The sequence below is a fragment of the Impatiens glandulifera genome, chromosome 1 (assembly GCF_907164915.1).
Source record: "Impatiens glandulifera chromosome 1, dImpGla2.1, whole genome shotgun sequence".
NCBI classification, from domain to species: domain Eukaryota; kingdom Viridiplantae; phylum Streptophyta; class Magnoliopsida; order Ericales; family Balsaminaceae; genus Impatiens; species Impatiens glandulifera.
Window position 1 is genome coordinate 158,102,462 of NC_061862.1, and position 72,089 is coordinate 158,174,550.

General features: G+C 29.4%; 8 protein-coding genes across 9 annotated transcripts; 4 read left to right on the top strand and 4 right to left on the bottom strand.

The window, feature by feature from the left end:
- The first annotated feature begins 515 nt into the window (after positions 1-515).
- On the top strand, positions 516-1,241 carry LOC124912921 (GATA zinc finger domain-containing protein 8-like). The gene has a single exon (XM_047453559.1). The coding sequence runs from the start codon at positions 516-518 to the stop codon at positions 1,239-1,241; it is 726 nt and encodes a 241-aa protein (XP_047309515.1).
- A 16,649-nt stretch (positions 1,242-17,890) lies between these two features.
- LOC124918417 (UPF0235 protein At5g63440) lies at positions 17,891-21,099 on the top strand. The gene is made up of 7 exons (XM_047458579.1): positions 17,891-18,106; positions 18,452-18,566; positions 19,367-19,520; positions 20,225-20,321; positions 20,431-20,519; positions 20,599-20,667; positions 20,757-21,099. Exons 1-7 carry the CDS (start codon positions 17,992-17,994, stop codon positions 20,814-20,816), a joined length of 699 nt encoding a protein of 232 aa, XP_047314535.1. The 5' UTR covers positions 17,891-17,991; the 3' UTR covers positions 20,817-21,099.
- A 2,205-nt stretch (positions 21,100-23,304) lies between these two features.
- LOC124920427 (exocyst complex component EXO70B1) lies at positions 23,305-25,481 on the bottom strand. Its single transcript, XM_047460917.1, has one exon. It carries the CDS (start codon positions 25,224-25,226, stop codon positions 23,319-23,321), a length of 1,908 nt encoding a protein of 635 aa, XP_047316873.1. The 5' UTR covers positions 25,227-25,481; the 3' UTR covers positions 23,305-23,318.
- Positions 25,482-27,948: 2,467 nt separating this feature from the next.
- LOC124918424 lies at positions 27,949-31,565 on the bottom strand. 2 transcript variants are annotated; one of them, XM_047458588.1, is made up of 6 exons: positions 31,349-31,565; positions 30,819-30,989; positions 30,662-30,751; positions 29,705-29,824; positions 29,558-29,613; positions 27,949-28,229 (listed from the first exon to the last, which is right to left on the bottom strand). In XM_047458588.1, the coding sequence occupies exons 1-5, from the start codon at positions 31,520-31,522 to the stop codon at positions 29,566-29,568; spliced, it is 603 nt and encodes a 200-aa protein (XP_047314544.1). In that variant the 5' UTR covers positions 31,523-31,565; the 3' UTR covers positions 27,949-28,229; positions 29,558-29,565. The 2 variants fall into 2 exon arrangements, with proteins under 2 accessions (XP_047314544.1, XP_047314541.1); XM_047458585.1 differs by having other exon boundaries at positions 27,949-28,235.
- A 7,182-nt stretch (positions 31,566-38,747) lies between these two features.
- Positions 38,748-41,694, top strand: LOC124918442 (snurportin-1). Its single transcript, XM_047458595.1, has 7 exons — positions 38,748-39,136; positions 39,386-39,569; positions 39,662-39,912; positions 40,015-40,129; positions 40,947-41,039; positions 41,120-41,263; positions 41,346-41,694. Exons 1-7 carry the CDS (start codon positions 38,778-38,780, stop codon positions 41,460-41,462), a joined length of 1,263 nt encoding a protein of 420 aa, XP_047314551.1. The 5' UTR covers positions 38,748-38,777; the 3' UTR covers positions 41,463-41,694.
- A 1,058-nt stretch (positions 41,695-42,752) lies between these two features.
- On the bottom strand, positions 42,753-44,618 carry LOC124918452. The gene is made up of 5 exons (XM_047458604.1): positions 44,361-44,618; positions 43,430-43,672; positions 43,257-43,338; positions 43,110-43,191; positions 42,753-43,020 (listed from the first exon to the last, which is right to left on the bottom strand). The coding sequence occupies exons 1-5, from the start codon at positions 44,604-44,606 to the stop codon at positions 42,939-42,941; spliced, it is 735 nt and encodes a 244-aa protein (XP_047314560.1). The 5' UTR covers positions 44,607-44,618; the 3' UTR covers positions 42,753-42,938.
- Positions 44,619-57,159: 12,541 nt separating this feature from the next.
- LOC124918463 (F-box protein At5g50450) lies at positions 57,160-58,825 on the top strand. Its single transcript, XM_047458613.1, has 3 exons — positions 57,160-57,411; positions 57,496-57,658; positions 57,725-58,825. The coding sequence occupies exons 1-3, from the start codon at positions 57,206-57,208 to the stop codon at positions 58,487-58,489; spliced, it is 1,134 nt and encodes a 377-aa protein (XP_047314569.1). The 5' UTR covers positions 57,160-57,205; the 3' UTR covers positions 58,490-58,825.
- A 5,487-nt stretch (positions 58,826-64,312) lies between these two features.
- Positions 64,313-68,112, bottom strand: LOC124918473 (deoxycytidylate deaminase-like). Its single transcript, XM_047458620.1, has 9 exons — positions 67,952-68,112; positions 67,743-67,818; positions 65,996-66,035; positions 65,024-65,082; positions 64,913-64,950; positions 64,782-64,845; positions 64,659-64,712; positions 64,473-64,574; positions 64,313-64,398 (listed from the first exon to the last, which is right to left on the bottom strand). Exons 1-9 carry the CDS (start codon positions 68,110-68,112, stop codon positions 64,339-64,341), a joined length of 654 nt encoding a protein of 217 aa, XP_047314576.1. The 3' UTR covers positions 64,313-64,338.
- Positions 68,113-72,089: the final 3,977 nt, after the last annotated feature.

Sequence of the window (72,089 nt, forward strand, 5' to 3'; positions counted from 1 at the left end):
ATATATATTTATTGTTTCACTTTTAACTATAAATACATTATCTATCAACTTTAAAAATTAGCAACTTTAATTTAATATATATTTTATTTAAATTTCTTTATAATGACATATTTTAAAAGAATATAATTACTTTTTTAAAAATAATTAATATTAATTATTAAAATAAAAAATATGTATAAATTATTTAAAACATGTCAAAATAATATGTATGAACTATTTTTGTGTATTAATTTGATTTAAAACATGTCAAAAAATTAAGGAAGTTATTTGTTGTATATTTTATTTTATTTTAGAAAGTTAGTAATATATTTTATGGAAATATTATAATTTGGTATTATATTTGATTTAAGGAAGTCGTAATATTATATTTTAGAAAGAAATTTGACTTGGACTCAAAGTAACAAAATATATATATATATACATAATTGTTATAAGCTATTGAGTAGAAATAAAAAAAAAATATTATCAAATAATATTGGAGGAGGTAAGAAGAAGAATTGATGAATTCGTTATCTATGGACGCAGCGAAAGACATGGTTCGGAAGAGAATGATTGAGTTAGTGGATTTTCCTAAGGAAACTGTCGGAGTGGAATCCATCAATTGGCCGGATAGATTTCTAGAAGCTAAAAGGCTCTACCTTGAATATTATCGAACTTTCAATACTCCTCTTTTCTCTTTTAATCATCATCCACTACTCTTTGCTCCTCCTCCTCCTCAGAATAACAATCAAATCTCAACACTGCCACCGATCGACAGCAATGTTCTTGTTCCTGATGACCAAGATGATGCAAACATCAGAGGTGGAATGGTAGTAGAACAGGAAAAAACAATGAATTTGGCAGAAATTGAGAATGATGATTTGACAGGTGATGATGATGATACAATCTACTTCATGAAGTTGGAAATGGAAGAACATAATAATGATCATGATTCGAGTCTGGTTGTAGAAGAACATGAGACACCGTCATCATCGAAGGTATTTGAGATATATAGTCCTGTAATATTGTTGAAAGAGACACCAACGACAGCAATTACAGTTGAATCAAAGAAGAAAAGAAAACAAGAGACAATGACAACCACCACCACCACCACCAGATACAACTTGAGAAAGAGGTGTTGTAATTGTGCAACAAGATCGAGTCCATTATGGAGAAAAGGTCCGATGGGCAAAAACACCCTTTGCAATGCTTGTGGGATTCGATACAAAAGATATGGACGTCTCAGTCTCAGTCCCAGATAGTCAAATATTATCAATTTCATTGTGTTGTTCAATTTCGAAAACATTTATATTGTATCCTCTCTTTGTTTTTTTCTATGGTTAGTATATAGATGAAGTTTCAACAATGTTAGATGTCTTTTATTATGACTATTAAACTTTGATTCAATTAATCATCGCTAAAACTATTGAATTGATATTCACTATTAAACTTTGTTGATACACCCTATAATTTCGTAAACAAACAAAAAAAATATATATAAATATAAGTTTCAATCATATTTACTTGTCATTCAAATAGTAGTAGTATTATACGTGTAATTTGGAGGCCAAAAAAACCCAATTATTACATGTTGCATTATTTTTGACAATTTTGAGAATAATATTTTTCGTTCAAATTTGTCAAATATCTTGTCCAATTTAAATAAATAAAAATAAATTAATAATAATTATGGACTGTTTTAAAATAAAATAAAAGTTAAAACAAATATTAATTAAGAAAATAAGTTAAATAAGATATATATATATATATTTAACACTAATTAAATTTTTATATTTTTTTATATATATAATAATCATAATTAATATTATATAATATCAAAACAGTGAAATATTGCTACTTACCTTCCTTGGATGACGGTCAACGCGTAATGGATTTGACCCTTTTTTGATTGATCTTGGTCATTATTTTACCCATGACTTTCCATATTTGATATATTTTTTTCAAAAATTCCTAAAAAAAAATGGAATTTTAATTAATTAATTCCTACATTATTTGTTATTTATTTATTTATTTAATTAAAAACACTTTAAGAATAATAGTTCAAATCATTTCAACTTAGACAAATTATCGCATTAATTTATTAAAATTTCTAAATCATCTATCTTTGAAATTTCAATTGCTACAAAATTATTTGCTCATTTTCAAAATATAAATTAAGAAATTAGGGGTGAAAATTAATTTATATATATTTAACACTAATTTATTTTTTTTATTTTTTTTATTTTTTTTAAATATATATAATATTCATAATTAATATTATATATGATATCAAAACAAAGTGAAGATATTGCTACTTACCTTGGATGAATTTGACCCTTCTTCATTGATCTTGGTCATATTTTACCCATGACTTTCCATATTTCATTTTTTTTTTCAAAAATCCCTAAAAAAAAATGAAACAATGTTAATTAAAATAAATTGTTAAATCAATCCTAACTAACACATAATTAAACTAACAAACTAACTAATTTTTCTAATAATCAAAAGCTAACTAACTTTCTAAAAACTAATCTAAATATCTAACAATCTAAACTAAAGAAAAGGAAAAAGATCCATACTCTTAAATGTTTATAGTGTTATTTTTCCTAATTAATTTAATATAATTATTTTAATTAAAAAAACTAATCTAATTATCAAACAATTAACTATATATATAATATTCCCAATTTTTATAGATTACTTAAAATTTCAAGAAAAACAAACCTAACAAGCGTCTCTGGAAGACTCGTTTAAGCTTGAGTATCGCTCTTCAGTTTAGCGAAACACTCAGATAAATAAACGAGCATCGCTCCTCGATCGATTTAGCGCGTTCAAAGTGAATATGCATTTAAGTTGAGAGTTAGACAATTTTAACCTTCCAGGTGCTAGCGTCTTTTTCAGCTCTTTTTCGACGTTTCATCACATTGAAACATCTTGAGAAATCGGTTTCGCACATTCTTCCTTAGAATGTGTCGCGAGAAATCTGTATGCAACTGGCGTTCTTTGAGATAATGCCATTGATTTAGGGTTTTGTCTTTCACCGAGACGTTTTGCCTCGGGTTTTCTTTGAGGAATTTATTGCTCAAACTTCGTTTTAAGGTTCAGATTATGATTAATCTTTCAAACATATACCATTAGTTTTAGTCTCAATTCTCAGACTTATAGATCAAAGTGTTTTAGATTCTAAGGTCTTTGGGCAGAGAGAAATTGAGGATTCCTTAATATCTGAATCGTTGAATCAAATTCATGAACCAAACACCTCAATTTTATTTTATTTTATATTCTTAAATACAAAAATCACATACCAAGCATGCTCTAGTTTATTGATAAGTTTTTTTTTTATATTTTTTATATAAAAAAATAATTTTACTTTAAAAAAAATGAATTTAAATACCGATTTTTTAAAATATTATTTTAACATAGGAAGTTACATCACTCACTCATAATCATACTTTTTCTTCCATTCTAAGTCATTCTAATTCTAAGAAAATAACTGTTCATAATTACAAATAAAGGTAAATAAAATGCAATAGATTTTTATAAGATCCAAATAATCATGCATTCACATTTTCTAGATATATTACAAGAAGTGTTAACCATGAAAGAGCAATTTTTTCATTTATTTTCCAAAACTGTAAAAATAAAATAAAAAAATGTTCCACCTCTTTTAAATTGCCCACTATCAATATTACTTTTCCATAACAAATGATATCAATTGAAACTTAGATCAATCCACTATAACTTCCACTGATGAGGCCTTATTTTAAAAAAAATTATCACATAAAGAATTATTTTTACATTTTTTTAGAAGTTATAACGATTTCATCTCAACTTAAAACTCTTACATTTTAACTATCATATTAATATGATAATAAAATAAATTATATTTGGTAAACACTTGTCATCTAATGTTTTTTTTTTGTAGCAAAATAAAAAATTCAAAATATTAATCACATTTTTCATATAAAATCCTAAAACTTTACTTTCATTTTTTTCAAACTTTTAAACTGATTGTGATTTTTTTTTTAAAACATACTAATATAAATTGTTGGGTGATATTTGAATCGTGGGGAAAAGTTTGAGGGTTAAATTGATTCTATTTTTTTTTATTATACTTGGTTACTTTCAAATAAAAAAATACAGACTTGTTTGATTTTTAAAATAATGTTTGATGTTAAAAGTAGATTAATTAAATAAAATAATAAAAAATTATGGCCACTTATCAAATTTGGGCTCGTTATCAGGAGCAATTGTGATTTTGAATATTTTTTTCAAACCTCACGGTTTTCTTTATCGTTAAAAGTTGTATAAAAACGAAATTTTGTCTTTAACGATTTAACGATTTTAGATTTTAGATGACGTTAATTTATTATATACGTATTATTTATAAATAAATGTTTGAATTGTTCGAGACTCAATTGAGATTTTATAAATTTTCTTTCAAACGTTAAAATTTAGGATTCTTAAGGTTAAAGTTATCTAAAATTATATTTTATCTTTAACTTATTATTTACGTGACAAATTAACAAATGTTACAATAAAAAGCCTCATATTATAAGGTTTGAAAAAAGAAGTCTAAATCCCAATTGGCCCCAATAAGGAGCCCCGATTTAACATTTCGGTCAATAAATAAATAAATAAAATATCAATGTCACTGATTTAATTACCGAATTTTAGCAAATTGAAGGTTTTGAATACAAAATTTCAAAATTTTGATAGTCAAAACCCTAACTTCGCTAAAATTCGGTAGTTAAATTAGTAACATTAATAAACGACGTTTAAAACCGTTAAAACAAAAATTCGTTTTTGAAATCGTTTTTAACAATAAAGAGCCCCAAATTGCGATGCTTAAAAAAAAGACCTGAAATCACAGTTGCTTGCGATAAGAAGCCTCAATTTGACAATTTCGTTTTTATATGAGAAGAAGCCTCAATTTAATAATTTCGTTTTAAAATATCTTAGAAATTACTAGGTTAAGATGGGGAAATTTGATGAAATGGCCCCCATAACAGGGGAAATTCCAAAAAGGGCCCCCGTCCACTAAAGTTGGCAAAAAGGGCCCTTTTGCCCTGCGAAATGTCGGAAATACCCCTTCGGCGCCATTTCTTACGCTCAAAGACGCGAATTACCAATCACGCGATTCATCTAAATCGCGTGAGTTCATCACCGCGATTTAGATGAAACGCGTGATTAGTAATTCGCGTTTTTAAATGTACGCGATTTACCATGCACGCGATTTAACCTAAATCGCGGTGATGAACTCACGCGATTCAGATTAAATCGCGTCCATGGTAAATCGCGTCTTTAGTCTTATATATAATTTTCACGCCCTAATTTTAAACAAAACCTCCCCGATTCTCCCTCCCACTCCGACTGCGGCCGACTTTCCATTCCCACATCCATCAAGATCATCGTTCCTCAACATCAGCGTTCCTCAACATCATTGTTCCTCAACATCATCGTTCCTCAACATCTTCGAGATCCTTCCAACATCATCGTTCTTCAACATCATCAGGTCAGTTTAGGGCTTAGGGTTTAGACTTAGGTTTTGATGTATATTTACCGTTTATATTCATGGATATGGATGTATTTAGGGTTAAAGGATTGGTTTTGATGTATATTATGCCGTTTCCTATGTATATCGAAGTATTTAGGTTTAGGGTTAGGTTTTGATGTATATTTACCGTTTATATTCATGGATATTGGTGTATTTAGAGGTAAAGGTTTGGTTTTGATGTATATTATGCCGTTTCCTATGTATATCGAAGTATTTGGGTTTAGGGTTAGGTTTTGATGTATATTTACCGTTTATATTCATGGATATTGGTGTATTTAGGGGTAAAGGTTTGGTTTTGATGTATATTATGCCGTTTCCTATGTATATCGAAGTATTTGGGTTTAGGGTTAGGTTTCGATGTATATTCTGCCATTCATATTCATGGATATTGTTGTATTTAGGGTTTAAGGTTTGGTTTTCCTATATATACTGATTGATTGTTGATTTTCAATTACATGAATATTGTATGGTTAGCTATTGATGTATATTCTGCTGTTTATAATGATGGATATTGTAGTATTTAGATCAGGAGCTGCCGTTGTGGTTTTCTCAGTTCGTTCAACAAAATGGTATGTATTAAAATGGTTGTTAATAAAATTGTTTTCTCAGTTCGTTCAACTCTTTTTTTTTTATAATATGCAGGCAACAAACACTGTTATGACCTTATGTCCCAATCAATTATCACCTGAAAATAATGTATGTTCTATTCTCTCTACTATGTCCATATTAACTAGTTTTGTATGTAATAACCATTATATTATTGTTTTACACAGTTGTTGATAGTTGAATTTGCTCGCACTTTTGGTGCAAGGGTGTCTCCGAAGTGGAGAGAAGATGTAACTCATGTTATTGCTTACACTGATCCCAATGGTGCATGCGGCCGAACTCAAAAAGTATTGAAGGCAATTCTGAACGGGAAATGGGTCCTTACTATTGATTGTGAGTCTCTGTTAACACGATTATTTTCATACATATGTCTGTTAAATTAGATTAAAAATTATTTTCATACACATTTGTTTAGGGATAAAATCATCATTGAAAACCGAAAACTGTGTTGATGAGGAACCTTATGAGGTTAAACAAGATAATCATGGAGCCCAAGGTGGTCCTAGAAAAGGCAGACTTCTGTTGTTGAATAATGTGAGTTTGGTATTATTCCTCCTATCTGTACTTTTAAATTTTTTTGCATGATAACTGAAATTATCTTCTTTGTTGGTTTTTCAGCGTTCGAAACTGTTCGACGGTTACATTTTTATATTTGTAGGGAATTTCAACACACTTTACAAACAGGATCTCATTGAGTTAATAGTTGCTGGAGGTGGTACTATTAAAGAATCGGATAATCCAGATTATCCATTTGCTGAGCCAAGGGATGCGAAAACTATAATAGTATACTTCGAGATAGACAGCAGGTATCGATCAATTGAAAGGGATTTTGATGTTCTCCCCGACAATTGGCTTTTTGAGACAGCGGCTGCTTTGTCAAGCATATTGGATGAACATGTTGTTCCTCATACAAAGTTGCTTCAATCTGTTGCTGCTTGTGATTTGCAGCATTTGCTTACTTAATTTGGAGTTGTTTAGACTTACTGTTCTTCTTCTATTTATGGCTTATTTATGATACTTATGATATTTATGGTTTATAACAATACTTAATTTTGATATTTATGATTTATGGTGGTTTATATTACTGAATATTCTTCTATTTATGCTTTATTACTTATGTTAACAATATCATAACTTATCCTCATAACTCACGTGTATTGGGTATAATCAAACAACAAGGAACAATGTTGTTATTCACGCATATTCGCCACATAACTCAAACAACAAGGAACAATGTTGCTATTCACGTACTTCATCTAAAACGCGTGAATAAACTCACGCGTATTATATGAAACGCGTGAATGCATTTCACATTAAAACGCGTGAGTTTATTCACGTGTTTTAGATGAAACACGTGAATGCATTTCTCAATAAAACGCGTGAGTTTATTCACGTGTTTTATATGAAACACGTGAATAACAATTCACGTCTTTCATCGTATATATTATTTTTGTGCCCTAATTTATAACAAACTCACGAATCCTTAATTTCCCCTTCTCTCTTCTCTCGCTTTCGCCACTCCGACTCGACCCTCCCCTGAAGAACTCCACCACGAGCAGCAGCAGCGGACGACTACGACGACACCACGATACCCTGAAGAACTCGACCACGAGCAGCAGCAGCTTACCCACCACTCTTCGTTCTCAAAATGGGTATGTTTATTTAATATTTAAAATGCTATTCAAATAAAGTAAGGGTAATTTGTGGATGATTGAAATGATTTGCTTAAATCTGAATAACCCTTCCTCAAACGAGGCCTTGATTTGGGTATTAGCTTCGTTTTAGTGCATAGAAAGTCTTATTGAGTTATTGTCTTGGAATTTGTTTATCAGGACGTTGTTTAAGTTCCACAGTTCTTATAGTTACAAGACCTTTTTGTTTAGGTTCCACAGTTCTTGAGTTATCTTGTTATTCTAGTATTAAGGTTTAGGGTTTGCATGCTGGCATAGTGTAGCTGATTTCACTCAATACTATCTTGTTATTCTAGTATTGAGGTAGAGTTTACTGGTATGTTTCGTGGAGATACAATGTTCCAAGAATTAACCACAAGTTTGCTTCAATGGACCTATTGTATAGGGAGCTCTTATCCCATTAGATTCATTGAAGCAAACTTATGGTAAAAAGTTGCGGCATTGGATTTCCTGAAACTCTACGAGCAAACTCTCCTCGGTTATGGTAATGTTGTTGAACTGTTTTCAATTCTTGTGATGTTGTTGAACTGTTTTCAATTGCAGCTCAAGTACCTGTACTTCTTTACTTTGATGGAGAGTGGAAAACTACGGACGATCTTACTCATTTTTCTGCAAAGTCAAACAGCGGTATGATTGTTCCCCAAAATTCTACTTATGCCCAATTAGTTGATCAAATTTATTCTGCTACCGATGTTGACAAATCTAGATATGATTTATTGCTTCAAGCCAAGTATAATGCTCCTGGCATGATTGCCAAATTTTCTTATATAACTGATATAAAAAAAGATGTGGATGTGGAGTTCTTTTTACATGAAGCAGTTTCAGTCCACAACCGCACTCCATTGTGTGTATCCTTAGTAGAGAAGTCACTACCAACTCAAGAAAGTGTAGCTGTTCCAGAAATTGATGACCCCGACGTCTTCCCGATGCAGCGTGAGGTTTTCTTTGAAAATGACATTGAAGATGAACATTTGCGTCTGAATGTGGGGGATGATGCTGATGATGATTGGGTTCCTATTACCCAACCTAGTAGTTCTGATTGGGTTCCTAGTACCAATCCAAATCCAAGCGGTTCTTGGGTTCCTAGTACACAACAAAACAATGTTGTTGTTCGTACTCAACCAAGCTGCAGTGAATGGGTTGCTAGTAGCATACCAAGTAGTGAAAATCCTTTACATGAGGCAGTAAGTACCGGAATCGGATTGGAAGTCGGTTCTTTGTTTGAGAATAAAAAAGAACTTCAGCTGAGGTTATATAAATATGCCATGACTAATCATTTTGAATTCAAAGTGTTGAAGTCAAAAAAAGAACTTTGGGTTGTGAAATGTTTGGATAAGAATTGCAAGTGGAGACTGCGTGCTGTCAGAGTAAATTCCTCGGAAATGTTTGAGATTCGTAAATTCGTAAAAGATCATACCTGTTCAATTGTGACGAGGCAAGAGAATCAAAGGCCAGCACCAGCATGGGTGTTTGGGGAATGCATGAAGAGCAAGTACATGGACCATCACCATGACCACATGCCCAAGAAAATAATGGAAGACATACAGACTACTTATGGAATAAAGTTGTCTTATAATAAGGCTTGGCGGTCTAGAGAAAAGGCCCTAATGGCGGTGCGAGGAACTGTAGAAGATTCTTACGGTAAATTGCCATCATACCTGTACATGTTGGAGAAGAACAATCCGGGTACCATAACAGACATCCAGACGGATGAGCACGGTCATTTCAGGTATATGTTCATGTCCTTAGGCTGCTCAATTAGGGGTTTCAAAAACTGTTGTCGTCCAGTATTGTGCGTCGATGCCAGTTTTCTTAAGCACAAGGTTGGAGGTCAGCTATTGGTGGCGATAGCATTAGATGCGAATGAACAACTCTATCCTGTTGCATTCGGCGTTGTTGATTCTGAAAATAACAACTCCTGGACTTATTTCATGCAAAAACTTAGAGATGCAATTGGATTGGTTGATGATCTCGTGTTTGTATCTGATAGACACCCAAGCATCGCCAATGCCTTGTGTGCTGTTTTTCCAGAAGCTGACCACGGTGCGTGCACATATCATATCAAGATGAATATTATGGCCAAATTCAAAACCGATCACTGCCACGCCGAGTTTGGTTTGGCTTCTCAAGCATACACAATCTTGAAGTTTAATCAGCATTTTGACAAGATCAATGCTAAGGACCCTCGTATTGCTATGTATTTGGCAGATATTGGGTTTGAGAGATGGAGTCGTGCATTTTTTCCGGGTAAACGATACAATCAAATGACAAGTAATTACGCTGAGAGCTTCAATAGTCAAAGTAGGGAAGCTAGAAAGTATCCCATATCAATCTTAGCTGATTATTTAAGATTCACATTACAAGATTGGTTTAACAGTCGAAGAGAAAAAGCTTCCAATCACAATGAACGTTTATCTTTTTATTATGAAAAGTTCTTACGTGATCAAGCTGAGAAGGCCAGATTATATAACGTTCATCCACTTAACCGTTTCGAGTTTTATGTCCATGACGGTGAATCTGATTATAAAGTTGACTTGAGAGGAATGAGTTGTAGTTGTAGGGTATTTGATGTATCTGGTCTTCCTTGCACTCATGCCCTGGCTGCATCACGTACCCATAGATTGGATGCCTATGAGTTCTGCTCAAGGTTTACTTTAGATTATTTGCTATTGAATTTATCTAACTAACTTTATTTCTCACATGTTCAATTGTTATGTTTCAGGTATTACTCAAGTGAAATGTGGGTCAATGCTTACGCGGAAACAATATATCCAGTTTGTCATGAAGAGTATTGGGATATTCCAGAACATATCAAACAACGAGTGTGCCTTAAACCACCTGTTAAGGTTAAGAAAGGGCGTCCTCAAACAAAGCGTAGGTCATCCCAAGGTGAAATTCGTAAGGTGCCGAGAAGATGTAGCTCATGTGGTGGTCAGGGTCACAACAGGGCAACATGCAAATCTGTAATGCCTGCACCCTCTACTGCAAGAGCTGCAAGAGCATCATCATCTCAGCCGCCATCATCTCAGCCACAAACATGAATATTGTCTGTGCAAACATGAATATTGTCTGTGCAATTTTGAATATTGTATACTGATTATTGTTGTTGGTTTTCGAATATTGTATGCTGATTGATTGTTGTTGGTTTTCGAATATTGTATGGTGATTGAAATTTGTATACAGATATTTCCATACAGGTTGGCCATACAGTGAGTGACTCACGCATATATATTGCACAATGCTAATTCACGTGTATTGTATTGTAATACGCGTGATTCATAATTCACGTGTATTGTAATGTAATTCACGTGTATTGTAATATTACAATACGCGTGAGTCATATTGTAATACACGTGAGTTATGAATCACGCGTATTACAATACAATACACGTGAATTATATTACAACCACGTGAATTATATTGGGATATTCCAGAACACAATACACGTAATACACGTGTTTATATAATTCACGTGAATTATATTACAATACACGTGAATTTTATGATACCTATTACAACCACGTGAAATAATTCAGTGTTTACAAAACAATATACTGAAATAATTCAGTGTTTACAAAACAATATACAACAATAATTCAGTGTTTACAAAACATGTTACAACAATAATTCAGTGTTTACAAAACAATATACAACAACAATATTCATGGCTCTAAAATCTGGTGGTACAACCTGACTGCCCACTTTTCTCTATATACTTGCATATTCTTTGATATGCAATTTTCTAGACCAAGTTTAGCAGTCAGGTACTCTAAATACATTAATACAAAAACGCCACAGTCCCCACTCCATTCTGCTTTTGGTACTTCAGGGTGTGGGATTCTATGAAATCTAAAAGTTTCATTTTTCATGTTAGGATACCTGGCCATTTCAACTTCAGACATTGCTTTATGAAGGAAGGGCGGCAACATCTCACAAATGGCTTTCATGTATTTTCCTAATTCTTCATCATTGAAAATTGTCTGATCGCAATCATAAACATCAATTCTCCATTCTTGCAATCGAATAACACACAGTACCCAGTGTAGGTTGTTGAGGTTGAGGGGGAAGTAAATAACATCAACACTGCTCCAACCGGGCATATGTTTATCTTCTCTACCCCAGTGGTAGTTGTAAAAGACGTCAGAGAAAGTATGGCCATGTGGTTTTTCTGGATCAACCGAGTCAGCAACAAATTCGTCATAGTATAAAGTAACCAAAGGGCCAAACTGGCAATCTAAGATGGTGAAATCCTCCGGGTACGACTTAGGGTAGGCGACTGCTCTTGCTCTTAGCAGACAAATTGCTGCATTCATCTCTACATCAGTTAGCCACTTATTTAACCTCAGAATTGTAGTGAAGAACTTAAGGTCTCCAGCACCATCAGGGAGTTGAACATCTTTAAATTTAGCCCCTTTCGCAAATTCTTTCCTGAACTCTTTCCTCAGTTGCTCATTACAAGTCGACATAGGATCGACAACAATCGTCTTCTTTCTTGGCCGAGGGACGACGTAGGGACTAAGTACAGCTTTCGACGCCGTCCTCTTTCTCTTAAATAGGATGTGGGATGCATCTTCCAGTACCACCACATCCTCATCTATCCGCTTGTCCTCCTTCTTCTCTACCTTCTTCTGCACAACGAAATGATCGTCCACCTTCTTCTGCACCACCCTCCTACCCCTCTGCACCCCCTTCCTACCCCTCTGCACCCCCTTCCTACCCCTCTGCACCCCCTTCCTACCCCTCTTCACAACGAAATCATCGTCCACCTACAAAGAAATCATTGAATTAGGCAACAAAAGTCTTCAATTAGTCCAAATGCAAGAATTGCATACCTCATCTTCATTATCCTCCACCCTCTGCACCACCCTCCTACCCCTCTGCACCCCCTTCCTACCCCTCTTCACAACGAAATCCTCTTCCACCTCCTCTTCAACCTTCTCTTCAACCTTCTCTTCAACCTTCTCTTCAACATCATCTTCATTGTCTTCCACCTGCTTCTCCACCTGCTTCTCCACCTGCTCCTCCACCTGCTCCTCCACCTTCTCCTCCAAATTCCCAACATTCTCCATTTCCTACAAAAACCAGAAAAGCCCTTCAATTAGTCCAAAGGCAAGAAATAGGTAAAGTGCGCGAATTGCACCAAATGCATACCTCAGTATTGTGACAACCAACTTCAACTGTCTTCTCAATTTCCAACAAAAGCCCATCCTACAAAAACCAGAAAAGCCCTTCAATTAGTCCAAAGGCAAGAAATAGGTAAAGTGCGCGAATTGCACCAAATGCATACCTCAGTATTGTGTTCCCCATCTTCAACTGTCTTCTCCATTTCCAACAAAATCCCATCCTACAAAAACCAGAAAAGCCCTTCAATTAGTCCAAAGGCAAGAAATAGGTAAAGTGCGCGAATTGCACCAAATGCATACCTCAGTATTGTGACAACCAACTTCAACTGTCTTCTCAATTTCCAACAAAAGCCCATCCTACAAAAACCAGAAAAGCCCTTCAATTAGTCCAAAGGCAAGAAATAGGTAAAGTGCGCGAATTGCACCAAATGCATACCTCAGTATTGTGTTCCCCATCTTCAACTGTCTTCTCCATTTCCAACAAAATCCCATCCTACAAAAACCAGAAAAGCCCTTCAATTAGTCCAAAGGCAAGAAATAGGTAAAGTGCGCGAATTGCACCAAATGCATACCTCAGTATTGTGACAACCAACTTCAACTGTCTTCTCAATTTCCAACAAAAGCCCATCCTACAAAAACCAGAAAAGCCCTTCAATTAGTCCAAAGGCAAGAAATAGGTAAAGTGCGCGAATTGCACCAAATGCATACCTCAGTATTGTGTTCCCCATCTTCAACTATCTTCTCCATTTCCAACAAAAGCCCATCCTACAAAAACCAGAAAAGCCATTCAATTAGTCAAAAGGCAAGAAATAGGCAAAGTGCGCGAATTGCACCAAATGCATGAAATGCATACCTCAGTATTGTGTTCCCCATCTTCAACTATCTTCTCCATTTCCAACAAAAGCCCATCCTACAAAAACCAGAAAAGCCATTCAATTAGTCAAAAGGCAAGAAATAGGCAAAGTGCGCGAATTGCACCAAATGCATGAAATGCATACCTCAGTATTGTGTTCCCCATCTTCAACTATCTTCTCCATTTCCAACAAAAGCCCATCCTACAAAAACCAGAAAAGCCATTCAATTAGTCCAAAGGCAAGAAATAGGCAAAGTGCGCGAATTGCACCAAATGCATGAAATGCATACCTCGAAATTTTCTTCCACATCTTCAACTGTCTGCTCTTCATTTTCATTGTCCTCCCCCTCCCCAACAGTGTTCTTCTCCAAGAGACCAACAATGTCTTTTTCCTGTCCATCCTACAATAAACAGAAAAGCCCTTCAATTAGTCCAAATGAAAGAATTAGGAAAAGTGCGCGAATTGCACCAAATGCAAGAAATGCATACCTCGAAATTTTTTTCACCATCTTCAACTGTCTGCTCTTCATTGCCATTGTCCTCCCCCTCCCCAACAGTGGTTTTCTCCAAGAGACCAACAATGTCTTTTTCCTGTCCATCCTACAATAAACAGAAAAGCCCTTCAATTAGTCCAAATGCAAGAATTAGGAAAAGTGCGCGAATTGCACCAAATGCAAGAAATGCATACCTCAGTATTTTTAACACCATCTTCAACTGTCTTCTCTTCGTTTTCATTGTCCTCCTCAACAATTTTTTTCTCCACAAGCCCAACATTGTCTTCCTCCTGTCCATCCTACAATAAACAGAAAAGCCTTCAATAAGTCGAAATGCAAGAAATGCACCAATTATACAAATGCAAGGAAATGCAAGAAATACATACCTCAACTTCATTATCCTCCACAAGCCCAACATTGTCTTTCTCCAAAATCAGCACATCATTGTCTTCCTCTTGTCCATCCTACAATAAACAGAAAAGCCTGTGCAATTAGTCGAAATGCAAGAAATGCACCAATTATCCAAATTCAAGGAAATACAAGAAATACATACCTCAACTTCATTCTCCTCCACAAGCACAGCATTGTCTTTCTCCAAAATCACCACATCATTGTCCTCAGTGTTCACCACATCATTCTCCCCTTGCTGTAGTTGCTTTAACATCCCTTTAATGAGAATTATGTCATCTCTCATTTCGGTTTTGATGAGCCTTATTTCATTTCTCATTTCAGTTTTGAAGAGAGTCAGTTCCTTTCTCATTACAGTTTTGAATTCATTTAGCTCCTTCGAAAGTTGATCCAATCTACATCTATCGTGGGGAGTTGTTGATGTTGGAGTTGGGGGAGAGGATTCTTCGTCTTCGTCTTCTTCTTCTTCTTCGTCTTTTCTACTCGTGGCGCTCTCGACTGAATAAGAGCTGCTGGTGCTGGTGCTGGGGGTAGGGTTGCGGGTTCTTCTTCTTGTGGAAGTTATGGCTTTGGCTGGAGTAATTTGCCTTTTCTTCCTCATGACAGTTTTTTTATGAGGAACTCCATCGTCAATATCTCCAAATTTCCTCTTTCTGCAGTCAAGATCAAAAAAGACATCATAAACATTACCTCCCATATCTTCAAAGTCATCCCCAGCATATAAGATCTTCTCTTCTTCAGACAATTCCATTTGCTTAACAATCGTGCCTTGCAGGGCAGTTTGAAGATCAGAGGCAGTGCTCTTCCTCTTTGATTTGTACTGTATTATTCTTGGGCAGACAGGATCTTCAGTTTGAAGCGTCGTTTTAATTGCAAGATTGGGGACAAAAGTTTGGATCACCTCATAAGTCCACACTTGTAAGGCTAGTGCGAACCCATATACGGTATAAGAAACATCGACATCTTTTTCTTTGTCTTTGTTCTTCTTCTTCCCCGAGGCGGCATCCTTCTTCTGCAGATACAGCGTCCTGTAGCGATCAAGGTCTCTGCTCAAACCCTTCATGGTTGCTCTAAAGGCCACCTTTCCCCATGGAAAATTGAGGAAGGTGTCGATGTCATCGACCATGCTGAAGAGTTTCATATTTATTATCCTCCTCGGGTCAAGGGCAAAGAGATAATGGGAAACAAGGTATACCAGCCCCAATTTCCATGCATCTTCCCTATCAGAGCAGGACAGGAATTTTGAATGAAGGTCTGCTATTCTAATAAGTGGAATACGTTTAAAATATTTAAGAACCAAAGTTGGAGATTCTTCAACCTGGTTGAAAATTGTTTGCTCATTAGGGAATCTCCCAAAATTGAGACCTGTAACCAATGCAAACTCCCTCATCCCGAAGCACAGCTCTTCTCCATTCACAAGGAACTTCATCTCCATAGAATTTGAGCTGGACTTCCTGAGGAGCATGTGGTGTATAATCATTCCTGAGAAACGCAGTAACGGGTGCCCTTTGAATAAGAATCTGAATTGGGTTTCCTCTACCCTTTCAGTTAGATTCATCTTGGCAAACTTGGCAGCAATATTTCCCATATTGGTTTTCCAGGATACCCTCCCAGCAAACTCGGGTATTGTAGTGGACTCCATCTACAAAACAAGGAAGAAGATGGGATCACCATGATAATTAGCAAAACAAAATAAGTATTTAATTAAATAGTAAGACCAACAACAAAAATGGAACAGAATAAATCATGACAGAAAATAGTTTGGTCCAGTTCAATCATAGCATCTAGTGTATAGATGCACATATATATTCCCGAGTCATCCACTCATCAAAAAGGATTTTACAATCAATGTATTCAATATAAGAACACTCATCTAGATGCAGCCTCCAATTAAACATATTAACACTTGATCAACTTTTAGAAATGCATTCAATCAAGGTAAAAGTGAAAGATATATTTGCTTCCTATAGCAAGTGCAATATGGTCCAAGAAAGTGAACATACAGTGTGGATCATTTATGGCTTTTGATTCAGCACGGCAAATTAGGAGCACGTGTTGACTAAATTTCTTAATATAACATCGAAACCTGTCTCATTGGCATTCTAATAAGGTGCAGTAAAGCAGCAAAAGTTAAACCCTAACCCTAAATACCATTTCTTCAGAAGCACATAACAAACACGAAACCTGTCTCATTGCCATTCTATTAAGGTGCAGTAAAGCAGCAAAAGTTAAACCCTAACCCTAAATACCATTTCTTCACAAGCACATAACAAAAACGGAAATGTCATTTCTTAAACGAGAAATGAATGAATAAGCGTGAAATGCATGCATGCAGAATAAGAACACTGATACAATACTCGTCATATACCCTAAAAGCATTTACACACATAAACGAAACCAGAACCAAACCCTAAACCCTAAATACATCAATATAAATCAATATAAACGGAATAATACACATCAACACCTAACCCTAACTATTAAGCCCTAAACTCACCGGAATATGTCAAAAAGACGGTGAAAAGACGATGATGTCGAATAGACGGTGGAAAGTCGAAGATGTTGGACGAGGAACGATGTTGAGGAACGATGATCTTGATCGATGTTGAAGGAAGTCGGCAGTTGAGAAGACGTGGTTTTGGAAGTCGGAGTGGGAGGGAGAATCGGGGTGGTTTTGATTTAAATTAGGGCCGAAATATTATATATACGACTAAAGACGCGATTTACCATGGACGCGATTTAATCTAAATCGCGTGAGTTCATCACCGCGATTTAGATTAAATCGCGTGCATGGTAAATCGCGTACATTTAAAAACGCGAATTACTAATCACGCGTTTCATCTAAATCGCGGTGATGAACTCACGCGATTTAGATGAATCGCGTGATTGGTAATTCGCGTCTTTGAGCGTAAGAAATGGCGCCGAAGGGGTATTTCCGACATTTCGCGGGGCAAAAGGGCCCTTTTTGCCAACTTTAGTAGGCGGGGGCCCTTTTTGGAATTTCCCCTGTTATGGGGGCCATTTCATCAAATTTCCCGTTAAGATGTAAAAAAAATATTTTATTTGATAATTTGAATAATGAGATTAAGAAAATAATGTTTACTTAATTGTAGATTACATATAAATAATCCCCCAAATGACTCATAAGTCATATCAAACAAGTTCTTAGTCATTGCCCTACACTGAATACTGAATACGATCAATCGGCGGCAAATCGGCTGCTTTCGACGGCCCTAACTCCGGCTGGATATGCTCAGAAGTACAGAGAAATTGTAAGAAAATGCCGAAGAGGACGACTCACACATATTCGAGTGAAGACGCAAGACCTGACGGTCCCGATTCCGATCTTTTCGTTTACTACTGCAAACACTGTGGATCTCATGTCCTCATCACTGGTTTGCTTCTTCTCCCTCTCCCCGCACTCAGTTTTCACCAATTCCTGCTCCTAATAGCAACATTCTTCATGAATCATGTATCATAAAGCACATATATGTGTTCATGTGTCTTTCATTTGAGATGGTATATGCGTTAAAGGCTTGATTTTGGATGGTCCTGTAATTTGGGTTGAAGCAGAATCATACTATTATCATATTGAACTTTTGTGGTATGTTATACTGTGCAGAGTCGTTTCTTACAATTGATGCATAACTCCACTCTAAGTGTGGTGTTGCTCTAGTGAATTTTGTTTGCTTCCTCTTATATTCTCAATGTTCCATCCTAAAATGTGTACTTTTTATAAGATACCCAGTTGCAGAAGATGCCAAAAAGGAAGACCGATAAAGCACATGTTCTAGACAAGAGTAAACATCTTGCAAGGCTAAATGTGAATGAAGCTGGAAAAGTTCTTCTGAAACGGTATCTTGATTTTCAATAGCTATGATTTTTGTTTTTGCATTGCAATAATTATATCCAATATCTGTTTGCAAGGGTTTAATCAAATTTCCTTGACATATTCAATGAAGATTTAGGAAGGATCTGGATTGTTATTTTTTTTATGTTGTGAAGGCATGTCCTCTGTGTATAGATTTTGTTATCTACCAAGGAACTGAAAAATAAAATGATAGATGTCATACACAGCTGCGTATAAAGTAGCTGGCCGAAATGTACTCTATATGTATTCCAGGTGATAGGTTATGCGAGTTTGTAGAACTTTTTATTCTTTTTACACCAGAGGTTAATTGTTGCCAAATTGGTCTGGGGTTGTCGTATTATACTCTAGTAGAGGGTGTCCTGCATGCAGCAAGTTTCATGGGAAACTTGTGATTGGATTTTACTAACAAGGAAAAGACAATTTTATTCAAACTGAGTGTGCATGATATGGGGTTTGGTTTGTCAAGCTTTTGAAGTTGCAAACACTTTTAAATGTGAAGAGTAGTGATTAGATCTGTCCAGGTCTGCATGATTATCATATTCCAATTTCCCTTAATGTTCTACTCCATATTTTAAATATCAAATCACTAGCCACAAGTTCTGACAAATTGGAGACTAAAGTGTAGTATGATGTCTTTGTCACACATATACCTTCAGATAGATTGGACTTGTACTTTGAACATACAATGTACTTTATTGGAATTTAACACCTTAAAATAGGTAGATGCGTGAGCAATTTCTCATTTGGAACCCTTTTCTAATAGATGCCATTTTTTTTATTATAGTGGAGAAGGTAAATTGGAGAAGCAATTCAGAATGAACTGCATGGGATGTGGGCTGTTTGTTTGCTATCGGTCAGAGGAAGATTTGGAGTTTGCATCATATCTATACGTTATTGATGGTGCTCTCAGTGCAGTTGCTGCTGAAACCAACCCTCAGGTGCGTGTGTATTAGTTTACTTCATGTTTGTTGCTCGTGGCATTTGAGTAATGATGATTTTACTCTCTTTGTTCTTTTTGCCTAATTGATATTCTTTATTTGACTACTCCTGACCAGCTTTGGCATGACTTGAATCTTCCTCTTATTATCTAGCTCTCCTCTTAATTCTATGTGATATTGCATACTGTATTTCAGGCAGGGGAGAATATATATTGCTTAAACCCGTAACCCAACCTAACCCAAATTGTTTAGCCAAAAAAATACCTAACTCAAATAGTTTATTTGAAATTTGGTTAACAGTTCATGTTGATTATATTTTGGTTTAAGAATCCAATATATGGTCAAAATTTAGAGAAATTTTGGATAGAACCATATTACCTAATTTTCCCAATGAAATTGTCACCCACGGTGACCCATTCCATGTATATTATAATTCAGGAAAGCGTACAGTTTTTACCATTCAAAATTCTTGAATTTCTTAATTCCAGGCAAATTTGACACCATTGTTATATAAGTTCAAATTTTTATTTAATACATTTTTATAATTTTTTAGGCCATATATATCAATGTTAGAAACTTTACTGATATTTTCTGTGGAAACTAATTTAAGACTTTCAATATTCAAAATGACAACAAATATTCCAACACTCTTGTGGATCTTCTCAATTTAGTCGCTAAACGTGGTTATTCTTTGTTCTCAATAGGATGCTCCAGTACCCCCTTGCATAACACAATTAGAAGGAGGCCTTGTTCAAGTGGCGATAGAAGTAGAAGACCGTGCACAACGTTCTGCAGTTACAAGTGATTCACTTAATTCTTTTTCAATCTCACTTTTGAACTTAAATATTTTAGAAAATAAATACAATACCCTGGTTATAGCATAATAACATGGATATTAAAATTATGTCAGGAGTAAATGCTGATGACGTTCGAGTAAGTGTGGCTGCACCCGCAGCTCGTGGTGAAGCTAACAATGAACTTCTAGAATTCATGGGCAAGGTTTGTTAAGAGTTGGTTAAATAATTTATTTTCTACCCATATTGCTTGTTAGTCATATTATGGGATTTTATTTATCCAGGTATTAGGTTTGAGATTGAGCCAGATGACTCTTCAGAGAGGATGGAATAACAAATCAAAGCTCCTCGTGGTAAGTTAGCTAATTTTTTTTTCTTGTGGGTGTATGAAAAGTTGAAAATTGAAGAAAAAAGCGTTGTGCTCATGATATTTATGAACCAGGTGGAGGATTTGTCGGCTAGGCAGGTATATGAGAAGTTGCTGGAGGCGGTTCAGCCCTAAGCCTTGGAACACATAAAGATGTATTAAGACCTTTCTCCTCAGCTTCTGAAGTTTAATTTGTATTTCAAAAACATGGATCCAATACTTCTAATACATTTCAGTTCACAAGAAAGCTTGGAAGTTGAGTATCCTAGTTTGTAGGATGACAAATCTCAAGAGTGCTTGCTTTATTTGAAAACACATTTTCTGTATTTTTTCATTTCTGACAGATTAGTCTGATCGATGTGGATCCTGTTTGTACTTTGTATCACATTTAATCATGTTCTTTTGTTGGCTAAATATTGATGTGCAATGTTTAATGACTAGCATTTTTATTTTTTTAAATAAAGGAGAACTGGCCCCCCACACCTACTTAAAATAATGACTATTAGTGCATCCAATTTATGATGAATAGATTGAACATTATCAGCTGACTTTTACTAAATCGTAAAGTTGTTTTTGAGTAGCTCGACCCGAACTTAGTTGGCTCGAGTTCGAGTAGCTTGAATTGTCGCCGAGTTTGAGTATAAATTTTGGTACTCGATCAAGTTTGAATATATATATATAATATATATCGAGTTCGGGTCGGGTAGTATGGTACTCAAGACTCTTTTACACCCTTAGTGTCAGGGAAATTTGAGGAGATGACCATAAAAAATGGGTAAAATGCGGAAAGTGCAGAGGATAAAAAAAAGCGTTGGTAACCCCTTTTACTGTTTTTAGACGAAAATGTCCCAGTTGCGTAACGCAACCTGAGGTTGCGTGACGCAATTTTTTATTTTTCAAAAAATTTTAATTATGAATTTTTTTTGGACAAAAATGTCCCAGTTGCGTCACACAGTCGCGAGACGAAAAAATAAATAAATTCTGATTGCGTCACGCAACTGGAGTTGCGTTACGCAAGGATACAATTATCATTAAAAAAAAAGAGGTTCACCAGTTCTATTTAAATTATCCCCGCACAATTGGTTATTCACCCTATCAGTGGGGTCATTTGCTCAAATTTCCCTAGTGTCAACTATCAATTGAATAAATTTTCAAATAATTTGAATTCATGTATAATTCACCAAATGGGGATTTACAATAATAAAAATACAAAATGAAGTTAGTTATGGCCATGAATATACTACTGTAACACTAAGCTTTTGCATCAATTGTATAGAAACAATCATAAAGTTTCTAAATTTAGTGAGCCTAAGTTCAGTTATTAGTTGGATCATATCTGAAACCATTATTGGGGATAATCAATTTCAAATATACAAGTTTTAGTGGAGGTTGTTTATTCATGAACTGACTTTGTTATAATTTGTTCATCATTACTCCTTGTTGTTTTCAACAAATTAACAAAAACAACTAAGAACACCTAAAACGGTTAAAAACAAAACCAACCAAAACTAATCCGCGAGCAAGTTTGGTGACCTAACTCATACACAGCTATGTATCAATCAAACACATGATAACATTAAAACCAATAATTGCTCTAGATGGACAGATTCTCAAACCTAACTCATACTCAACTATGTCATAGCACACTATATGAAAATTTTAGGTCAAACCCGAAAACCTAGATCAAACCACATGATACCATCAAATCAATAATTGCTCTAGTAGGACAGATTCTCAAACCTAACTCATACTCAACTATGTTATAGCACTATATGAAAATTTAGGTCAAACCCAAAACTTGATCAATCAAAACTATGTATAAAGTTAGGTTTTGAAAATGGTCCACATAAAGTTGGGAAGAATCAAACTCATGACAACTAATACATAATATAGGGTAAGAAGTAAAAATATTTGAAAATTTGATATTATAATAGTAGAAGTGTATCTCTGTCTTTCTGTCTGTAATCACAACACACTGTACATTAATAACTTCATGTTTTTGGTTTTTTGTTTTTTTTTTGCTAGGATTTCATGGTTGGTTGTTTACACAGATAAAGATAGATTCATCTGCTTCTTCTTCTTCTTTCTCCCCCTTTCAGCTTTACTCCTTTATTCTACACACAAAGTAACAGCCCAGGGTTAGATAGAATTATACATAGAACATTCTAACCAAATAAATTAACCTTCTTGTTCTTACTTTTTCAAATAAACTTTTGGTCAATCAATCGAAAACAACTTCAAAGTGATGTCATCTTACTGATCTCTAAGTGTTTCCTACCATTCCAGTCCATTTTGAAACACATTCTGGATCTGGGTACAATTGCAAATGTGATCGATCTCATATGAATCCAAATCTAAATCAGATATCATACAAAAAAGGGGGTGGGGGAGTTCCAAATGGTGGTGCAATGTGTTGAATATTGATCGATAAATCATTGAATGAGAAACTTTATATGGCATTTGTGATGGTAAAAATACTCCAAAATATGATTATATTCTTACAATGTGTTTTTATTCCAAGTACAAATAACATTTAAGAGCATCAATTACCATGAAAGAATAAACAAAGATTTCAATTCCTTGTAATAAAACAAAAACAAACCAAACAAAAAACCAAAATTACCTGAAAAGGCATAACTATGCACTTTTCCGTCTCATATGATGAAGAAATCCAGGAACACCTTCAAAAAGATCCGACAAAGACTGTTCAAGATCTTCGGGCGAATATTTTATGTATTTACCAGAATGCCTTCCACTCTCAAGCTGATTTCCAAACCTCCATAAAAATGCCCGATAAGCAGGAAGAACATTATCTGATATCGTTATTCTAAGCTCTTCACGAAGTTGATCATCAGGAACCTTCCAAGCAGTCTGAACCCTATAAATCTCTTCAAAGCAAACATTGAAATTCTTAAACCTCTCCTTCAAAGCCATCTTCGAAACAGAACTGTTCGAACTTCCAGTCATTCCCACATCCCTTAAACAAGACAAAACATTGCTCCAAGCCGACCTAAGATAGCTTGTAGCATATTGTCTGACCTGGCCACGACGTTTCCTCACCCAATTATCTCCCAGAAGCTTCCCAAGCTCGGAATCTTTAACTTTCTGAACTATATAGAGAATATTGTTCATCAAGAACACATAGGGCATCCCACTCTCTTCATAAGTCTTCGATTTCTCCTCAAGATTCATTTCAAGTGACTTTATTAGCGACGTAATGCGGAGACCGATTCGAGATGTGCCTTCTAACGATAAATTCTCGATATTGCCAATATCATGTTCATCGGAATTGTTTTCCAGAAGGGTATTTAGGGAATCACTGTAATCGACTAGTAATTTGACATAATTCATCACATAACGAGTTAGTGGATGAATCTCGCCGTTGATTGGTTTTCGAGATGATTCTCCTTGAACTGCACTTTCAAATTCAGCTAATGTCCCGATTGCTGCTTCTCCTAGAGTAGACATTACTCCTCTAGCTTCACTCAAAATGATTTCTCCCAATTCATCGCTGAATAAATCAGTCAAATCTGGTAGTACACGTGCTAGGGCGTCGTACATGTCAAGGATTCGGAAGAGCTTTTCAGACGATCTTCTTCCAATGGCAACTGCCTCGCCAAAGTTCAGCAGTTGCATAACTGATCCTTTTGCAGTTTCAACAAAGCAGATCTGTTTGATGAGTTCTGAATTGTCAAAGATTTGTTCACAAAGATGTTTCTCGCTGTTGAGGAGAACCGAAGCAAGTTTAACAGCTTGAACCCATTTCTTCATCTTTTCATCCAGTATTCGCCACTCAATCTTCTGAACTTCTTCAATGCTGAGCCTTTCCACGCCGAGTATCGAGAGACATTCATCAAGCGCATCGCGTCTAACACTGCTATAGACCTGACAGCATTCTTTCTCATACCCTGATCGAATCATTCTATCAGCTATCTCCCTCAGATCTATAACAGCATCAGGGTTAATCAACTCCACCGAAAAATCACCTCCCAAGCTCCTACCCCTCTCATGACAATACCCAACCGAATAATCCTCACCCAAAGCCTCAAAACCCCCAATTTCACCATCATTCGCAGCGAAAGACAACGAAACCCTACGAATCGACCCCTGCAGACTCTCCGGATCAAGAGGAGCAGTATTCCTAGTCAAGACAGCACGAAACTCCTCCTCAAGCCTAGCCATAGCAACCTGAATCGCGATTTCAGCACGATCCATCGTCTCGTTATCAGACAAATTCGCAAGATCTTCAGTCAATTGAATAATCTCATCAACAGCATTAAGAAACTCCGCCGTCTTATCCGGCGAATCCTCCCAAAGAAAACACGATCCACTAGGGTTAGAATCCCACTGTAAAATCACCCTTTCAGCAGCATCTAAACGAGAATCGTTCGTCTTCAACAAACTACTTATATTCGATAAACGATTATCGAAATTAGAGAAGATCAACAACATATCCTTCGTATCGTCTTTGGATGTGTTAAGACTCTTAACAATTTGTTGCGCTGTAGCCATAACTCTATCCTGACCTTCGATCGTCGCCGCCATTACAGCGAAATATAGAAATATATAGATAGATAGATAGATAGATAGATTATGAAATTGATTTCCTCTTTACCTTATACGTATTCAAGATTACAGATTGAGGCGGAAAGTGAGAGGAAAATGGACGATTCACGGCTGTTCGAAATTGAATTTTCAAATTACTGTAGATTTAGATGAATCTTCTTCTTTCGACAGCGCAGATTTGACCTCGACACTTTCCTCTTCTCTTTCTCTCTCTAGAAATCTCTGTTTTCTCTCTCTAGAAGATGAAGAAGAAGACAAAGCTGATGGCCGGCTTTGAATGAACCAGTAGAAGTGTAACGTATATTTGGTATATGGGTCATTTTATACGGGTCATGGATCGGGTCGGGTTGAAATTGATAATTCGTTTAACGTTACACACGGCTAAATTTACGTGAGATTCATTTTTTTTTAAATTTTTTATTTTGTTAATCGTGAAAAAAGGATTACTAGTATATTGTGGGAATTGGATTATGATGTTAAAAAGGGATTTTGTTTGGAATGAAATATTGTGTTATTGAATATGTAGTAAAAATAAAATAATGAATTTTGTGGTTTTGATTGTTTATAGATCAATTTTAGTATTTATTGATAATGTATTATTGGTCAAGTTGTGAAACTTAAACTACTTATTATGTGAATTTCGAACATTTTTTTCAAATTTTACTATTTAAATTTTTTTATTGTTAAAATTATTAAAAAATTGAGATTTTGTCATTAATTGTTTCAAACTTTTAAACTTATTATTTATGTAACATTTATAAATAAAAAGTAAACAAGTTAGTTTAGTGATAAGGATTGACTTAAGAAATCAAAAAATTACGAGTTTGATTACATCTGGAATTGAAAGTACTTTGAGTTGAAACGGGAGGCCATAGCTGTGGGGTGTCAATTTGAAACCGTTATGCGACAATCGAACTGAATTGCCCCGTTTGGAGCAGTTTTTCCCCGAAACTGAACGGGGATGAAGTGAGGATGGTATTTGTGTTCCCTGTTCCGATCTCACCATGATTCTGCCGAACACTATAAACATACTTAAATATATAAAACAATTAATATATTTATTTATTCATTATATTTTATAAGAGAAAAAATTTATTTCTTTATAATCACATAAAATTTTAATATATTATAATATATATTATATTAAAAAATTAGTTTATATAATTTTATTATATAATTTTTTTTAATATTTTATAAACGGTGTCTGGCGGGGATTTTTCGAAATAAAAATAGGGCGGGGATGGTAAATGTATTTCTCGTCTCATTGTCATCTCTAGGTGTCATGCTAATTATCCTTAATTAAAAAATAAAAATCTATATCACTAATTTAACTATCGAATTTCATAAAATTAGTAATCAATTTTTTTCGATAATTATATTTTTGTTTATTTATTTATAAATACGTTAAATAAATTAACGATGTTAAAAAAAAACAGATAAAAACTAAACCTTATAAACCTAGATTTTAAAGTTTAAAAGAAAATTTCCAAAATTCTAATTGAACTCTTAAGAAACTCCAATTAAACATATATTAGTATTGTTTATTTAGAAACCAACAACTTTTTGTTTTTTTTAAGACAATACTATATCAATATATATTTTTTTGAAAACCATACATATATAATATATTGTTAAAAGTTATTGGATTGATTTAATTAAATAATTTTCTTTTTAAATATATTTTTTTATATAATTTACAGAAAAATATCTATATTGAGTTTTCAAATGCATCATTTTAATTTATTGGGTGACTATGACATCGTAACAAATTAAATGTATTACATAATTAAAATTGTCAATAAAGTCAATGTACCAAAAATACTTCAAATAAAGCATATTTGACCAAGTCTTTGAATATAGTTAAATATAAAATTATATAGGACTGTTATATTTTGAATTTGTAAAAAGGAACTATAAAAAGGAATAATCTTAATTAAAATAGGTGACATATTTAATTTGAATTTTGACAGATAATTTTTTTTATTTAAAAAATAAAAATATATCGATTGAACATAAATAAATTTGTATAACTCATAGTGTTATTAACTTATTATTAATAATGAAATTTTTTATTTATGGTAATATGTAAATCCAAGTCAATTTGTGAGCAAACAATTCCAAGTCAATTATTAATTTTATTAACTTGAGTTTGACAGAACATTAAAATATTTAATTTTAATGTATGATATATTATTGAAATTATTATATTAAAAATGTATAATAATATAATATAACAACTAAACTAAACTATATATATATATATTAAAATGACATTTAACCAACTAATATGTTATTTTTGTTTATAAGAATACAAATTTATTATATTTATTTAATAGTATATAAAATATAATTCTTTTAACTAAAAAAAATAAAAAATTTTTTTTATTTTTATACATACACCACTTTAAAAATATAAATTAAAAAATATTTTAACAAATGAGTAATATATAAGTTTATTGGTATTAATTACAAACATATCCTTAACATTACAAAAATCAAGTACCAATAATATTGACCCCACATCAATCACACTCACATTTAAAAAAATCAAATTGACAATTTTTAAAAAAAAAATTAAAGAAAAAAACAAAGTTCTTGTAACTTAAACTAACTTAATTAATTGCAAATTATATTTTACAACATGATTTATTAATTTTACAAAATATTATTTTTCCATCCAATTTTCAAATAATACTTCACCTATTCCAATCACTTTTTTCATATAAATAAAATTAGTTTAACTTCTTCCTTTAACACAACTATTATAACAATTGAACTCTTTAAATACAAGTGTCTTAACTTAAAAAAGAAATCATCAAAAAGATCATATTTGAAAACATTCCTATTTATGAATCTCAATCAAACTAAGAAATTACAAGTTTAACTCTATAAACAAGACTCTCGTGTCTCGAAGATTCAATATCGTCCTCAAGCCGAAAAAAAGCATATTTACAAACGTGATCTCATCTGCATTTACAAAACCTGCACCTGTATAAGAAACGAGGCCAAGATATGTTTTCAAAAGAAGCTAAAGTCATGTATATATTTATATAAATTATCTCATTAAATTGCGAACCCGAAACGAAACCCACACCCACATGGAATTAAAATCGAAAAAAAGATGGGTAGTCAACCAACAACTAACAACTAGGGTAAATTGGTTCATCAAATTGATGCAAGAAAATGTCAAACTAGTACACATTATTAACAAATAAAACAACTTTCATGCATGTGAGTGATGCTTCTTGGCCTTTTCAACCTTCAAATCCAAACATATTTGACCAACCCAAAACACAAAACAACAAAACAATGTCAATTGATTGACCATTGATCCAATTGCTTTCACACTTATGTAATATGTATAATTTAAAAAATAAATCTTCATCTTAGGGGTGCACACCCTTACATTATAAATACATTAGTTAATTAAATACCTGTTTCCAATGTCACTATCTCATTTTTAGTAAGTACTATATTATATTCTAAGCAAATAAATGGATTTCTTGCTTCTATACAATATCCTCTCATTTTCCAACACAAGATAAGTGATAATTCACTATTATATTCTTTTTTTCCCATTTCTCGAGAATTAAATGGAACCACAGCAAAACAAAAATTCAAAATCTACTAATTTTTTATGTCATGGTGGTTTAAAATGTATTATCATTTTCATTTTATGATCTCACTGTTTCATTGAGGTAATATGTAGTAGATGTGAATAAATTAGTTAAATCACATGATAAAAAACAGTTCAATCATTATCAGGTAACACTATTACAAGATTTTTAATTTTCAAAATGTTTACTTTAGTATTTAATTGGAACATATTGTAATTGCCCTTAGTATAATTAAACTTTATCTTATGATTTAGTAGCTATTTATTCCGATAAGACTATATTACTAGGGATATAGAAGCTAGCAAGACCTCCCACATATGGCCCAACATGCGTTCTCGATCCGACAAACTTAAATTTTTTATTTATATTTATAATTCTACTTTACAAGTACTTTGAATGGATATGAAAATGGATGGAGACAAACATATCAGTTTCACACATTTCACAAATACTTTTGAGGAAATATTTGTTTTGGTATGAATGGATGTCTCTTTACCCAAAATTTGGAGAAAACCATGTGTGCATTAGGGTAATACAGTTATGGTGGTCTTATAACTATCAATTATTCCCTGGAGTTTTAACCTTCATTTTTTGAAAATATTTATGATTAATACTTGGAGGTATTTTGTTTTTAAGTTCTTATATTTATGGATGTAGAAAGAAAGCATGTACTCAAGAGAATAACTTTATCACCTGTCAAATTAGACATCTTTTGCCTGAGCTACTTGGCTGCTTGATGCATCATTCCCCTAACAAAATCATAAAAATGATACAATCAGTCAAATGGAAATTGTGACGAGGTGTAAACAAGAGGAAAGAATCTAGTACATTGTTGCTTACAGTCTCAGATAACTGGTCTCTTATGGAAGACATGGACTTCACCATTGTTTCCAAGGTATCCTTGCCCAATTGAAATCTTACATCAACTTCTTTGTTACCGGACTGTGTTTTATTCTGAAGCTGCAAAAGCATAGTGATGATAAGTTGAGTGTCATAGTAGTTTCTTTTGTTATTATTCCATATCCAATTTTCAATTTAGCATATTATCACAAGACTGACCAAGAAAGAAGAGGCAATTAACAAGTTCAGGCACTTTCATGATTACAACAGTCTTATAGTGATAGGTTAGTAGAAACAGGAGAACATTTGACAAAAAAAACTCTTAAGCAGGATAGGATCAAAGGACTATTCTTCACTTTTTTTCATCATTCATAATGGGTGGGAACGTCTCAAGGTGGGAAGTTTTTAACATAGTTGAAGAAATGATTAATATTTAGTCATTTTTCTGGCTCAGTAAGACACTATTCTATTGTTTTTTTTTTGGCAGAAGGATGTTTTTCAGGGCAAAAGAGTAGCCCATTTGTTATTCAATTTTTTTGTAAAGCCTTGTTTGATCTAGGATTATTTGAATAACCAAGTGGTTATTTCCAAATCACTTTGTTTGATGTAGATTATTGAAAATTAGATTATTTGGGTAAAAGACTATATGGGTATAAACATATATTTCTTAAATAGAGGGTATTTCCGATGATGGTTGAATGATGTAATAGAAGAGTAGATTGTTGATTGGATGATGAGTTATTTGGAATTAATCACCAATAACCCACATCAAACAAAGTCTTCAAAAATAGGTTAGAGGCGTATAAATAGTAGAGTATTATATAACGAAAATGATGATATGATGAATTGGGTGGATTTGGTTTTCTAATCTTGGTCTTAGGCTATTCATCTTTTCATCTTCAATTTCTTCATTATATTAAATCCTAAAATCTCTAGGCTGGTAAAAAACAAAAATACCTTCAAATTTATAAGTGCAACAGGATCTCTCGAGCCTGCATCCTGTTTTGCCATATTCCATGTCATTGATTTTAAGAACGGCAAACTAACCTGCATATGATCAAACAACATATATATCTGGTCTGTTGAGTAAAATGTGAAGTAGCGTAATGACAACCTTTTCCTTTGGTATATCCTCTTGCCATTCTCTCTGAAACTTCTGAAGAAGAATAGTCAACAATCTTTGTAATTCAGGAAACACTTCACTGGGAAAAAGCTTCTGGATATCATCCTTGCTAATATTCTTATGCACACACTTGCGAATTAACATTCGAAGACATACCAATAACTGCATATTACAAAAATGATAGCAAATAATTAACTGTATGGTTACAGTTCTTTCATTGAATCACTGCAAGAATGTATCTGTAAGAAACTCAAAATTACCCAATCAATTTCCAATCCGAGAAATTAGACTAAGTACATAACACTCTGATACTTGTTTACATAATCAGAACTTCTATCAGCTACTAACAAACAAGAATTGACCTTTCTAGTTTAAACAGTTTTCAAATTTGAAATTAGTCAGCAATCAAACATGAAAAAAGGAAACTAACTGAAAACTGAAAGAGCTATGGTTATTTCATTCAGCATTTGTTGATAAGTATATATATAAAGGTATGATTGCGTGTTTGAAGTAGAGATTACAGGATCAAGGTCGGATTCGTTTTCGAGCTGGAGCATTTCACGAATGATTTCTCGATCAGCAGCATCAAGACCAGTATTGCGAGTCCTCCATAAAGCTTGAAGGATGTATTCTACGGCTTCCTTTGAGTTGGCTCTCAAAAGTAGCGGCAAATGGCCCCATAGCGTCTTCTCCATCCCTCTCTCAAACCTAAATCTGCAAAACTTAAAAGCTTAATCACAATTATAATCCACCCCGCTCAATTGTCCCGTTAGTTAGTGCGATTTATATTTATTTATTTATTCTTTCTTATCTTATGTTTATTTTTTATAATAATATACATTTGAATTTGTTTGGTTTTCGGGTAAAGAGTTTTGATTAATTTTGATATATACGTGAGAATAAATTGATAATTGGGAAAAATGTCAATTTTACACACCAAGTTGTAAGAGGTGTCAAATTTACTTATTAAATATCAAAATTTCATTTATATGTATGAACTTGTCAAAAAGTGTCAAATATATTTAAAATAACAGAAATGTTAAACGGCTTTAAATTTTTTGGCACATGCAATATCCACATATTTTTTATTTTTTTAAATTGACATTACTTTAATTATTTTTTATTCAAACAAAACATTAAAATCTTTTCTTATTTATTTTCTCTCTCTTTACCCTCACATCTTACCATTTTCTTTAAATATTTCTCTCTTCAATTCTCCATCTATGAGTAATTTTATTATTAATAATAATATTTAATTGATTAATTATAAAAATTGTTCTAAAAGATAACGAGTTATTAGGACTTCGCCACAGCACTGAAAATTTAGGATTCGGCCAACAAAGATTTCACCACAACATTGACAATTTAGGATTCGATCAATGAATGTTTCAACTAATGAGGATGATAGTGTAAGGTTTAACTGAGAAAGATTTGGATTTAGGGGTTATGTCTAGGAGCTGATAAAGTTTAACAGGGTGAGTATTATGAAAACTAAAATTAAAACAAGTCGGTTAAGGGAGATTTTACCTTGATTCGGCATTGTCCGCTAATGGCGACAATGATTTAGGGTTCGACTAATGAAGATTTTGGCCACAACGTTTATGATTTAGGAATCGGCCAACAAAAACTTCCACCAACGACGATGACTGTTTAAAGTTCAGTTAGGGAGCACTTGGAGGTTAAAAGAAGGTAAAAATTCGAAAGAATGTGAGTTAATCAAAGAGAGAAAAGTTAGAAAAAAATGGAGAGTTGTGGAGGGATGAGAGAGAAAGTAAAAATAAGTTTTGTTTGAATGGAAAAATAATTAAAAGTAATGTCAATTTAAAAAATAAAATAGGTGGATATTAAATGTGGCCAAATTTTTGATGCCGTTTAATATTTCTGTTATTTTAAACATATTTGACATTTTTTGACAAGTTCATACATATAAATAGAATTTTGATACTTAATAAATAAATTTAACACCTTCCTACAACTTGGTGTGTAAAATTGACATTCTTCCCATTGATAATTAGGTCAAATCATGAGTTGACTCGTCTATAAATTTGAAACGGTTAATAATAAAATTAAAAATGTTATATGTTTGTTTCGAACTTGCAAACTAACAAAAACAAGTACAACTCTATAACCAAGTGTGATTGAGTGTAGGTATGGCAAATTTTCGGGTTTCGGGGGACCCGAACCGAACCCGAATTTGGCCCGGAAAAATCGGGTTCTCAAATTACCCGAAATATCGGTTCGGAACCGATGGTACCTGGACCCGATTTTTTTTTTTACTTATTTAACTAATTTTAACCTAATATAGTTTTAGTAGTTACCTATGTTTTAAAAACAAAATTTTAATATTTTAAATTATTCAACGATATCAAAAAAAAATATGTGTATTAAATTTGAAAAATTATTTAATAAAAGAAATTATAAATTATATAAAATAAAATAAATAATCCTATATTATATAATATATAAATAAATAATATTAAAAATATATATATTAAAAAAAACAGAACCTAACGACGGAACGACTCTCTCCATCCTATGTCTCTTCTTCTTCAGGACAGGAACCAGGAACCGAATACTGAGAAATTCTTTGTATTTCTTTAATTACTGAGAATTCTGAATACTGAGAATCTTTGTATTTGTTGATTACTGAATTTTTTTCAAGTATCCGGAACCGATTGGTTCCGACCTGAAATTACCCGGAACCGAAAATCAAACAAATTACCCGAATCGATTGGTTCGGTTCCTTTGGGTACCCGACCCGACGGGGCAACATTGTTATGCCTAATTGAGTGTGATTTTTTGAGAGACAATAAGTCGGTAGCAAACGAGAGTGGTTAAAAAATATGAATCAAATATTTGATTGACCAAAGTGTAAGGACACGATGTTAAATGTCGATTGAGATTGGTGATTTATTTTCTTAGTAATACGAGACATGTAAAAGTATGTTTGGGATGTGGTTTGCCAATGGATAAAGAATACAAAATATATATACATACACAAAATTATAAAATTATTTCAACAATCTCAAACGGTATAGCGGTTAAGGTGTTTAAATTTTATGTTTAAAATCAATATTCAAATACCCAAAATTACAAATTTAAAAGTGAGTATTATAAATATTTGAGAGATCGATGTTAAAAAATGCCTCTTTTAGTATAATATATGGTGGCACAACTTTTAAACAAGAGATAAGAGGCCGAGAAAGGTAATAGCTCCCGAATTGTTTTTCCATGTGATAGTGTGAGGTCAGAATTATTGGTTGGTTTGACGAGCATTTGAAATTATGAGGTCGAGTGGTAGTGGTTTGTCAACCGAGATGATAAAGAGGCATATGAAAAAGTGTGAGTCACAAGATAATGATCAATTGGGGTTAGTGGCTGGTTTGACGAGGTATAAGAGGTGCGTGATCAAATGGTATTGGTTATTGATTTATTGAAGTGGGGGTAAAAGAGGTTGTCTAAGATTGGTGGGTTGTTTTCCGATGGAAAAAAAAGGCATGAGGGGATAAAGAGCATATGAAAAAGTGTGAGTCACACAAGATGATGGTCAATTGGGGGGTTAGTGGTTGGTTTGACGAGGTATAAGAGAGGTGTGTGATCATTGGTATTGGTTGTTGATTTGTTGAAATGGGAGGGGGGGTAAAAGAGGTCGTCTAAAATTGGTAGGTTGTTTGTCGATAGGGTAAAGAGACATATGAAAAAGTGAGTCGCAAGATGATGGTTAATTGGGGGATTAGTGGTTGGTTTGACGAGGAATAAGAGGTGTGTGATCGATTGGAATTGGTTGTTGATTTGTTGAAGTGAGGGTAAAAGATGTCGAATAAGATTAGTGGGTGGTTTGTCGAGGAGATAAAGAGACATATGAAAAAATGTGAGTTACAAGAGATTGACTAAGATTTGGTGGGTGATTTGCTGAGTGGATAAAGAGAGATATGAAAAAGTGTGAGTCATAAAAGGTTGACTAAGATTGATGGGTGATTTTCCGTGGGATAAGAAGGGTGTGAAAGTGTGTGAGGTCACGAGATGAAATGTCGATTGGATTTGGTGGTTGGTTTGCCGAAGTGATGGTAAATGTAAAAGGTCTTCTTAACAAATTAGATATTATTGGTTAAAAATATATGAATGAGATTTTGATTGACCGAAGTGGTCAATTGGGGAATTGTTTGTTGATTTGTTGAAGTGGGAGTAAAAAAAGCTGCGATAGAGTAAATATGATGAGATGCGAGGTGTGAATTTATGGTTAATTTGTCAGGATAAGAAGTCAATAATAAAAGGAGATATTGACGGTTAAAAATATATAAATGAGATGTTAATTGACCGGAGTATAAATGTGTGTATGAGGTCACGAGATTAGAGGTCGAAATTAGGATTGGTGAGTAGTTTGTTGAGAGGATAAAGAGGTATATGAAAAAGTGTGAATCACAAGATGAGAGGTCGATTGGGGAGATTGATGTTTGGTTTGACGAGGGATACGAGGTGGGGATTTGTGGTTGATTTGTCGGGATAAGAAACCGATAATAAAAAGAGATATCGACGGTTAAAAATATATAAATGAGATGTTGATTGATCGGAGTATAAACGTGTGTGTGAGGTCACGAGATTAGAAGTCGAAATTAGAATTGATGAGTGGTTCCGAGGAGATAAAGAGGCATATGAAAAAGTGAGTCACAAGATGAGAGGTCGAATGAGTTAATGTTTGGTTTGACGAGGGATAAGAGGTGTGTGAAAATATGTGTAAGGTTATGAGATGAGATGTCGATTGAGATTTAGTGGTTATTTACTTAATGTAAAGAATAATTTAGAAGGTTAATAACCAATGAGATATTAGTGGTTAAAAATATATGAAATATTTATTTAATCATTCAATTTTGTAAGTCACTGGTATTCCATGCCGAATGATACTAATAAATTTAAAAAAATAAATTAAAATAATAAATATTTATTTAATAATTTAATTATGTTATACATTTATTCTATTGATTACCTGAAATAATTATATATTCTAATTAACTATTTATTATAAATAGAATTAATTATATAAATTATAACTTTTTATTTTTTAAATATTTCAAAATATTTTAATTAAAATATTATTACAATCATTATATAATTTTATGTATTTTAGAATTTTATATATTATTTATAAATTATATAATTTAAATATATTTTATTTCAAATTATTATTATTATTATAAATATATTCTTTATAAATTAAAACTATTAATTTTATTAAAAATTTGTCAATAATGGTCACATCTATCAATTGAATTTCACTTGATAAATATTAATATATTTATTAAATAATAACTTTAATATTTTAACACATGATACAAATCTATTTATATTTAAGCTTCTAAAATGAAAACTCATTTTTAATTAATTATTGATGTTGGATGCTATAAATGTAAGAATAAAATCGGCCATGTATTTAATTTATAAATTAACTTACCACTCAATTTTTAAAAAGTTTCCAGTATAAAAAAATAACAGCATGCGAATTTTCTTTTTTAATCCAAACAAATTTTAAGATAATGTAAGATAGCATAATATATTTTATTATATATATTAAAAATTGTGTTTATTATACAAAAATTTAATTTAATGTACAATTTACTTGAATTTATGTTATCAAATAATATATATATATATATATATATATAAAATATGGGTTCAAATTAAAACAGATACATAAGAAGTTCTAATAGATATATATTTAATAAATTTGATATCATCTCATTTGAAAGAAATAGAAGTAAAATATTAAAATTTAGAATAATAACTAAACATTAAAATTTACAAGAATCTTAAGAATTAATATTTTTTAAACATTGTTTACGCACAAGCTCCTACACAAAGGAGAAGAATCGCAACGATATCATCCCTTCTAAAATCGTCTATTATTAAACTTGTGTGTACATTGCGTCAACATGGTCATTGTCCCTTATATTCATGTAACTCTCGAAACAGACTGAACACATCTCGCTCTCGTTGATATTGTCATCGCCAATATTGCAACATAGTTCTTCCTTCACCAACGGTTCAACGAGAACGATGGAACCTCTCGCTTCTTGACCAACTTTCACTATTGAGTCACCAATGTCAGCCAATAAACTCTCTACAGAACCATCGATGTGGTTAACATTATCAAAATAGGGTTGCAAATTCTTGTGGCTAATATGAGCTTCAACACTAGGCGGCGGCGCCCCAATTCTAACTAATGTGAAGATATCCATCATGATAATGTACGTGGGTGTTGCCGGCTTATAAAATGAAGCAATGTTGAACGGGAAGAAACTGAAAACAAAATTTGCTACATCATTCGCTAGAGCTCTTGTGGTTTCTTCGGAGAAAAAGATGCCTGATTTATGGGCAAAATTATGGATTTGGCGTTCGACTTGTTCTCGATCGGAGAAGAACAACATCGCGTCATCGAACATGGAGTGGCGGAGAGATTTTGTCGAGAAACGAATGATGCTGCTACATTTGGATGAGTAGATGTCGTCAACTACATTGAGAATTAGGAGGCAACTCGACCTAGGGCAATAATTAATATTTTGATTCCATTTGAAAAGACGAATCTTTTGAAACTCTACTTTCTCCTTAATCTCTAACGGTTTCTTCACGATATTGAATATCTCCGGCTCAAAACAACGATATTTTTCCATCTCAAACTCCAGGTTATTTTATGAATTCTCTTGGTGATTCTACAAAAATTAGCACTGTGTGTTTAAATAGAATTTCAAAACATTAGAATTAGAAACTCATAGATAAAGGAAAGGAAATAATTAAATTATCTGTGAGGATAAATTTGGAAACTAAATAATTAATTAAGGAAATATCACGTAGGTTTAAAAAAACAATTTTTTTAGAAATATATTATATTATTGTAACAATATATTATACTAAAGAGTGTTAAATTAATAATTATATAATTTAAAATTTTTATAAAAAAAATTTCTTAGGTAAATTATAATTTAAAAATAATTAATATATATAAATTATTAAATATTATTTATAATATATCTAATATTTAAATAAATAAAATAACTAATATAAATTATAAAATATAAATATATAATTAAATTATTACCACCGAAAATGAAACCAAATACTAAAATCTATTGGTTAAAAGTTTTTCAATTTTTTGATACTGCTTAATTCTCTCCTAAAATCTATATTTTAATTTATCTTTCCTATTTAAATTTTTTATTTTTTTATTTTGTAAGATTATCTCTTAGACATAAATTATTAGAGATGAATGAGAGAAAAAATAAAATAAAAAAATATCAATCCTTCTATAATTTTTTTATCTCTTGGCTTAAAACATAAATTCTAATTATCTCTACTCAATCTATATATATTAATTTATCGTTCCTAAATAATTTTTTTATTATTTTCTATCTCAAAAATATATATATATTATAATTTGTTATCTCTCAGTTAATATATTTTTAATTTATCTATCATAAAATATATATATATATATATATTTTTTATTATTAATTTTATATAAATATATATAAAAAAAATGTGATCATGTGAGTTAAACATATTGTTTATAAACACATTTAACTTTTTAATTAAGTGCAGAATGACAGTTTTAAACTGAGAACCTCTCTTATGAAGATTGAGTATATTTACCTCTTATTACAAAATAGAATAGAGCATGATAATAAACGCATTATCCACTCATTGCCATCTCTATATAGTAAATACTTATCCCTGAGTTTATTTTTAACTTAATTTCAATTTCAAAATAATTAGAAACAAATAATAGTTCAAAGTCTAAATTAAACATTAGTAAAGAGTTTGAGATCCTTATATCTACATTTTAAACAAAGAGAGAAGATAAACCCTTATGTCAAAAACGACGTCGGTTTCGTTCGAAATGTAGGCGCGTCCATAAAGACCGATTTCAGAACGTTAATCATGGCACCATAAACAAACCAAATGGCACCTCATGAGCTCCGGCGGCCGTTCAAACGTCCGGCGATCTCCGACCAGCAGAAACGACGAGATCTCTCACTAATCCGGCAAGAGAAAAACCGACTCGATGCTCAAAGACATGCTCGTTTTCTCGCCTCAACTGTCCTATCTCTTCAGCCACCCGCCGATTCCGAAATCATTACCGATTCCAATCCCTCTCCCGAACAAGAATTCGAACTCGTTGAAGAAGGAATCGAAGCCCTAGAACTCGATGTTCGACAGGCGGCGAAACTTAAGGGAACTGAAGCTAGACGATGGTTTGCGAAACAGCTGATGCTTCCTGAATGGATGATTGATATTCCTGATCGGTTATGTCATGACTGGTTCGTTTCTTCCCTCAATTTTAGTTGTTAGTAAAATATCTGAAATTCTCAAGTAAAATTCGTCACTTTATCCATTTCTGTAATGTATACTGTAATGGGTTTTGATCTGTTCCTTTCTTGATTGCTTATTTGTTCATTGGTGGTGTTTGATGATTTGCTACTTGAAATTTCTCTTCTTTTTTTTGTGGGTACTTTTTAAATTATCTTGTGAGATGTATATTGAAGGATTGTTGATTTGAAAATTTGCAGGTATGTGTTAGCTAGGCCTGCAGGGAAGAGATGTTTTGTTGTGTCCTCTAATGGAACAACAGTTAGTAGACTTCGTAATGGAACTTTATTGCATCGTTTTCCATCTTCTTTACCTAGTGGTGCTAGAAACAAAGGCAACTCATCGTCTCAGTCATATTGTATACTTGATTGTATATTTCATGAGGTAAAACACAACATTCATCGCTAGAGATGCTCTTATTATTCGATTTATTACCACTTCTTCCGTGATGATGATATTTTGTATTTGACTTGTAGCTTGATCAAACTTACTATGTCACTGACATGGTCTGTTGGGCGGGATTCTCTCTATATGAGTGCACAGCTGAATTCAGGTTTTTCTGGTTGAACAGTAAGCTTGTAGAGACAGGCGCTTGTGATCCACCTTCAGTTTACCACAAACACAGATTTTCTTTGCCTACTGTTTACAACTGTGATCAAGCTGGCTTACACGCATCCTATACACAACCCACATCATATGTCAAGGATGGGCTCTTGTTCTATAACAAGTAATGCTTTTGTCCTTCCTCTTCTTTCTTAAGTATCTTAAATTGCGTGATACATGGTTAATGATATTTCTTTCTGGGTTTCTTATATTACCTCTTGTTTAGGCATGCACATTATCAAACTGGCAATACACCACTGGCATTAGTGTGGAAGGATGCTAACTGTAGTCAGTATGTTATTGATACAGATAGTAAAGGGCAGATTCTAGATCAGCAACAGGTACTGTGAAGTGTGATTTCCTTTATGCTGCAATACCATGTTTTGATTGATTTTCACAAGATTGTGTACCTGTGCAGTCTGTTTTAGTTTTTTTCTTTGAAGTCCTGAATTGAATTCATTTATTTTCTCTGATACAGAGAAAAGTTATGGTGATCACGAGGGAAATAGCTATACATTAGCAGTGTGTTTGTGTGATAGAAAAGCTCTAGAAAGTATAATTTGGTTAAACAGTAGTACTAGATCTTGATATGGTCCATTTTGTTAATTTTCAATTGAATGTGATGAAGATACTCTATAATAAATATTCAACCTAGCTCTCTCTAGGCCCGTAATGTTTTGATATAGCCAGAGAAAATGTGTTGTTAGGGAAAACAGTCTAGTTTTGAGCTTAATGTGTATCTTAAAGCAATTAGGAGCAAGATATGGCAAGATTTTAGCAGTTTAACATTATACTTTTCACATTTGGGTTTCCTGACATTGCATTTTACTTGAAGATCCAGAAATCTAGATGAGCTTGTCAATTTCAATAAGCATTAAGGGAGTGTGAATTGTCTTCATGACACTAAACCACATGGAAGGTTACGATTTTTATAACGGTCTATGGTTTTACCAAAATAGTGAAGTTGATGTACACAAGGCTTGGCCTAGTTTTGGGGTAATGAATTTTCAGTAGTAATTTAAGGGTTGAACAAGGCTTGTCCCTTCTTATAACAAGTATAGTATTTCGAGCAAAATTGAAGCAGTTTTATGTATCTTGATGCAATTATATTTTAGTCATTAGAGTTGCAAAGCTTAATTCTGTTCTTGATTGAATCAGGTTGTTTTGGCACTCCAAGAGAATGGTAAACTGACTACATCAGATGAGCCTCCTGTGGAATTCGGCTGCTTGGATATGGAATTTATTCAGAAGGTATGTATATAGCTGTTATAAAACTTGAGATTCTGCGTAAAGTTAGGAAATTCATGTTTGTTTGATCTATGGATTCACAGTCTGGATTGCAAACGGGGGATCTCTTAAAATTTTCTGTTTCCGATAGAGGATTGTGTTTTACCGATGGGAAACTTGAGAAAGCTGATATTCAATTTATTAGCAAATCCAACCGTGCTCGTGCTTTTGCTGACAGTTTCTCAAAGGTTAGTAGATTATTGGTTTGGAATAACAATTAACAGTAAAAACTTATTATTGTCTTCGATCTTATAAAAACTGTAATCACAGATTATGTTTCAACACATGGTTCGGCACTCACCACTGCAAATTGAGGATCTATTTGCAAGCATTACTTCGTCAGCCGTAAAAGATAAAGAAGTTACCGATGAGGAAATGGCTGATTGATTGATTGATTGTGACCATATTTTTGAAGGTACCTCGTTTTATAAAGACTAAAAGTGTGTCTGAAGCTCAGTCTATCGAATCGGTTCATCAGCTAAATATGATCTTAGAAGCAAATTATATACAATGGATCTTATCGATAGATCTTGTAGAGCACTTGATATAGATGGTGTTTTGTTTTCGTCAATTGACATTACTGCAAGTGATTAATGTATTTATTCTTATAATTGAGGTATATTATAGTACTTTTCTGTTCATACTTCATACCCAGATCCTAAGTCCAAACAAAGAATAAGCATTGATTCAAGTTTGAAATCATGCTAATTTAAACACTTTTTCTTTATCCTAGATCCTATGTAGCACCAAACCATGTTTTTTTAGTAGATCCTATGTAGCACCAAACCATGTTTTTTTTAGTATCCAAAATGGATTCGATATGCAAAATATGTATTGTTTACTTTTTTTATTTTTATGGTTAATTCGATACGGCTTTTACACGTTTGGTGGATTTTTTCAAAAATAAAAGTTATAAATCAATCTGACATTTTTATAATTTTGATGGACTAAACCAAAATTACTAAAATAAAATAAATTAACCTTTTTTTCTTTTATTTAACCTAATATTTCATTATTTTTTTTATCATTATTTTCAAAATAATTTAATACGATATCTCCCGTGCAACATAGTTTAGACAAGTCTGTTAAAATCTCGAGTTAACTCTTAAAATTTTCTAATATCATACTATTTCAAATAAGGATAACGAATATCATTTTAAGTAAATTCTTAAATAAGTAAACTTTTACGATTTTAAATTTACAATTTTATAAATAATTTCAATTTTACGATTTTATATTATTTTACATTAAAAAAAACAATTTCATATTTATAAATTAAAAAATATATTATTTATTCAAATAAATTAATGAATATACTTAATTTTTTAAATAAAAAAATTGCATGTTATTTATTATTAATTTTTAATGAATTTTATATTTAAATATATAAATTTTTAAAATTGACTAATATAAAATATTTAATTATATATGTAAATAATAATAATAATAATATATAACTAATATTTTACAAATTAAACTCTTAATCAATTTTACGTAAACTCTCGATTTTGACACATTAAGCCTAAATCTACCAATTAAAACTTAATTTAAAAAAATTAACATCTTTTAACATAAACTTGGATGAATACTCAAATCCCGAGATAAAATGCGTTTTAAAACGGGTACAATAATGATGGGTCGTAACATAGAGAATCCATTAACCATTGAAGATTGATGACAATAAGAAACTTTCATTATATATATGATAAATAGAATTCGACAATAAAATATTTGAATACTAACAATTTTCAAACCATAACACCAAGCCCAATATTGAGTTCACATTCGCCTGTACAGCTTCATTCTAATCTTTAGACATGTCCCCCATATTATTCGGTGTGCTCGAAGATTAAGAACATAGAATCATGAATTCATTTCCGTCTTGTTAGGGTTTCTTGTTGCATTGGGGAAGATGATGGAAAGTTGTTTCTGCAACTCGGTAAGGCTGATGATGGTGAAATAAAACATTCATTCATCAATTAGAAAACCCATTTACCAAACAGGAATTAACAAAGACAAACGGAACTTACTTACATTTCATATTTTCGACTAGCCTCGTTGTGTTTCATCAAATACAATTCACTATCTTTAGGTATATTGTTCACGCTAGTAGCGCCTGCAAATGTTTTGATAAGAATTTCAGACAAAATTTGACAAATTAACTAAAATCATGAATCATACATGGATATGGAGAAGGTGCATTGATGATGGTTCCTTTTTTCTTCAATTTAAAGGAGATTGCTTTCGCTGATGGTGTGAAGCCCTGTTTTAAGAAAAAACTAAATATGAATTGAACCAGGAAACAGCTCAAAGAAGAAGAAATGGCTAATACATATATATATATATATATATACCTTTTTTCTCTTCAAGATTTTGGCATGGCATTTCTTGATATAATGCATCAAATGATAACGTGAATGCCTAGAATACAATTGGTCTCTAATCTCTGGATTCTCGGTTAGCCAATCCAGAATATCTTTCGATTTCACAGCCTCATCTCTGTCTAATGACTCCAACCAAGAATAGACTGGTAACCATTGATCAGTTCGTTGAAAACGAGCTGGATTAAGATCCAATATACCTGCATCTTTCACCTCCTGCAACATTAACCATTATCAAAATCTATCTCCAAAAGTTGAAAACCAGATCAAGCCAGGGGAGGAAAGCGGCTAAGTGTTCAGTTAGGACACAGGTAGTCCCTTAGAATGAACCGACGTCAGAATCGAAGAGGGAAAGACAGGGCCTCCTAAAAGGATCTATTAAATTCATAGAGTTGTTCCAAAGAATCAAAACCACCAGTTATTAATGGAATTCCTTGTCGCTCTGCGAAATATTCGTTTGGCCGAGGGCTTCCAAACACATCGTGAATTGAAACTCTAAATTAGGTCCAAGAAAGTGGCCATTCACGAATTTACACAAGCATAACAGGAATTTACAAACACGTTTATAGTGAACTGGATTATTACGCGAACTGATTGCTCAACAAATGATTACAATCTTCTCCAGTTGCAGTCACTCGAAACCTCATCTAACACTAAACGAAAAAGCCTATAGAATTCGAATGTACCTCAGTATGAGAATCGGTGCTCTACTGAAAAGAGATAATTAGATCGTACAAGTGATCTTTGTTCATTGATTTCACATTGTCCGGCAAGTAAGACTGATTGGACTGAATCCAATCGTTTTATTCAGATTTAAACGAATATGATAACACCTACAGTTACAGTCACTCAAAAACCTCATCTAACACTAAACAACGAAGAAATCTATAGATTTCAAATGTACCTCAATAGGAGAATCATTGCTCTTATGAAGAGAGATAATTAGATCGTACAAATGATCTTTATTCATCGATTTCACATCGTCCGGCAAGTAAGACTGATTGGACTGAATCCAATCGTCGACTTCAGTGGAGGTCGGCGTAGTGATCTCTTCCCTGTCGGAGAGCCAGGATCGAGCTTTCGCCTCCCATTCTTCGGTCGCTCGATCGTCTTCTAGGGTTTCACCGGAGGGTTCAACCAAATTGGACATGGTAGCTGAAAATGAGCTTGAGTATACTTGTTAGATCAAAATAGAAAATACGTCAAGTAGGGAAATAACAATTAAACATGCCCTTTAACTTTTTAAATTATATCATTGTATCCCTTTAACTTTATTTTAGAGAAATTAACTAGGTTTCTATTTGGGCCAACAAAATAAAATGCCCTAGACAAAGAAAATGGGCCATCTTGTATCAATATTTATGCTATTTGTGAACATTGGACTTTCAAATTTGGAAATATATAAAATTTGGAAATATATAATATTTTAATATTTATGTCCAAGTTGTTCGGAAATTTGGATTGATGCGACTAATATGACATGTCGCATGCCTACATAATTGAGTTACCATCTCAATTATTTTTTGGTGAACTATCTAGTTTGAATTTTTGAGAGAAATCGTTGAATTATGAATGATCGTAGTCGTTCGATGCGTATCATTCGTAATGTTATTATTATGATGTTTTTTTAGATTCATTTCAGAAAATCGGTAGAGTTCGTCGGAGAATTAATTGTTATTCTCGAAGACTTACGAGTTCGATAACCTATTGAATAATGTTTTTTATTTTTTTCTCTTCATGTAATACTTTTGTCGTTGTGCTTAAACGATTTTCATCATTTTTAATATACATGGACCTTTTTAAAAATATATATTATATATATTTTAATTAATAAATATAATTTAACATAATGTAATTTTTTAAAAATTGAAAAAATGTCAATTGAAATCAATAGTGGAAATGAAAAAATGTTTTAAAAAAATAAAATGAAAAAAAGAGAAAAACTAAAATTACAGAGTTAGATTCCGATAAACTTGAATGGTCTCGTTTTGTGCCCATCTCTTCTTCTTCTTGATTGATACAAAAGTTTGAAAAAGAAAACATTTACTCCAAACTATTTTATTGAAAATTTTTCATATTTAGTTTTTTTTATTAAATATATTTTTAATATTCTAGTGCTGTACTTTTTTGAGAGATGACTTTATGCTTATTACATAGGTTAGGTTGGATTACTTTAGCTAACTTAGCTTTATTTGCTTTATATCTCAATTTGAAATTTTGGTAAATGAATCAGGATGATGATACTTAAAATGTCATTTTATCTGTCACAATTAATTTAAAATAAATAATACATAGAAAGTTTTAAATAATTAACCATATCTTATTGAATAACTAGCATAAGTCACGGTTAATTGTTAAAATTATAGACAATTTTCTCATATATACTAAATCTATACTATAAAAAAACAATTCTTTTTTAATATAAATAAATTATGGCTTTATAAGTAAAAGACAATAAACAGCTAAAAAATTAGTTTAGATTATTATATATATATATATATATATATATATTAAATGTTAAATTTTATTAAAAAATAATAGATTTGTTATTATCGTTACAAAACGTGGAATTATTATACTTTTGTAATTTGTATTAATAAAAATTATTTTTTCTATATAATTTATCTAAGAAAAAAATATTTATAATGGAATCTGTAATGGGTTAACTAGACTTTTCAATATAGGAAAATCAGAGTATATATTGAGGAAAAAGTTGACAAAAAGGAAAAAATTTAAAGGAGGAATTGATAAGATGTTTTTTTTATTCTAATTGAATTGATAAAGCAGTTGGGCTATTTATTCTTAGTTATTTTTTTTAAATATGGAATTATTATATTTTTGTAATATGTATTAATAAAATTAATTATTATTTTTCTATACTTTATTCAGCAATTATATAATTTTCTATTCAAATTGAGTCGGTTTAATAACAATTACAATTATATTCTTATAACTGAAAATTTCGATGAAAATACTATGAGGAAAATAATTAAAAAAAGAAGAAGAGGAATTTCCTCCTTTAAAATTTTTCCTTATTGGAAATTTTGTCAATTTTTTCCTCTATAAAAAAGTCTTGTTAACCCATTAGATACTCCATTATCAATATTTTTTTTCTTAGACTATAAGAAAGTAGAAATCAACATTTTATTACAATAAAGATCTTATAAAATATAATCAAATTTAAAATTGAATTTTTTTTATAAGTCATGTTTTCAACCTAAATTAAAATTAAAATAAAATTAGACAATTACCAAGATATTTTCAAGATCATTATTATTCATTTTATAAAATGATATTGACCTATTCTAAATAAAAATCACTTGGGGCGGATCTACATTAAGGATGAGATAAAATTAAGTCTAACTTAACAAAAAAAAGTTACGATAAAAACGTGAGATGACTCCATAATTTCATAATTTTTTCTAATTTAATTCATTATTTGTTTCTCTAATTCTAAAAGAAAGACAAATCTCGTCGTTTCATCTATAATTTCCTCTTTAATTTTTTTTAAATCATCCTAATTTTTTTCTTTCAAATTCACTACCACTCTATATCTTAGATCCATCTTTGCCGAATAAATTTTATAAATTATGTTTATGAATTTTTTTATATATGGTTAGGATATTTATAAAAATAAAAATAGGATAATAAAAGGAAATGTATGTGTGGGTGGAGTTGGTAAAAGTGATGACCATAGATTCAAGAAAATCTTATCTCCTCATCAACTAGCTAGGCATAATAAAACCTCCCCATCAGGAAAATAACGAATCTGATGCACCATTTATTTTCACCCTATACTAAAATACCTAATATGATCTATTTGAAAATGACTATTATATATTTCCTTTTGTTTCTCAAAGATATTCTTATAAAATCAAAGATGGGGGTATTAAAGTATGATTTAAGTCTTTAATTGAAAGGTTTTATTGATTTTAGGAAATGGGAATATGAATTAAATGAGATAAATTGTAGAAAATAAAAAGATCCTAATTACACCTTTAAATTATTTCCTAATATGATTTATTCATTCAATTTTATCATTTTAAATCATATCAAAATGTTTTGAAATTTTTAAATAAATCAAAATTTGTAAATTGGAATATTTTAAAATAGACAAACTTGAGCTTTTGTCTTCAATAATTTTAATTCTTTTTTTATTTTAAAGGATATGATCAATAAATTATATAGGTTAGGTATTTATTTATGCATTTTCTAATGTTAAGTTATTGAGTTGCAAATTTTAATACAAATATCATTAAATCTTGATAAAGTAGAATTAGATAATGCCCAAATACAAAAAGATTTAGATTGATGTGAAAAATTATTTGGCTGGATGTAAATAAGGATAAGAATTTGAAATTGTTCGTAATAACCGAACTGTATTGCTTTGTTTGGAGTAGCAGTTTTTTCTTAGTTTGATTAGTAGTTGATTGGGGATGGGGCGAGAATAATATTTGTATTCCCACTTCCAACTGTCCCGATTTTACCATGATTATCTCCCAAACACTAAAAACACAATTACAAATATAAAATCACCAATATATTTATTTGTTCATTATATTTTATAAAAGTTTTAAGTTTATTTTTTTATAATAATATTAATTTTTAATATATTACAATATATATTACATTAAAACAATACATTTATATAAAATAATATTTATTTTTTAAAATAAGGTATAAAAGGTTTCCTGCGGGGATTCCCTGAAATCGAATGGAGCGGAGATGATAATAAAAAAATCTTCGAAATAAAAAAGGACGGATATAGTAAATGTATTTCCCGTTTTAAACTGTCCCATTATCATTCCTAGATGTGTATGATAATGGAAGTACACTAATTTTTTTATCTATAATATTTTAATTATTATTTTTAATTAAAAGAACTAGTATAACATCCTACAACCATGTTCATCCATTTTTAAATGATCGAACTCGTGACCTCTTGGTCTCTTAAGTCGATTTTTATTACTGAACTACCTTGACTACCTTGGTAGGGTAAATATAATTATGAAATTGAATTATAATTGTGTAAATTTGTTTAGATTTAAAAATATTTAATTGTTTTAATTATTTTATTTAGTTCAAATAATAAAGAACTTTCTAATTCTATTCTAATAAGTGGAAGCTTGTGATTTTAAAAAACAATTACTTTCACAATAGCCTTGTAATAGGCTTTTATTTTTCAAAAGCTACAAATTTCAGAATAAAAAATAATGTATGGGACAAATATTTATTTATGTTGACTATATTGAGAGAGAATCATTAATGAATGTTGGGTGCTCGTTTTTTCGTTTGGACTATGCATAAGTTGCCAACTAATAACAAGCAGACATTTTGTAGCAGGTTTGTTTGTTTGTTTATTTTGACAGCTTATTATTATTCGATATTCATTAATGTTCATAATCTTGAAATTTGTTAGTTGAGAAAACAATGATACATTGCTAGACAAGAACAAAAACTGAATTTTCAAATCATTCAATATCATATTAATTCATAGTTAGACTAATTTTTTATTTTTATAGACGTACAATCACATTGATATATAATCATATTTTTAGAATAACCCAAATGATAAAAATTGTTTTTCTAAATAACTAAATAGGTTACGAGTTCAATTATCATTTAGAACGCCTTAAATTGAAGAGAGATCATTCCTATGAAACTTTCAACATAAAAAATAATAATAATTTTTCACTTAAAAATATTTAAAACTATACTATTTTATAAAGATTTCCATCAACAATGTTTTTAGATAAGTCCAATATATTTATATATTAACTCAGAGATTTTAGATTATTTTTAGATAAAATTAGTGTTCATTTTAGTTTAATATTATAGAGCATACCTTATTTGTTATTATTTTTAATATAGGAAGCTTAGATGACAACACAATGATGCTTTCACTTCAATTTAAGACGTTTTAAGTAAGAATTGAATTTTTGATATTTTGTTTTTAAGAAATAATCTTGTCACTTGAACTAACTTAGTGGGTTAATAATGTATTACGTATTTCAATCAATATTTTTAGTGAGTTATTTTTGTAAAATGATAAAACTCATTCAATTATTTATAACCACGAAAATCGCAATAAAATAATGAAAATTCATACAAACAAAAATTGGTTATTGAAATATTATTTTGATGAAGTTTTATAATTGATATTTTTAAAGTTTAAAAAAGAAAAAGAATACAACTTTTCTTGGTAACAAATATTCCTATCTAAATTTTGGGACCGACCTTCCAAACCAAAAAAGAATATTGGATCTTACCTTTATAAGTAGTCACTTTTTTTATAAGAATTAATTTGCGAACAAATCATGATATAATATTTGAAATTTTTAAACAACAAACCTCGTAAATCTTCTCCATTGTATATAAAAGTGTGATTTTATAAAAAAATAGTTGTGAGTAGATAGATTTAAATATAATACAATTGCATAACCTTATGATCATAATTAAAGACTAACTAATCTAAATTTCAAAACAATGAGAGAAATAATGATCTTTGAAGGAGACTAATTAAAAAGAGTTTTCAATATTTTTTTCAATTGTAGATATAGTTTTGCTAACAATACCCTTGTCTTAATGAAATCCAAATAAATTTATATATGGACAATTTTATCAATATAGCATAATTGATATTTATTTAATTTAAAAAGTAAAAAAAAAAAAGGTGAAAGAAAGAAGAAAAAAGTGGGAAGATGCATGCTTATCCTTTGGTAGTAATCGGACGTGGTGGTGATATCATACTCACACATAAAATTAATTATGTCTTGGCATGGGATGGGCCAAATTAAATAAATAAATAAATTCATTGAAAATTAATATTCATGATAATAACAACCCAACTAACATCTTCACCTTTTTTTTTATTTCTTTTCAAACTCATTTTTCTTAATTTTTGATCATGAAAGGAGACCAAACTAGATGAATCCTAAGTAATTAATGGTGTATTAACATTTTTTAAAAGAATATCAATTTCAAATATTATTGAGAAAACTTCAATAGCTAGAGAATACATAATGATAATAATAATAATAATAATAATAAAAAAAAAAACATAAAAAATGAAGAAAATATAATAAACATGTGAATGGGCCAACTCTAATAATAATCAAATTCTAATAGTTAAAGTTTACATAAAAAGGGATTACCATTGTCTAAGCTCTAAGGTCGTATAATATATATATTGTAAAAGAAATCAAATTACAATTGATAACTTTGGCCTAAGTTAACATCTTACAAGTATATATGATAGGTTAGGTCTTATATATCACAATCTATTATTACTTTCTTTATAAGGGAATTGTAAAACTTTATTTTAAGGTAGTTTAAGATTATATAAAATATTAAAGATTACAAGTTAAATTCTTACAAGAATATATTTCAAGTTGTAGGTAAGCGGCATGACTAATTAAATTAGTTGAATATGTTTGCGGGTTATGTGTTTAACCCGCAAAAATTAATCACAATACGAAAGATAAACTAATCTCAGCCTTATAAACAAAAAAATAAAAACAAAGAATTAAGTTATTGGAATGTCTAATTAGGGTGGGTCGGTACGGTATACCTTAATGTTTTATCCATACCTTATACCTTACCTAAAATTTGGGTATGCAAAAATGCACATCTTTACCTTACTTTGATTTCGATATACTTTAATTTCGATATACAAAAAATTCATACATTTACCTTACATTGATTTCGGTATACCTTAATTTCAGTACGGTATCGGTATTACAGTACCAATAATTTCGGTATCGGTATCGGTATCGTACCTTACCTTTACGGTATTTTTCTCACCCCTATGTCTAATTAGGATGTTAAACTTTCAAATAAATCACAGTTATATTTTATAAATCATTATGTTGAATAATAAATTTTATTCAATTTTTTTTTAACTGATTGATTTAGTATAAAGATTATTCTATGGATTATTGGGAATATAATGTTTTGTATTCCTTTAGTATACAAATTATTTTATAAATAATGACTTTTGTATATCTTTTTTATAATTATTATGATTAACAAACATAACAAATACATCATTTTAATCATTATCATTCAGATGATAAAATGTGATAAAAATAATAATGTGACAAATACATTTATTTTTAAAATGACTGCTAGCATATTGATGTAATTTTATATAAGTTAACTTACTGATACAAAACAATTTATTTTATAAATATGATTCAAATTCAAAATTAGTTTTTAAATTCATTTCTCTAAAAGAAAAGTAAACAAATCATTATATAATTTTAAATTTTTAATAGTTGCGAGTTCAACAAGCCAAAGCTTGACCTCAATGAAATTATTGATTTGTACGGGGAAATAGATGTAGCCTTATTTGGAATCCAATTCTATTTAGAATTCTATAGGTTATTTAAATATATCAATAAATTTAAAATAAAAATCATGAAATTTGTAAACTATCTTGTTGAATGCCAAATGGTCATATGCTTTGTAGATAATATATATTAGACTTTTAAATATTTATTTAATATTTTTATTCAAATTTATCTTTCTAGAATTAAACTAGGACATTGTTCTTGATTAGAATTATTTTAATAATTAAGAGAAAAAAAAATTAGTGATAATTTTAGAAAAATGTGAAGATATTTTTAGTACAAATATTTCAAAACTATTAATATATAATAAAAAAATAATAATTTAAAATATAAAGTAATTTTATATTTTGGTTAAGATTGAGTGATGGGATAAAGAAGTAAATAAAATAATGTTCCATTGATTTGAGTTATTTAAATAACTCAATCAAATCTCAATTTTAATGTGAAGTTAATTTTCATTTAATTCCCAATAGTGTTTAAATGGATATAGAATGTGTACCAGTTCTAGTTCTGCATTATAAAATATGCAAAAATAAAAATATGATAGGTATATTTTATTTTAATATTTGTATTTAATTAGAATATTATTTAATATAGATAAAAAAAAAATAGCCTCTTGCCTCAAGAAAATTATACACTATTGGTAGCGTTTGATATGTGGTACAAATTATATATATGGTATAAGTTATATAGAGATATAAATTGTAACGAGGTATAAATAATATAGTGTAGTATAAGTTGTATATGTTATTGATGTTCGGTATAAATTATAAAAAATGGTATAAGTTGTATATAATTTATAATTTTGTGTTTGGTATATAATATAAGAGGTAGTATAAGTTGTATAAATATTAATTTAAAAATATTATAATAATTATTATTTTATATATTTATTTATATTATAAATAATATTGTTTATTATTATAAATTATTATAGTGTTATTATTTAATAATTAATGTAATTTTAATTAAAATGAAAATTTAATTATAATATAAAGATAAATTATGTTTATTAATTTAAATATTATTAATAATTGTAATAAAATAAACTAAAATAAAATTAATATTTATAATATAAGTAAATATAGAAAATAATAATTAATAAAATAAAAATAAATAAATATTTTTAATTAAAATATTAAACTATTTAAAATATATATATTAAAATTAATTATATATAATATAATAATAAGTTATATATATAGTATTAATAAAGGGTATAACGAGAAATTAAAAATTAAATATATAAATATAGTGTTGTACCTAGGAAGGTTATAATTAGTTACTATTTTATACTAAATATGAGGTATAAATTATAAAGGGGTATAAATTTAAACAAATAATAAAATTGTAAAAAATATCATATTAAAATATTATTGATATAATTTATACTATACCAATAGTTAATAACCTTTGTACCACTAATCAAACATAGCCCATGAGAATAATAATTGTGAAATAAATATGATAAATAAAAGTGAGACTACTTCTTGTCTTATTGAACGAAAATAAAAATCCAGTTTGAATAAGAATTTTTTTGGTTAGCTATTAAGATTTTATGTATTCAAAATTTAAAAAAAATATACAAGTTAAGTTTGATTTAGTTTATTCGTTTAAAGGATAGATGTAGAGAGAAAATTGCGTTTAAATATAAAATATATTTTATTATAGTTTTTATTTTAGTTTAATATACAAAATTATGTGGTGTTTAAGATAAATGTGTATTTTAATTTTTAAATATATTTTTTTATATTAAATTCAAGTCCTTAAAAACTTCCCCTTTAATAAATCAATATAACCATTAAATTGCTGAACCAAACGAAGGTGTTACCGTAAGTTTTAAAAACAACTAAATTGAATTCAATAAATCGATTTAATCATTTTGAACATTAAAAAATACATAATTTTGTTATAACTAAAAATTGATACCTAAATCTCTTATATTAATGGTTAGTTAGAATAAATGTTTGAAAAATAAAAATGTTTTTTTTTTGTCATAAAAAGAAAAATAGGTTAATCTTATTTATATGTATTTTTTAATTATCCTTATTGTTAATTTTTTAAAACTAAATTTTAGTTATAATTATATTATTTAGTAATAGTTATTTTAAATAAATCAAACCAAAACCAACAGTATATGAGATTTAAAAAGAAGTCAACATTCATCCGTTTGTTTGAGAGCTTCTGTATGATATTAATATATTTGACAAATTAATAATTAATAAAATAATAACCAAGCAACATTATTTTTCATGCCTAACAACTTAATTAAAATATAAAATAAAATAAACTCATAAATATATATATATTTAAATCCATAAATCTAAAGTTTTCATTAATAATAATATTTTGTGGGTTAGTATTTAATAATACTTTAATATATTATCTCTTTAAACTCAATATAATAAATTCATTCGTAATACACAAACTCTCAATAAAAGTTAAATATATATCAAATCTTCACGTAGTTAAAGAATTTAAATTTGAATTTAATTTTTGATTATTATGTTTTGATAAATAATTCATTTAATTAAAAATATAAATAACAGTATTTTTTTTTAATCCATTATAATAAGAAAGTTTAGTTATAGAAAAAAATCTTATAGTCATTGTACAATTATTTCGGTATTACACAATCACTAATATTAACTATATAGATTGCATACAGAATGATAATAAAGTTTAATTATTTTTTAATTTTTAAAAATTAAATTTCTATAATTAAATTAAAATCAGATTTAGTTAGATAAAGAAATAAATCTATTAAAATTAGAGAAAAAATAAATATTGTTAGCGTTGAGACTCAAATATGTTTAAAAAATAAAATAAATTTATTAAAATCGATTATTAGGTTGATAACGTTTGATTTTGATGAATAATTCACAGTTGTTAGCTTTTTAAATAAAAGTATAAATTTAATTATTTATAACTAATATATATATATATAATTTATAAATATTATTTCGATATTTTGGTATATATAAAATTTAAAAAGACATAATATTTTAAGTTATATATATATTTTTAAAGTAGTTTCATTCCTATGAATAAAAAAAAGTAAGGAATTTAGAGTTTGGAACATATATTTATTTAAATTCAAAATAAATTTCGATTATTATAAAATCTAGAAAATGATCCATAATCATTTATAAATAAAAGAAAAAAACGGTCTAAATAGCTAAAAGAAATACACTATAAAGATAATAATTTAAAATATGATATTCATACCAAATTAAATAAAATCACATTATAAATATTATGTTATAGTGTGATATTTTTTTTAAACATTTATACTAAATAAAAGTATCACAATACTACGATTAAGATCACTATCCATACACTAAACCACAAAAACAAAAACTTTAAATTTAGATTTGATGATTTTTTCCCAATGAAATCATGATTAAAATAGAGATTATATAGATTATAAATTTTAACTCAATTTTTATATTACTTAAAAATTATTATTTTTTTATATAAAATATGTTTTTTTTTATAATAAACTTTTTTAATTAGAATTTAATAATATTTCTTAATTTTTACAAAAAAAAATAACGGTATATCTTACACTTTAACAAAAATTTTGATATATAAAAATCTAATTCATACTGAAATATATACATGATACAAGAAACATACTATTTATAAAGAATAATATTAAAATTTAATAATATGTTGATTTGATTTTTAAAAATTATGTTTATATAGTTAAATTAAAATAGAAAAATAAATAAATCTATTGAGGTTAAGGTTAGAGAGAAAAAAAAATATAAAATAAATTTATTAAGATTAAATAATTAATTAATTGATTACCGTTTAATTGAAATTTTGAAAATCATAGTAACTTTAACTTTATAGATAATTTACCATTTTCTTTGCTTGCTATTCAATATTTTTTTGTATTTTGTGGTACTGAATTTATTTACATAAAATATGATAATTTTTTCATTCTTATTTTTATGCTTTTTTTATAAAATTATATTATATTTTAAAAATAAATATATACAACGGTGGAGTTATGCTAACCACTTCATCAATAAATTCCTAGTATATATACATATAATTTAATTAAATAACAAAATATCTCGATGAGATATTTTAATTATACTTCACAATCAACCAAACTACTTTGTTTAAATATTAAATAACCCCTAACAAAATTAAAATATTAATTTTATTTTACTGATATAATTATTTATTATTATTGTGACCAAATCTTTTACATATTTTTTAAAATCATAATTCTAAAGTAGTTCAATGCTTTGGAGAGAAACTTTAATATTATAAATTGAACTTATAAACAAACCAGATTACATTTTTTTTCAGAATAGAAATCAGATAATAATAATAATATAAACAAATACAAAAATTAAATAAAAATTTACTGTAGATATTTAGTAGGGTGATTTTATTTTGAATAGTGATAAAATAATCTTGGACTCGTTTGAGAAAGTAGGTTTTTGAATTTTATTTGATTTATAAATACAATCTATCATTTTTAACCGTTAAAATATCAAAATTAGACTCTTTTTTTTTTTTTTTTTTTTTTTTTTTTTTTTTTTTTTTTTTTTTTTTTTTTTTTTTTTTTTTTTTTTTTAATGTAGAGAGAAAGTGTTAAGTAAGGATACGATTCGAACGGTATGTATTTACTTTTTCTTATTAGGTAAGTTTGATTCTGCTTTTTCTCAATTTATAAATGTACATTATTTATTATTTATATTTGAATAATATTTAATAATTACTTTATATTTTTATAAATGATTAATAATATAAAATTCATTATTTAATTATATATTCATAAATTTATATATTAATTTTTTATTTTTGTTAGTATATATTTTTTTATTATCTATTGTTTAATTTTTTTTTAATATTAAACTTTAATATATTATTTCTTTTTAATTATTATAAACTAATAAAATATATAATATTATTAAAAATATATTTAAATTTATATTTTATTATTATAATAATAAAATTAAGTTAAAATTATATATAAAAAAATTACGATCTTTATCGATTAGCATAATACTACGGAAGTAAAATATAAAGAATTTTATTTTAGAAAGGGAATTTAAGAGAGAATGAAAGAGAAAATGACGTGTCACTAATCCTGTTAAAGAAAAGATAAAAGTTAAAAAAAAAAGAAAAAATAAAATTTTTTTTAGTAAATCGAGACACATTATTTTTTCTTCTAAATTTTTTCTCCGAATTATTTTTATTTTGATTTGGATTTAATTTGTTTTTGTTGTGATGGTAAAAGTATAAAAAAAAATGGTGAAATAAGTTTTTTTTTATATATAAAAATAATATTCTTTTCATTGAATGAGAGATATGTATATATGTAAAGGAGAGTGAAATGAAACGGTTCTGTTCCCCATAAGCACGACTTTCAGAAATGAGAAAGAGAAAGAATATTGAAGGCGACGAAGAACAACAAGAAATGGAAAAGATGAATGGAGGATTCAAACGATTTAGGTTTTCAAATGAGAATCAGAAATCGAATTCATTCGATCAATTGCCTGATGATCTCGTCATCTCCATTCTCTCCAAACTTAGCTCTACCTCTTCCTCTCCTTCCGATATCATCAGCGTTCTTATCACGTAAGTATTGCGTTACCTGTATATTCTATATCCATCGCTAATCTAATTCCTTATCTAATATCTCGATTTCATCTCCTAAAACAGATGCAAACGACTGAATACGCTTGGATTACATCCTGTAGTCCTCTCCGTCGCCAATCGTAAGTCATTCGCCGTTACAGTAAAAAACTGGTCAAATTCCACTCACCGATTCTTCAAACAGTGCTGTGATGCCGGAAATTTGGAAGCCTTGTACACTCTCGGAATGGTTAGTATATATTTGTATTCCTTTCGATAACGAGATTGAGATTGAGATTTATTATTACCTCTTCAGATCCGATTTTACTGCTTCAAAAACCGAAGAAGTGGAGCGTCATTAATGGCGAAAGCAGCGATTGAGAATCACGCTCCAGCGCTTTATTCACTAGCAGTGATTCAATTCAACGGTAGCGGCGGAACTAAGAACGACAAGGATTTACGTGCCGGCGTAGCGTTATGTGCACGCGCCGCTATTCTCGGTTACATCGACGCTTTACGTGAGCTAGGTCATTGCATTCAAGACGGTTACGGAGCTCGAAAAGACGTGGTATCAGGTAGACGGTTACTTATTCAAGCGAACGCGCGTGAGATTGCGTCGGTTATACGCGCCGCCGTGCCTAGTGTGAGTACAGGTCAGTTTATAAGTAAAGAAACGCATGGATTTCTTAAGAAGATATCAGGAGGATCTGGTTCGGTTTGTCCGATTCTTAGTGATTTTGGTTGTGATATTCCGGTTAGGGAAGTTCATCCGGCTAATCGGTTCTTGATTGAATGGTTTGAATCGAAGGAATATGGATTAGATTATCCGATTAGGGTTTGTTCACATGTTGGTTGTGGTCGGTCGGAGACTCGCCGGAATGAATTCCGGCGATGTTCTGCTTGTAATAATGTGAATTATTGTTCTCGTGGTTGTCAAGCTCAGGATTGGAAGATTAGGCATAAGGTTGAATGTATGCCGATTGAACCCTGGCTTTTTCAGAACGATGAAGATGATGATCAAAACGGGCCGGAGATGGAGATTCCGGCGCCGGCGCCGGCGCCGGAGCCACTTGCTGATTAGATGAAGGACAAAAGAAGTGAGTTTTTTTTTATTATGGTACTATTTTATTACCTTTGTTAATTTCTATTTTTACTTTGAATATATATTATATTATTTTATGTTATTAAATTGATTTTATTTTGATTTGAATGGAAATTTGTAGGGTTTTAAAGAATGTTATATATTATATATTTATTTGAAATATAAGAATGGGATTAGTGGTTGTTTTAAATTTGACAAAAAAGGGGGTGGGTGGGTTGCTAGTAGATGAATTTGTCATGAAGAATACATGCTAGCCAGCGACATCATAGGGTCCCAATTACCTAAGCTTTTTTCTTGGATCTATTATATGCTTCTTCTTAGGGTTTGTATGCAATCATATTGTTTTTTTTATCAATTCAATTATTTATCGAAATAACGGAATTGTCAAATTGAGGCTATTTATTGGGGACGAATTGGAATTTCGGACATCTTAAGGCTTTATGTGTGACGGTTCAGGTAGGTTTGAGTCTTTCAATCGGGTTTATTTCTTTACAACCTTACCATTTAAAATTCTTTATTCTTAAAATTATACAAAACGATCTATAAAACGACCTATTAAGGTAGCCTAGAGATCAAAATGTCACTTTCAATTCGAAGTGTTTTGAGTTTAAACGGGGATAATGACTATGAAATTTCAATATAGTTCAAAATTATACAAAAACGAGGTTTTGTTTTAACGTTTTCAAATTATCTTAATTTATTTGTGTCATTAATTTAACTTTCGAAATTCAGAATCAAGAATTTTGACTAGCGAATTTGTAGTCAATATTCTCAAAAAGCTAAAATTTAGTATTTAAATTAGTTTTATTTATTTATTTATAAATAATACATAAATAACAAGTTAACAGTGTTTGAACTAGTTAAGATAAACTCTTGATTTTGTATAATTTACTAATAAAAAGTCTAAAATGATAAATTTTAAAAAATAAAATCTGAAATCGATTTTGTATAACTTTACTAATAAAAAGTCTAAAATGATAAATTTAAAAAAATAAAATCTGAAATTGATTTTGTATAACTTTACTAATAAAAAGTCTAAAATGATAAATTTTAAAAAATAAAATCTGAAATCTCAATTAATCCCGAATTCCAATTTGACAATTAAGCCTTATTTTTTAATTTATAGGCAAAAATTAAAGTTATTAATTGTATAGTTTGAAAAAAGCATTAAAATCCCACCATTTGCTTGTAAAGGTCTCATTAAGTGGTTGTTCAGTTACAATTGCAATAAATAATGTTATGAGTTTGAATTTTTGTATATGGACCAATTAATTTTTTAAAAATTATAAAAAGAATATTTGTAGTATATTGACTATTGAGTTTTAAGTTTTAAAATCCACCAATTACCCTTTACTTGTCAATTTACTAATTTACTTATTTAAGGTGATTCTCATTTTGTGATAAACAAGACTAAAATAGGTGCATTCAATTCAACTACTATCTTTGCTATTTATCTTAATCCATCTCTTTCAAGATTGTTTGTATATCTATGTGTATGTGGAAATGATATTTTATATTGATTTTTTAAATAACTCATTAGGAAAATAAATTGAAGTATAAAAAGTTTTATTCAATATATGATAATAAATTTGTTAAACTCGATTTTAACTTTAAGAGTATTCATAAGAGATCAACGAGTTCAATTCCTATATACAATTATTTAAATTAAAGTGAAGTAATGATTGTCGGGTCATTCTAACCTCCAAAGCTCTAGCGTTCACAAAAACAAAATGCGTTTAAAAAAATATATATTTGAAAAAATGCAAAAATTGTAATAAATTGGCTTAAATTAAATTTTCTTATCCACATTAAAATATAACTTGTTTTTTCAAGATTGAAAAAAAAGAACTTAATTTAAACAGCCAAATATTTTTGTTTCTAACAAATAAAGTTTTGATTAAACTGTATAATCAAACTTAAAAATAAATGTAACAAATCTACAAATTCCACTACTATTTTGATAGGATTACAATACTATTCCAATAACTAGCATTTAGCCCGTGCATTTGCACGAGTAATAATATAAAAATCGTAAAAAAAAATTACGGATAACATTTTTTGACATTTTTTAATCGTTTTAAGTTTATGGGTGAGTCAACCCATAATCCGACCCAAGTATCCATTTACTCAACATCATTATATATTAGTTAGTTAAAAAGTTGAACTTATATTAATATTAAAACGTCCCGCGTTTATCAAATTTGGTGTTGAATTTAAAATATAAAGTCTTTGTAGCCTAGTTGGTTAAAGAGTTGTACTTATTTTGTTAGGTTGCAAGTTCGAAACATACCTCTAGCATTTTTAATTTTATTTTTAACCGTTTTAAATTTAAAAACGGGTCAAATCACAATCCGACCCAAGTATCCAAATTAACCACAGCTCTCGACCCGGCAATCCAGACACTTTAAAAATTAAGCATCATTATATATATATAGATAAGAGACTAAACTTAATGTGAAACGAAAATACACTATTTAATATTTTTGAAAACAAATAAACTGATTTTGTTGATCTATTAAATCACTATTATCATACTCTAGTGCTAAAAATCTATTAAGATAATAGTAATAAAGTATAAGTTTTGACAATATTTTTCATAAATTTAATAAAAAAATCTAAAACAATGTTAAAAAGATCACCAATATTTTTAATATAAAAAATACAATCAATATGTTATTTTTTGTGACCCACAAAATTCACAATTTCATATTATTATATAAAAAGATTGACTAAATTTAGAATGAGCTAGATTTTATAACCAAATAATTGCATAAATATCAAAATATGGAGAAGTCAAATTGGACTTGGTGATGGTTGTTTAAAGATAATGTGAGATAAATTATACAAATTTGATGTTAATTAATATATATTTATATTAAAATAAATATTCAAATTCAAATTGTTTTGAAATGAATTGAACTTGACCGATATTTGTTAGTGCGATCAATCTTTCCCTTTCAATAATTATATTCCTTTTGGGCTTTCACTTTAATATTTATTAGAATCAATCTTTTACTTTTACCAGCTTTTTATCTCTTTCTTGCCAAGGTTTACAAGATTCTTATTCTTCTTCTTATTATTTTTAAAAAGTGCATCAAATCTTACAAAAACTAGAATAATTTAAACACAAATTAACAAAAACATCACATAAGAAAAAAATTGAAAACATGTAAAACAATCGTGGGAGAAAAAATAATGTTTCAAGGACGGAAAACATACAAAATAAATAAAAATTAACTTGCTCGAAGGTTGGTAAAAAGAATGATAAACTCTCCAAACGATTCTACAGACTTTTCAGACCGAATATTAAATAAAATAATAATAATGATGTTATGAATTATATTCATCGATTAAATGTAGTCAATTAACCTAGGACAATTTATAATAGTACATCAAAATATTATAGGAGTTATAATAATTATATAAGATTTTTAAATTTTAGAAAAGAACCCAATCTTTCTATGAATAATCTTACATGAACTTAAAACGTTTCTTGACTAGAATCAATACACTTTTATTTTAAAAAAAAATAATAATCTTTTGAATTGTGCTATCCTAGTAAATTAATAATTTTTTTTATATGATTTCATTTATAATTTTAATTACAATTCTCATAGTATTTGTGAAATATTTAATTCTTTTACTATCAACTTGAAACATACACACATGATTATGCGATGATTAGGAATTTGACAAATTGTAGTATTTAAAATCTACAAATATTTATAATATATTGAATAAATTTAAGAATAAAATGTATAAATAACTTTAAAAAATAAAAAAAATAATACTAAAAAGAATGTACAACAATAATGATTCTAGTCACCATCTAATCATCTTATTGGCATGATAACAACAACTAAGCAAATTTTGGTTACTCATTGTTTTCATATGTTTGCAATTTATTTATGCAAATGGTTGTTGTTGTATATCATCATATATCACAAGTTTTATTTTCTTTTATTTTTATATTTAAACAATTATTTATTGTGATATATTCTTTGACATGCAATTAAATATGATATATATCACTATCCTTAACTAACCAAGTCAACAATATATAAAATATTTTTAATGGGAACTAAATTATTATTTTTGTAATTAAATAATATTATTTTTTAAATTTAAATTACTTATTTGAATTAGAGTGAATTGATTAAACTACTTATTTGAATTAAAGTGAATTTAATAAAATTAAAATGTAAAAACATATTAGAGTAGCCTGATGAAAAAATCGACCTAAGAGAAAAAAAAATAAATAAATAAAATGTCATAGCTTAATTCCATCAGAAAAACTTAAAATGAAAGCGAAGGAAGGACTATATACGCGGGTGTGATGCTAGTTATACTTAGTTAAAAAAAAAATTAAAAATAAAATAAGGTTAAAAAAAATACAATATGTTATCATATTAGTCACTTTAATTTTGATCAAGTTCTTGATCATATAATATTTGTTCGATAACTTGTGAAACTTTTTCAAACATGATAATAAATAATATATATTTATTTAATATAAAAACTTAAAATTTAAAATACATTTTTCTTTTCATAAATATTTAAAAATATAATTTTAGTTCAAGTTTTTCGAGTCGAGTCAAATTTAAAGGTAAATAGTCGAGTCGAACTCGACCTCAAATTTATAAACTCGTTCGAGCTCAAGTTTGAATCGAGCTAATAAATACTCATTCGAATCGAGCTCAAACTGCTTGAGCTCGATTTGACTCATTTGGAGCCCTAGTCTGGATTACAAAGCTGACTACTGGACCAGGTATGCTTATTTATTGAGTTGTTTTATTATCGTTAAGGGCCACGGATCTTTATTTATTTTATTTTCGTTATTTATGGGCTGGGCTATTGTAAACTTGGGCCGATATTAATAATTTTAAAAGGCCCATTTTATAAGAAATTTAGGGCGTTTCAGTTATTTTCAAATCTCATAGTTTCTCTCACTTCTGTTTCATATTATCTGTAATCACAGATGTTTTTATTACGAATAAGTTTATGTATATATACTTTTAATAAAAGTCATGACAATTTTATAATTGATACAGTTTGTATATAAGTGTTTTTAACAAAAGCATATATATTATAAATGAGTTCTCATTTGTTTTATTTAAGTGATAACTTATTTTAAATTTGGCCAATATAAATTCACTTTATTTATATAAATTGAATCCTCACTCCCATTTATTTTTCTTATCAATTTGTTAATGGATGTTAATTTCAATGAGGACACTATACCAAAAGTCCATATTGGTTATATCCTTGGTTTTTTGAATAAATTTCTTCTTATATATACATATCACAGGGTCACCTATATATTATTGATGTCTACCAATCAGGTGATCTGGATAATCCTCGCGCTCTTGATTTTTTTCGCGAGGATTGCTTGCATGTTTCCGTGATCTGCATTTAGTATAGAGGTATATATCTAGTCCTCCAATCATTACTAATGCAGGATTTAAAAAAAAAAAATGGTGTAGCTGTTTTGACAATTTGGGAATGTCGATCCTTCAGTTATTGATGAATCTGTTGATACTTATTTGGAAGAGGTACTTTTTCTTAACATTCTATTCTTGTTTTTAAAAAGAAGAACGCATTGCAATTCTTATTATTATTCGGGTACAAAGTGTTTTTTTATTTTTTTGAAATATCTAATTATTATTATTATTATTAATATTGATAATTTTAATTTTGCAGTCATATATTCCCAACCCATTGGATAATGTGAATGAAACATAATATTATCCTTGAACAGATGATATACCTTTTGATCCATTGTTTTCAAACAATACAAAGACTTACTTGCTCATAGAAAAAGCAATGGGTCAAGACTCGTCGTCAAAACCGATTAAGATTTTATCCATTTGCGGTTGATGCTTCCTTACCTGTCCAAACAAGCAAGCAATATCAAATACTGGTACATCAAATTTCTGCTTAACAATGAATGATTAGATTTTACCTTAAGACCAGCTAAGGATAACAATTTGTGAGAAGCAATGTAGGTGTTGTCACAATTGTCTAACATTTTCTCCACAAAGTAAATCACTTCAGAAATACCAGACTGCAACAATTCATATATTATTAATATTACCAAACTCGACAACTCCTTTATTATTAACACTGCCAAAAAATATTGAAAATTCACCTGAATGATTATCTTAGCACACTCATTACAAGGAAACATTGTAACATAGAGCTTCTGCATTCCAAAACAATATTAACAAAATCAAAGGTTGACTATTTGCAGTATGAAAACAAACTTTTTTACCTGTCCTGCAGCAGATGCGTGATTTGTGTTTAGAATTGCATTGACTTCAGCATGACAAACATAACTAGACAACCAAATTCAAATCTTAATTTTGAAATTTTTAAGGAACAAACTAATTTTACATCACTCACGGGTATTTGGTCTCCAAAGGGTTATTGGTCTTGGACTTCTGAAAAAGTTCAGGATCGTTGTCAAGTGTCTGTCTGTCAATTAGTCCAAACCTTACAGAACTAAATACTAACCTTTGACCAGGGTAGCTTATCATCTGAACAACCACGTGGGAAACCATTGTACCCAATTCCTGCAATTTTTTATTTTTTTTTAATTTACTTCGAATACGTTTTAGAAAGTTTAAGGGTGTGTTGGTTAACTCTGAAATTGACATTTGAATCTTAAGTCTCTAAGTGTAATTTTATATTTCTCAATTACAATTATTTTAGGTCGGAAAGAATTGTAATTCAATTTTTTTAAACAAAATAACTGATTGTTTTATCATTTAAAATACGATTAAAAATTTTAATTCTTTTTTATTTTTCGAATTTAGAATGTTAAACCAATGTATTTTTTTTTTGTTTTAATATAGTAGGTTAAATATATATATATTTTGTTTGAGACTTCTAAAATAATATTTTTTTTTTATAAATTTTAATAATATAAAATTAGATATAAATGGTTAATATATTATAATACAGAAATAAAAAGAGATAAAAAATTATATATATATATATATATATAGTATAATATATATTTAATATTAAAAGAAAAAAAAAGAGACTAATAATATAATACTATTAAATATTAAAAAATGGGGTTATGGAGCTTAATGAATGACATAGATTGTCTTCCCCGTTCAATCCTTTGTTTTTTAATTTAAAAGTTAAAATGTCGAATAATATTATTTTAATGAAAATTGATACTTAAAAAATCTATTGAAATTTGAGTTTTCCTATTTGATTGTGTGAAACCAATATTTAAAATAAATAAATAATATATATTAATTTTTAAAAAACATATTAATTAGATTAAATTATAATTTTATTATTTGCAAATCATAGAAATAAAATTATACATAGAATTAGAATTATAATACCAATTCTAATTCAACTCATTCCTCACACATATAGATGAACATTCACATCATGGCTGCAATTTTATAGTAATTAAAAAAAGTAACCATACAAAAATTGAACTTATGCTTCAGTTAACTGTCTTACCAAGTATTACATTATTTTGGCTCACTAAGCAAGCACCAACCTGTTTACATGAGAAAAAAAATTCTTTTACATCAGCTAAATGCTGGTCCCAAAATAAGGGGAGAATATATAATAGAGAGAAAATTCCCATATGAGGTAGATGAGAAAGTAGTTTGGAAGGAGATTTAAAATATACAAGATTACTCAAATCTAACTAGACATTAATAGTTTTTATTTCTTTGTTTTAGACATTTATTTTTTCTTTCTCAGTTCAATTCTCACTAATAATACCTTAAGTTGAAGTGAGAACATGACTATGAGGTGACATATTAACTTTCTCAAAGAACAAACTATGTCTTAAAAAAATAAATTATTTCTTTGTTAATGAAAATGTTTATCATTTTCTCGAATAAAACATGGAAGATGTGACTTAAATTTACACACGTAATAGTGTAAAATACGTGATATTGTATAGTATTTTGTAGAAAGAGTAGTGTAAAACTTCAATACAAATAATTTGCATGCTAAAAATAATGATCTAATAACCCCACTAAGGTAGCCTAATGATAAGAGTCGGCCTAAAAGACTAAAATGTCACGGATTCGATTTCATCTGGAGCATTTTGAGTGTAAGCACAGTGTCATCCTAGTTCTCCTTTAATTCCAAAAAAATAATGATTAAGCTAAACCGTATGAAGTGAAAGAATTAGAACATTTAAATGAAAATCTCTCAACTAGAATAAAATTAAATGATTGTTTTTCAATTCTTTTTCATCGTTTTTAAAGGGTGGGAAAGTCGGGATGAAATCTGCTGTTTCAAAATTTATGTTCCACTTTATACTACCCTCACAAAATATGTGGACTTTTCATTCTCTTTCTTCATTGCTTTTGACTAATTCTATAAAATAATTAATCTTTGCGAAGGTGGTACACAGTCGAATTTGTCATTTGGAACAACATATTTGAACCTGGGAAAGTCTCTGGTTTGAGGTTTTAAACTGATGAGATGATTAATAAATAGTTTATATGTAGGTTAAGCCTATTTTTAAGAGTTTGGTAGCATAATGATATTTATTTGTTATTTCCCACATGCACCTTTTGATGTTTTTCTTTTCCATTGCAAGCAGCATATTGCTGCTCTTCCTTTTGAGGCATGAGAGTAGCATTTTTGGGCTCTCAATAATACAATTATCATTTTTTAAAAAACAACATATAATTCACATGCTAGGATGAAACATCAGCAAAGGAGTGCATTAAGGCCCATCATATTAATTAGGTTTAAACCTGAAGGATATCAATGCTACACACATTAAGGGCAGATCTATGTAAAAGCCTATTTGGGTTGTAGCCTGATAGCCTAAAATATTTTATATACAAATGAAAATACCGTCGTTATTAATGTTTCCCTGTCGTTAGGTGTATTTTGTTTGTTTGTTTGATATTATTATCATTCTAGCCCGGGTAAGTTTTATGAAAACATTCTAACCCGGGCATATTTTAAATCATATTTTAAATTCTAATTCTACCTTTGCACACATGGTGTGTTACATGATGATGTTGTAGTAGCCATTTCTAAATAAAATATCATTTGCAAAACATATTTGGATGTGAACAAGATACATGGATCCTAGGAAGAATATCTTTTCTGATTTCTGTAAGATAGATAAACTAGTGGCAAAGCCAGGGAAGAAGTCACTAGTAAAATCATAATATATAAGTTCAATATTAACTGAAGTAGGAAAACAGAGATTGAAGAAAAAGCATATGACCTGCCTGTTAGGATCCTTAGACCGCTCAGCAGATAAAAGTGCAATTCCCATGAAGTAATCATCCCACGACAAGTAACTGCAGATAGAATAACAGATCAAAGCGGAACAAATATAGATCTGTATGATGTCGACTACTTCCTGATATATATTTATATATATCCAAGTTTGTTAAACCGAACTTCATTCTCTCATAATTAATGCAGACTCACCCTTGGCGCTTGGCGGGATCAAAAGGACAGCATCGCTTTTGTTTTCTGTTGGTGGACGATCGAACTCTCTTAGGGAGTACGAAGAAACTGACGGCAAAAGCAGACGCTATGGCGCCGGCGATAGCAGAAGCCGAAATAAGAGCCAAATCTCTCGAACTCATTTTGCGGCACTAGACAGATCTATAGAGATAGAGATGCATAAAAAGGACGTGACAAGTTAAGGGAACATGCATGATCACTTTATACTATATGAATATAATAAATATTCTAAATAATATTTAAGTCACCTTAATGATATACAACATAAAATATTCTAAATAATATTTTAGTCATTGACCTGGCCTTCAGATTGTTTCGAATTGAGTGACAGATCAGATTCGCCCAAGTAGGTCTTCAGATGCCTCATGAAATGTAAAAAAATCAATAAGTTTATGCAGTCTATTCGGAAACTGCTCGTATTAGTCAATTTTAATAAGTTTCTGCAGTCTATTTTCTAATTTTTGTACACATCTCCTATAAAGGTATCATCTTCTTTCTTTATTTAAAGACTTAAAAATATAACACAAAAAAAATGATGTATCTTTTGATATATTATATTCTAATTATAACATTAAACTCATTAGTAGGTTCATTAATTGATTGAGAAGGCTCTTGGTTATGGTTATGTGAGGTAGAAGTACAAATTCGTTTATATAACATCTTCATTATTCTATATCCTACATAAAATAAATAACTAAAAATAAATATGTGTCACAACTCTAGGCCCTTAAATAAAATCTAATAAATACATTTATTTTTTGAAATAGTTTAAAACTAATTTAAAATTAAGAAATATAAAATAATATTTTACTCTTATATTTATATAAATTATTATTTTACCCTTATATTTATATAAATTATTATTTTAATATTTATTTTATAAGTAATTTATATTATTAATTATATTGAAATTAATAATATATATATATATATAATTATATAAATGTAGTTTTAAAATAAATAATAATATTATATGATTTTCATTATTTTATATATAATTCTTTATATTTTAACTTAAATAAATAAATTTTATTTATATATTAACTAAAATTTATAAATTATTATAAATATTGTATCTTAGAAAATATTGTTTGTATAAAATAAAATATTATTAATAATTACTTTAATAAAATTATATCTGAAATTAGAATACTATAATTATGAATTAATTTTTATAAAAGAAAGTGTTGGTTTATTATAAATATTTATATATTAGAAAATAGTGTTTGTATAAAATAAAATAAAAAAATTAGAATACTATAATTATGAATTAATTTTTATAGAAGAAAGTGTTAGTTTATTATAAATATTTATATATTAAAAAATAGTGTTCGTATAAAATAAAAAAATATTATTTTATAAAAAGAAGATTATTTTATAAAAAGAAGTGTTCACTCCAAAACCAGTAAGACAAAACCTTATTTAATATATATATATATATATATATATATATATATATATATATATATATATATATATATATATATATATATATATATATATATATATAATATATATATATATATATAATATCTTAAAATTTTTAGTCAGGTTGGGGAGCCCTCAAGTATGTCTGCCACTGATTACTAGTAAGTCTTCTGTAACGAAAACGAATATTAGTAACGACCGACCTTATATAGCCGTTACGGATCTATTATTACTAACGGTCTTATACATCAGTTACTGATATCTATTATTTGTAACGACTCTAAGAAAAGCCGACATGACAACGTAGTTAACGCAACATGACAACTAATTAACCAATATGACAATACGATTCATACAACATGATAACATAGTTAAGGCAACATAACATTGAAGATTAACGACATTAGAATGAGAACGGTTCAACTAATGTAGAATGATTCATTTGAGGTTTATGAACAACGGTTCAACTTTAAAATATTCCTGGAAAACGTAGAATGAATTAATGTAATTTATACAATAATGCTTAAGAACGGTTTACTTCAAAATCATGAAGAACGTAGATTGAAGAACAAAGTTTCACTTTTACCTTTCAACATCGACTAATGACAATTTCATTTTCTTCACTTTGGTGTTCTTCGATTCGCTATTCTTTGATGAATTATAGACGACGAGAATGCTTGGAAGATGCGAAATAAAGAGAAGGTTAGGGTTTAGTGGATGAAAGGCATGGCGAATGGGAAGGTGAAGAGTCAGATGCACATTTTTTTTAATTCCACCGCTCCCCATTTGCTAATTTGAGCAGTCATATATATATGTGAAGAAATATTATTCTTAATTTGTATTAACTTATATGTTATATGGGAAACATCTAATAATTTGTATTTAAATTTAAAAAATAACATAGTATAGTTGGTTAAATGGTATAATAACAACATCAAGATCGCGGGTTTTAATGTTTTAAAGGATATTTGTTTTTTAGATGGCCTAGGCCTAGCTCGTCGTAGGCCCGACCCTAGTTACGCTTTATAAAAGAGAATTTATAAGATGAACGTTGAGTCCTCATATATCTAACATTCATTAAAATTTTCCTCACGACCCAAGGTACTCTTTGATTATGAAGAACAATGGTTAAATTTGATTCGATGATAGTGTTTCTCGACTCCCAAGTTAAGAAGGAAGGTAGCAACCTCAAAATGGCTTCGGCTTGAATTGTTTGAACAAAAACATGATATCAACCTTCCATTGTGATCATGAACCTCAAAAACCAAACTAAGGTTTTTCTTTTCATGTCATCGATTGCAGCATCATAATTCACTTTGATCCAGTGTGCCCAAGTTCCATCTCACCTCTCACAGAGGAGGGTATTTGTTAGGGAGGGTACCTAGTCAAATCTGTTATAAAGGATCTAATCTGGTTTTTCATTGGGTTTTTATAATTCAATAATTTATTTTTATCATTTTGACAATTTGTTTCACCCACACCAACAGAGTAACGAGGTTAAAATATTATAATTTTTTTTACGTTAATAAAATTTTATAATTTTACGAGTTTACAAATAATTTTAATTTTACGATAGTGTATCATTTTTATATTAAAAAATAATTTTAAATTTATAAAATAAAATAATTTATTCAAATAAATAAATTAATATAATTAATTTTGTAAATATAATTTTTGTATAATGTTATTTATTTATTATTTTATTTTAAAATATAAATTTTAAAAAATAGTTAGGTATAAAATATTTAATTAAATATATATATATATATATATAATATCTTTTAAATTAAACTCCGATTTTACTAATTTACAATTTGTTAATAATTTTAAGTAAACTGTCTATTTTAATTAGATTTTATTATATTTTTACTTCTTTGGTTGAAACTCCACTCACTCCATCTCTAGCCAATCTAGTTAGTTATTATAATCATTTCTTTAACCGATGAGAAATGTTTAAAAATATAAGTTATGACTCTTAAAATTTTAAAATTTTATATTTATTTTACGTTAAAAAAATAAATTTATATTTATAAATTAAAAAATTATTATTTATTCAAATAAATAAATTAATATTATAAATATAATTTTTTATAGTGTAATTTATTTATTATTATTTTTTAATTAATTTTATATTTAAATATATTAATTTTTTAAAATTGACTAGATATAAAATAATTAATTATATATAAAAACAATAATAATATATAACTAATATTTTTCAAATTAAACTTTTACAATTTTATTTGAACTCTAGATTTCTGTCTTTAATCTTGATCTCAACAAGAAAGTGAAAACCTGAAACTGAATTTCTAAGATATTAGTTATAAAAAATTAAATTTATATAAATTCTTAAAATAGTTAAATTTCTTTGAAAATTTGTAATTATCATTTTTTAAGTTTGTGAATTATTTCAATTTCACAACTTTATATAATTTACATAAATAAAATAAATTTATATTTATAAATTAAAAAATAACCCCATATAATTAATTTTGTAATTATTATTTTATATTTAATTATATATAAAAATATGAAGAATAAATAACTATTGTTTTAAACTCACAATTAAAATAAATTATTTACAAGTACATTCTCATATTTTGATTGCCTTTATAATGATAACAAAAAGGTTAGTTGGTGTTCACTCCTCATGTAACTTTATTTAAAAATA

What these genes read in the sequence shown, in the direction of transcription:
- LOC124912921 (XM_047453559.1), top strand. Translation starts at nt 516, where the DNA reads ATGGACGCAGCGAAAGACATGGTTCGGAAGAGAATGATTGAGTTAGTG.
- LOC124918417 (XM_047458579.1), top strand. Translation starts at nt 17,992, where the DNA reads ATGCCGAAGAGGACGACTCACACATATTCGAGTGAAGACGCAAGACCT. An exon ending in GGAAAAGTTCTTCTGAAACG is followed by an intron (nt 18,567 to 19,366) that starts GTATCTTGATTT and finishes TTTTTATTATAG; the next exon opens with TGGAGAAGGTAAATTGGAGA. An exon ending in CTGCTGAAACCAACCCTCAG is followed by an intron (nt 19,521 to 20,224) that starts GTGCGTGTGTAT and finishes TGTTCTCAATAG; the next exon opens with GATGCTCCAGTACCCCCTTG.
- LOC124920427 (XM_047460917.1), bottom strand. Translation starts at nt 25,226, where the DNA reads ATGGCGGCGACGATCGAAGGTCAGGATAGAGTTATGGCTACAGCGCAA.
- LOC124918424 (XM_047458588.1), bottom strand. Translation starts at nt 31,522, where the DNA reads ATGGAGAAGACGCTATGGGGCCATTTGCCGCTACTTTTGAGAGCCAAC. An exon ending in TTGCACTTATAAATTTGAAG is followed by an intron (nt 29,825 to 30,661) that starts GTATTTTTGTTT and finishes ATGCTTTTGCAG; the next exon opens with CTTCAGAATAAAACACAGTC. An exon ending in GAGACCAGTTATCTGAGACT is followed by an intron (nt 29,614 to 29,704) that starts GTAAGCAACAAT and finishes TGATTTTGTTAG; the next exon opens with GGGAATGATGCATCAAGCAG.
- LOC124918442 (XM_047458595.1), top strand. Translation starts at nt 38,778, where the DNA reads ATGGCACCTCATGAGCTCCGGCGGCCGTTCAAACGTCCGGCGATCTCC. An exon ending in GATCGGTTATGTCATGACTG is followed by an intron (nt 39,137 to 39,385) that starts GTTCGTTTCTTC and finishes GAAAATTTGCAG; the next exon opens with GTATGTGTTAGCTAGGCCTG. An exon ending in ATATGGAATTTATTCAGAAG is followed by an intron (nt 41,040 to 41,119) that starts GTATGTATATAG and finishes ATGGATTCACAG; the next exon opens with TCTGGATTGCAAACGGGGGA.
- LOC124918452 (XM_047458604.1), bottom strand. Translation starts at nt 44,606, where the DNA reads ATGTCCAATTTGGTTGAACCCTCCGGTGAAACCCTAGAAGACGATCGA. An exon ending in GCAATGATTCTCCTATTGAG is followed by an intron (nt 43,673 to 44,360) that starts GTACATTTGAAA and finishes TTAATGTTGCAG; the next exon opens with GAGGTGAAAGATGCAGGTAT. An exon ending in GCTAGTCGAAAATATGAAAT is followed by an intron (nt 43,021 to 43,109) that starts GTAAGTAAGTTC and finishes CACCATCATCAG; the next exon opens with CCTTACCGAGTTGCAGAAAC.
- LOC124918463 (XM_047458613.1), top strand. Translation starts at nt 57,206, where the DNA reads ATGAGAAAGAGAAAGAATATTGAAGGCGACGAAGAACAACAAGAAATG. An exon ending in ATCATCAGCGTTCTTATCAC is followed by an intron (nt 57,412 to 57,495) that starts GTAAGTATTGCG and finishes CTCCTAAAACAG; the next exon opens with ATGCAAACGACTGAATACGC. An exon ending in CCTTGTACACTCTCGGAATG is followed by an intron (nt 57,659 to 57,724) that starts GTTAGTATATAT and finishes TTACCTCTTCAG; the next exon opens with ATCCGATTTTACTGCTTCAA.
- LOC124918473 (XM_047458620.1), bottom strand. Translation starts at nt 68,112, where the DNA reads ATGAGTTCGAGAGATTTGGCTCTTATTTCGGCTTCTGCTATCGCCGGC. An exon ending in CCAAAATAATGTAATACTTG is followed by an intron (nt 65,083 to 65,995) that starts GTAAGACAGTTA and finishes AAAAAATTGCAG; the next exon opens with GAATTGGGTACAATGGTTTC. An exon ending in ACGCATCTGCTGCAGGACAG is followed by an intron (nt 64,713 to 64,781) that starts GTAAAAAAGTTT and finishes TTTGGAATGCAG; the next exon opens with AAGCTCTATGTTACAATGTT.